Genomic DNA, 72,089 nt, shown 5'->3' on the forward strand with positions numbered 1-72,089 from the left:
ATTCACTTTACCAACTTTAACGACTTTACCCTGAACTTTACAGGAATTATCATTAAGCCTCCGAAGACAACCGGAGACATCATCCACTTTACCACTTTACCCCGGACTTTACGGGAATCTGCATCAAAGTCTCCGAAGATAACCGGAGATATCATATGGCTATACAGCCTCATTTTCATAAGCCAGACGGCTGCACTCTTACTTCACTTTCTACTTCACAAATTACCTTATCATTCGCTTTAAAAACTTTACCTTAATTTCACAGATATCATCAAGTCCCCGAAGACAACCGGAGACATCACATGGCTACACGATCTCATCTGCATAAGCCAAACGGCTGCACTTTTACTTTACTCTTTATTTTATTACTTTACTTTATCATCCATTTTACCTACTTTACGACTTTACCTTAAATTCCACGGACATCATTTATCATCAAGTCCCGGAAGATAGTCGGAAGCCTTATTACTATCATTAAAATCTCCAAATACAACTGGAGATATCATTACATCCTGGGCATACACATCACACATTCATTCAAGTCCCTGAAGACAACCAGAGACAACACTGTCTCATTATAAGCCACACGGCTTCATCTCCATTCTCACACTTATATTTATTATCATTTTTACATTCAATATAAGATTTACATTTCCAACATTACCCCAGACTTTATTACTGATTTTGACATGAATTTCAATTTTGGACAGAAAGTACGACCCACATACAGAGACACAGCAACGTGGAACTTTATCTTACGCAGTGAACTGGGGCAAACATGCTGAAGAGGAATATCAAACTCACAAGCAAAGGTCACGGATCTACTCTCGAACTCGACTCCGCCTACGTCCACAAACACGTGATACGTAGGTTAATCTTTCTGTCATATCCACCGCTAAAACTCTACTCAATCAACTCCTTTCACAAATCTTGTAGTTTTACTATATCCCAGTCTCACTATAATTCAACACAGGGGCAAAAGCGTAGCGTAGGTATTGATCCGCTTCTTTCGAATTACCTACAGCTTGATTCTCACAAAACCTGAGATATGTAGGCAACTCGAGACTGAGTTTGGCCATGATTCTTTTCATCCCATAATATTTTTCCACCAATTCTCCTAAATCGTATTTTCTCAAGTTCATATTCGTTGGTCGAAACAAAATTGGCTACTACGTCAACTTCTTCGCCCGAAAACTCTTACATCGTCTCCGGTCGAAGAGAGGCATCTGTTGACACCTAATTTTGTCCCTCCTATATTCTAATTTATTTCCATGGGCTTCAAATTTATTAACAAACTAAATACTTTGTTTCACTACTATTTTTATTATTATTAACATCGTTAATAGTATTACTTTATTACAAATTTTAAATGGTTCGTCATCGTTTCATTTTAGGATTTGTACTCGTTAAATTAATTTTACTTTATTAAAACCTTTACTTTCTACATACTAATTACTATTTGTCTCCACATAACATATATGGTACTAGTTATTAAATTAGAAGCCCAGAGAATAACTAAAATAAAGGAGGAAGAATCATTAATTTCAGCCAAATTATGGCCCAAAACCACCAGCCCACATTTTCGGACCAACAAACCAAGCGACCAGCCCATTTGTTTAAACTCTACCCGATCCAACACATTTTCCTTTCACCCAGTCCAGCCCAATCAGCTCCCCATTTCAACGACCAGCCCATTGCCCAACGACTTGACCAGCCCAACTAAAAACAGCCAACCCGGTCCATCTCTGTTTTCATTTCTAACCCTAAAGACTTCAACACTCAGCAGCCTCCCTCTCTCTCTCTCTCTCTCTCTCGCATCTCTCCTTCTCTCTCTCATCTCCTTCATTTTGAGAAAAGGGTTCATTCCCCTTCAACAATGGCAGGACTTTGCCATGCCATTTTCGTGCAATACGCACAGCCTTCTGTCTCCCTCTCCATTTCTATAAAAAGCCTAATCTCCTTTAACCGAACTCAGACCATGCCTTTCCATTTTCACGAAATCCTTTTGCTTTAACATAAAACTTTCAGAAGTTCACAGCAAAAGATAAAAAATGAACAACTTTTGTTCAAATTCAAACGGCTACTCAATTTAAGATCCCGCCCAAATAAAAACCCTACCAATCACCTATAAATAATCGCAAAAACACTCAGTCGAAAAAATGAAAAAAAAAAAAGATACGAATCCCTACTCTCTGTTGTTCTTATTATCGGGTTCAATTCACCGGAAAGAAAGAAGATTAGAATACCCGAGTATTTTTACAAAGTCTTTCCTTTATAATCTGGTCCGAACACTATTTATATTTGCAATTCTGGAGACAAACAGAATTTCCCTTTTTAAAAACGAGAGTATATTGTTTCTGTTGTTATCAAGACTTTCGATTCAAAAAGTTTGTCGAATTTGAGTTTCGTCGTGTTCGAACGTAGATTCGCGACCCTCAACGCCCGTTAACTGCACCCACAAAAGGTCAGTGTGTTCTTCTTTCAAATCTGAAGTTTCTGATATGTTCGTATGTTTGTTGTTTCAGTTCTAGCTGAATCCCAGTTTAGTAAGTTAGAGTATTACGCATGTCAGGTTTGATTAGTTTAATTTCGATTTTTAATAACGTTTGTATGCTCATGTCTTAATTTGGTTCAGGTTGTGTAGTTTAATAGCTGATAGCGTCTATATATGTACGTCTTATTTTAATTAAGTTTAATTTTAGTTCTGTTAGTACTTAGAGGTTCGGGTGAGTTCATATTTGGTTGGTTAAGCCGAAGGTGCTTGGTTTCTAGTTTGGCATGTCCGCACTGATGAGGCCTGTTCGATTAGCTTAGCCATCAGCTAGTTCTATGTCGAGATGACTTTTGTGTTTAAAATCAGTATATTCCCCAAATCACTCTCATGTTAATTCGACTCACGTGGCTGGATGTTTATGTGTGTTAACTGCTTTGTGGTTCCCCAATTGTTCTTCTCCTCTTCTCGTTTCTCTGAAAAGAAACTGCTCAATCTTCTGCCTGCTTATATGTTGTACGAATCTGCTTGATGCTGTATATATTTGCCTCTGATCATTACTCTCAATCTGTGCATCTGGAACCACACCCCAATATTAATCTAGCTAGGACCAGTTCATGGACTGCCTTAAAATTGAACTTATGTTGTTTTGTGCCTCCATAAAATTGAATGTGATATTAGGGCAGTAGCGATCTATTCAGTTGTCTAAATTGGTTCCATGATAGATTCTTGTTGTGTGGGCAGTCTCTTCTTGGGCCAATCTTGGCATTAATGCTTATATAATTGGAATCCCTGTGTTATTCTTTTTGAAAACCTGGTCTGTGACTTGTAATCTTGACAATACTTATGTTGTATTTGACTGTTTTGGCGTCATGGTTTCAATGTTGTTTTCAAGTTCAAGGCATGGTATTTGTTTTTCATTCAAAATACCAAAATGTGTTCGAATGTTTTCTACTCATGTCTGAGTCAAGCCTGTTTCCTCTATATCCTACACGTATGTATCTTAATTACTGTGTGATACCTCGCTACATGTCCTATAATTTCATATAAGCCCTCAAGGGTATAACATAATTGCCGAAGGCTTCTTTATGGTTTGTTTAGATTACTTAGTCCATGTTCTTTTAATAGCTTGGAAGACAACATGACTGTCACATTTGTTTCTACCTAAATAGGATTCTTTTCTTTTTGGTTCAAAAGGTATAGTTTTCAGGTCCTTTGGCTCTTTGATAAGCTAAAACCAAACGACTGCCTTGCCTATGATTCTCCATTTTTTTTTATAAACCAACAGCCCTTAAAAGAATGAGACAGATAAAACACATTTCAGTTTCTGGTTTGCGTTTTTGCACCCTGCGCACACGACCCACTGGTCTGTTTTAAATTTTATATTATACATGGCTGGCCTCTCTCTATGTTCTGTTATTGGGCTGGGTTTTATTCCATTAGTAAGTTAAATTTATCTGGGCTGCCATTATTTATGTGACGTTTCTTTATCTAAGTTTCGGTTGTCGCTTTTTTTTTTTTAATTGAAGTATAGGTCTTATCTCACTGTACTAATCTTTTTCTTTGTTTATGCATGACATCTCGCATACGAGTCTAAGGGTCCCGTCATCCTCCTCCGCATTCGGTGTTGGGCTAAATGCCCAACAAAATCCTATCGTGTCCAGCCCCTGTCCGCAGCCGAACAAGGAAAAAATAAAATCTGGGCCGAGGCTCATAACAGCAGCCACAGCCCGCAGCAACAAAAAGAAACAAAGCTTTCTGGGCCAAAGCCCAATAGCAAACGGACTGCAGCAGTAGCCCTAAAAATGGGCTGGTCCATTTGCCCCTCTTTCCTTCTATTCCATTTTTGTTGTGTATTTTTTTGTATTGCGTGACTAACACTTTTATTTCTTGATTTAGATTGAACCGTAGCGAAAATTAGTGGAGTTTAATTTCGATAACGAATAGCTAATTTAAGGAAAATAGATGAGTAATCCCATAGTTTCATTTTCTTCCGTCGTATTAAATTATTTATAGTACCTCTAATATCTAGCTATACTAAAGCAATCGATTTTCAAAGGCGTAAGGCCACGAACACATATTTTGAATTATATTTTCATTCCTACTATATCGAAAATCTCGAAGTATTTCCGATATACAAATATAAATTCAAGTATATTTTAGAAATAACTCTCTAACTTTAAATCAGCCACGTACATTTTCAGCTAGGCATAGTTAACAAACATAATAAAGAAAAAGGGGAAAATTCCATCTTGTCTGTACTCTTAAACAAAATGAGTTAAGGTCTCCCCTCCTTTTGAGTTATTTTCAAATATATCCCGCGCTCCTTCAATTTATAACTCAACTCTTTTATACAAATTATTATTTTTACAAGTCTTATTTCTAATAAACATTATTACCTTTCCCTTTAAAAACTTTACCAATATTTATAAGTTATTTCCCAAACATTTAGAATATTATATTTACACTTAGCCTAATTAACTCTAAGTCCGGTCGGTTAACCATTATTAATGGAATTTAGAGGATGCCTAATACTTTCCCTCTAGATTAGTTGAACCCGTACCTAGAATCTTTTTGGTTTCGTAGACTTTAAAATAAAAATCAACTTTAGATAATTACTTTAAATTAACTTTAGGTGCCCTAATTCACCATAAATAATTAGGTGGCGACTCTTAACTTTATATAACCCCGGAATTACCGGAATGTTATAAACTATTTTGACTTAGGTTGAAATAGGGTATAACACCACTAAAATAGGACCTTAATTAATAATTGACACCCATCCATAAAGCTTGGCTTCCTTTCTGCCATCACATATTAATTATTCAATTTTTTTCTCTCTTCCATGAAATAGGAAAATTAACTCAATTAAATTTATATTTGTATATATTTAATATAATAAACAATATATGCCTAACATATACAATAATGTATGTGGTCATATATATATATATATATATATATATATATATATATATATATATATATATACACACATATACGTAATATATAAGTACAAGAATATATATACTTGTTTAAGGAATTGTATAATATATATTGTATAAACAGTAGTATACTATTTTATGGATTAAAATGCTAGCAGAGTATATTGGAATGTTTAGAAAAGTAATTAATGTGTTTTGATATGTATTTAATTTGGTTATCACTAATATAGAAAACTCCTTATTATTAGCCTTTTATTCATAGCAACAATTTTTTATTTATGATATAAAATCATACATATACCTAACTATGGAGTATATATTGTAGATTATGTAATTTAGTTAATACTTATTTACTTGTATTTACGTAACTTCCCCTGCTGAAAGGCAAGCAGGGCTCACCAAAAGTACTCATGAGGATGCGAGCTTTTAGTTCATATCCGAACAGATTGAGTACTCAATTACAATACTATGCAAGTCACATTGGAAACCTACAAAGAGATGGGACTAGAAATTTAGAAAAATATAAAATGCACAGATAACACAAATTCATTTCAAGCTGTAAAATAATAATTGCAAATTGAGGACAAGCAGAATACTTTAAATCATAGTATGTAAGAATAGTTTGTTAAATCTTCGGAATTTAGTGACACTTTCTCACATCGGTGGTGAAAGGCTTCTTTAAGAGCCTGGTAAGTCTTTGTCCTTTGTGTACTTTGATAGAATACGCATATTTCTAAGTGTGTGTAGATAAGTATATTATATATTATAGATCAAAGACCCGACTTGATCGGGTCGGATGCGAAATTAAATATTTTATTTTTATTTCTGTACCAAAATAGTAGTTTATTTGAATTTCAAATTTTAATTAAAATTCGAATAAACAAATGTGTCTATTTATGAAATATACATTTTTTCTGAAAGGGTCTGATGATTGTCTATATAAACAAGGATTTCCAACGAAGTAGTATAGAAAAATCCACAAGTATATTTTGGTTTTATTGCATCTTGAAAAGAATCGTTTGTATTTCCCCAGAAGCAGTATATGAGCGATACCTGTTAAGGACAGTCGATGTTTACGCCTCAAAGCCGTTATTTTGTTTAATTCTCTGTTAATTTTTCTTTCTTAGTGTGCAGCTAATTAATCAACTGAATAACGCTGAATAATTAATAATCATAACTGTGGTTATGCAAACATATTGACATGCTTGGAAGTGTCAAACCTTACTCTAGTAAAGTCAAGAAACTATGGCTACGGCAAGCAGACACACCTTGTTAGGATAATGTTGTCAGGAAGAAAAAACAAGCAATACAATTGTACAACAAATTAATGGTACATAGCACTCTGGTATATCTTCTGTTGGTAGTAAGAATCACGTCAAGGGTAATAACACTGAACTGTTGGAAAATATTATCCGAAAACACGAAAAATATATGAAGTAGATAAAGATGAAGGTTTGATAATATGAACAACAAACATAGGATTGGAGGCTTGAAACACGTGCAAAATGCTTTCCTAAAAAAGACATTTGCTCCCTCTCCTTTACGAGATTGCTATGAGATTGTATGCAAATAGTTTTTAGTGGATAAGACAAGTCTTTGAATTCTGCACTAAACAAATAGTGAAGAAATTCATGTAGGAAAGCAAGAATTCTCAACTTGATCTTTTTGGAATTGGAGAAGAATGAGTATTTTGTAGATAGAAGAAAGTTACTACGCAGGATTAGAAAGTTACACTGTAAAAGCTTCGTTGAAATGTTAATAAGTAGACTTTAAATAGAACTGGTGGTAACCAAAACATGAAAGGACACATCCTTTCATCTAAAAGACACCTTTTTATTTAAAATACTTCATTTTATTCAAACAAAATTCCAACATGAACGTGGTTCTAAAGGGAAATAAGGGGGCAGTAAAGAGGCTGAAAACAATAAAACTTAGTGACACTGGGAAACAAGGAATTCAGCACTTGTCCAGGCAGAATTTTTTTTGCTAGAACCAACTACACCACTTCTAATTCTACTATGGGTGATAATAAACGTTATCAAGTCCCAATTATTTCCCTGTCCTTGTGTGGTCCCCTACCTTCTGGACTTCACATTCTTCTCCCCCGAAGGACATTTGGCCCCAAACATCAAATCCAAGTCATTCTCAAGTCCAAAATGATCCTTGGATTGAAATCCAGTCCAGTCCAGTACTATTTGGTCAGATATTGTTCAATGGCTACTTAAAATTATGTCATATCATCAAAATTGAATCTGATAGCTCTAATTTATTTGTATTAAATTAAAACGCAAAAAATAATTCACAGGGCAGCCTTTTTCTAATAGGCACTGTGTCCTCGGGAGGTCCAGCCTCACTTCAACAAGCTCAAAATGAATTAGAACCAGTTCTCTACCTTATCAAAGCAATACATGAGTCTAGCTTTTTTGATTAGTAGTAAAAACAAAGGATACTAAGAGCCCGTTTGGATTGGCTTATAAGTTGCTTATAAGCTGTTTTTAATTTTTTTTAAGTGTTTGGCTGGCCAGCTTAAAGTCATTTTGTGCTTACAATAAGCTCAAAAAAATAATTGGGTCCATTTGACTTAGCTTATTTAAAGCAGCTTATAAGCTGAAAACAGCTTATAAGCCAAAAAAAAAAAATTAGACTACCCCAACTTATTATTTTTAGCTTATAAGCTGCAAACAACTTATAGGCATAAGCCCATCCAAACAGGCTCTAAGGTTCTTGGATTGGGATCTGGTCCAGTACTATTCTGTCAAGTATATTGTTCAAGGGCTACCTAAGATCGTGCCACATTATCAAAATTGAATCTGATAGCTCTAATCAGTGTTCGTAATAAATTGATGGGTTCTTATATCTCCAATTAACTATGATCTTTCAAACTTAATACCTCCCATGTATGTCTTGTACTCATATTCGTCCTTTGGGAAGCAACAATCAAACACAGTAAAGTATGAAATAAAAGGAAAAACAGGGAAGCATCAATAGTTATAAAACCAACCACATAAATTATTCGTCTAAATTACATCCAGCTTTAAGATTATGAAGATAGAAAGCCACAAGGCTATAGCTTAAAATTGTAACACGATGTCTTGAGCAAGTTCACCTTCCCAGCCACAAAGCTCAATAGCTAGGAAAACTACCAAAATGATGGAGCATTAGAAAGATGATCATCAATAGCTAGGAATGATATGGAAATTAGATAAAAGCGTAAAGGAGTCAAAAGTTCGATAGCAAAAAGTTCATAATTAGATCTCTGAAGGAAACAGGGGAAAGAGGTAGGAAAGAGAGAAGAACAACGATGAATTATCCTTTATGGAGTATATTTTAATTTAATACAAATAAATTAGAGCCACCAGATTCAATTTTGATGATGTGGCATGATCTTAGGAAGTCCTTGAACAATACTTGACAGAATAGTATTGGACTGGATCCCAATCCAAGAAGCTTAGTATCCGTTGTTTTTACTGCTAATCGAAAAAGCTAGACTCATGTATTGCTTTGATAAGGTAGAGAACTGGTTCTAATTCATTTTGTGCTTGTTGAAGTGAGGCTGGACTCCTCGAGGACACAGTGCCTATTAGATAAAAGGCTGCCCTGTATATTCGGTCCAACTAATAGCCAACGCCCATGCCTACAGTTTGGGTTTAAGTGTTCAAACCATAGATCTGTTAAAGCCATTCTTTTAACAAATCCATTTTATGTGTTCATGTCTATGTATTTTAAAACCTGAAAAAGTACCAGATATACTGCAACTAGGCAGTAGGGTAGAGCAGGAGACCCGAAAAATAAAAGGCTTAACCTTGCAATATTGGCTCAACAAATATATAGCTTATAGTTATAGCTTGACATCATTATAAATGCATCTCAACTTTCATTCAAGAGTTTCAAGAGGAACATTGTCCGTCTTTTTTTCTTTATTAACTGCAGAAGATACTAATCAATATTAAATTATGCATATATCATAGTATGACATAAGGGAACATTTCTAGTGAAATTTGTCCCTAAACGGTTCTTAAAGTTTGTCTATTTAATTAGCAATTGGTTCAGGTTGAAGCTTGTAGACCTCTAGTGTCTTCTTATATAGGATCCTTTTTGGCTATATAGTCATCAAGAAATTCTTGATATTTGAATGCCCGATAAAGTGCAGGACTACCACCATTGACAAGTGACTTTGTTGGCTCCACTATGCAATCTCCAAGAGGTCCAACAAAGGTCCCTATCGATGTTCGAGCAGTTTCTGGATTCGTAATTGCACGGTGCTCGCCAGCTACTAGCTTATTGTTGCTGATAATCTGCATTTAAATTTGTTAAAACTGAAAACATCAAACAATAGGAATTGAAAATAGCAGGTTACTTGCTATTTTACCATATTATAAGCTAGTAAGTAAATATTTATCATAAAGATTGACTTGTAATTACTTTGATCTGATTGTGTATGTGTATTTTACACCACTAGTTTCTGGACAAGTGTGTTGTATGTGTGCCCCAGACTCAAGTAGTACAAATCATATAAATTGTAGTTTAGTGAGTAACATAAAATCTGAAGTGGAACGTATAAACTGAAATTGATGAACGATACACCTATTCGAATGACATATTGCTGAACAATCATTGATCCATTAGCAAAATTTCTAAAAACTATCACATAAATTATTAAAAGGAGAAATTCATTGTAAACAAGTGCACGTGCAGTGCACATGGTAGTTAGTTGGTTGAAAGCTCAGTTAGCTGAAAATATCCAAGGACAATTGTTGCCAGCTGCAGGCAGTTAGCACAGGTCATGTGTATAAGTAACTGAAAGGTGAAGTTCTGAATGCAAGTTGAATCATTATTTCTCATTTCTTCTTCACATGATCATCTCATGTTTCCTCCATAGCTAGAATCTTGACATGGTATCAGAGCAGGTGTTTTCTGCACACCGATATTCGTGCATCATTCTCATCTTAACCTAGATTCCAAAGAAGAATTACCGATCGATTGATAGATTAACAAAAAAATGCCAATGGAGCTCGAGAACTCAACAATAGCAGAAGTTGATCATCACCATGCGTTGTATTTGCAAGCATTGGACACTTCAGGATTGTTATCAATTCATATAAAACTAAAAGGAGTTGTACATGGCACTGCTAGTAAATTGGACACTTCAGGATCCATGCGAATTGCAATGCTAGGAAAGGGAAAGATAGGGTTTGTTAATGGAACGTGTAAAAAGAGAGATCAAAAATCAGAATTACAAGATTTGTGGGAGAAATGTGACGCCATAGTTCATTCATGGATCATGAGTTCACTAAAGAAGAATTTATTGAATGGAATAGTGTATGGATTGAGTGCAAATGCAGTCTGGAAAGATCTGAAGGAGCGATTCAACAAGGTAAATCGTATGAGAACATTCCAATTGCACAAAGAAATTACGATATCACAAGGTACAAATTCTATTTCAGTCTATTATTCGAAATTGAAGGAATTATGGAATGAGTATGATATAATTGTGCCTGCTCCTAGTTGTGGATGTCGAAAATCTAAGGATTATGTTGAGCATCTTCAGGAACAAAGGTTATTGCAGTTCCTAAGTGGCTTAAATGATACTTATGATCACACTAGGAGACAAATCTTATTGAAAACAGTTGCACCAACAATTAACCAAGCCTCTGCCATGATAACTGAAGTAGAGAGTGATGCCTCAATAAATGTGAACTCTAGTTCTAGGGTAACAACACATTTGGCAGGGGTCAACCACCTTATCAAAACTCAATTGGAAGGGGACAACCTTACAAAGGAAAGAAACCATTTATGATTTGTGAATGTTGTGGGAAGAAGGGTCACACAAAGGATCAATGCTGGAAAATTATTGGTTTTCACCTGAAATAATGGATAAGAGAAGGCTTACTGCTGTAAACAACATATATAACTGGTGAGAGCTCTACCATGAACATCAATCCAAATTTAGAACAACAGGTGTCCGAACAAGCTGGAAGGAGGACTTTGTTTAGTGAAGACCAATACAAACAAATTCTTAGAATGCTGAACAAAGATGGTAGTTCTGAAAAATATGGCAATCTGACAAGTATGGATACTTGTTTGATGTCACATATACTGCATAATGAATGGATTGTAGATTCAGGAGCTACACACCATGTCACAGCTGACTTTAAACTGCTCAAGGATGTTGTCAAATCAGGTGATACAGTACAATTGCCAACTGGTGAGAAAGCTGACATAACACATTTTGGTAGTGCAAAGCTGCTTGGTAGTGATACTCTACAGTGTGTGCTGAATGTTCCAGAATTTAGGTTCAGCTTATTGTCAGTGTCAAAATTAACCAAAGAGCTTCATTATGCTGTTACTTTCTTGCCTAACATATGTGTGTTTCAGGATCTGTCAACTAGCAGAATCAAGGGGATTGGTAAAGAAAAATAAGGTTTATACATTTTTGAGTGATGATGTAAATAAATGGAGAAGGAATGGTATGCAAGTAGCAGCAACAATAAAGAGGGAGGATGAACTCACCTTGTGGCGTAGAAGGCTTGGACGCTCTTCACCAAGCACAATGCAAGGACTGAATTTTCTAAGAAATGTTACTAGTAGTTCTTTACATAATAAATGTCATGTATGCCCCTTAGCTAAGCAGGCTAGGTTGATGTTTCCAACTAGGAATTCAAGAGCAGACTGTGCATTTCATCTTGTACATATGGATCTTTGGGGCCCTCATAAAACATCAACTTTTGACAAGAAAAGCTATTTCTTAACCATTGTTGATGATCATACTAGATACACTTGGGTTCATTTATTGCAACTTAAAACAGAGGTTATAGTAGCACTAAGAATTTTCTTGACTATGATAAAGAATCAGTTTGGTGTGATGGTTAAAGCGTTTAGAACAGACAATGGTACAAAATTCTTTAATTCTCAGTGCAACACATTGTTTCATGAATTGGGGATCATACCCCAAAGTAGTTGTGTGTACACTCCACAATAGAATGGCATTGCGAAGAGAAAACACAGACACATTTTAGACTCTGCTAGAGCTTTAAGGTTTCAGGCTCATGTTCCTATCAAGTATTGGGGGTTATGCATTAAAGCTGTTGTATACATTATAAATAGGCTTCCTTCTAGTGCTTTTCGGGGGGGGGGGGGGGGGTCTGATTCCTTGTGAGATGTTGTTTAAGAGAAAAATGTCCATCCAACACCTTAGAGTTCTAGGATGTTTGTGTTATGCCACTATAGTACCTAAATGAGATAAATCCACTGAGAGGGCTAGAGCTGCAGTTTTGATGGGTTTTTCAGAAACTTAGAAAGGGTACATTCTCTTAGATGTTGTCACACATCACCTGTTTGTTAGCAGGGATGTAATCTTTAGAGAAGATGTCTTTCCTTTCCTTGATGCCCAAACTTGTCATCACAAAAGTCTCCTACATTAGAAGATCTCCATTTACTTGATGATGCTCTATTCTCACATCACCTATTGCAGACTGACAATGTTGTGAATACAGAAGCACCAGAAAAGGCTCTCCCTATCTTGCAGACAACTGATCATACACACATGCTTAATGATATGGGATTGCTGAGCAAACTTTACCAGATGTTACTGGTGTGGATGTTGATTCACCAGATGTTACTGGTGTGGATGTTGATTCACCAGATGTTACTGGTGTGGATGTTGATGTTGCATAAACTCAACCAGGAGCCACTGGTGTGGATGATGCTGATTCACTTACACCTGATGATGTCCTTCCACCAGAACCAGATCCTACTTTTTTGCCTAATGCCAGGGTTGAACCTGATACTGTTGCATCACCACCTCCCACATCAGATGTACTGTCCTCACCTCCTGAGCACCCTAAAAATCCTATCCACAATCCCACACCTGCAGAAGCATACAGAAAATCTTCCAGACCAAGTAAAGAACTAATTTGGATGAAAGACCTGTCTTGGTTGAACCTAAAACTTTTCAAGAAGCAGTGCAAGATCCCAAATGGTGTGAAGCCATGGAACAAGAACTTCAGGCACTTGAAGCTAATGGTACTTGGAAGATTATACCTTTTCCTCCTAGTAAGAACACTGTAGGATCTAAATGGGTCTATAGAATCAAATACTTGGCTGATGGTAGTGTTGAGAGGTTCAAGGCTAGATTAGTGGCAAAAGGGTATAGCCAAAGAGAGGGGGATGGATTATCATGACACATTCTCCCCAGTGGCCAAGATAGTCACTGTGAGATCTGTCATTGCTTTGGCTGCTTCACAAGGCTGGGAAATGTTTCAAATGGATGTTTACAATGCATTCTTGCAAGGTGACTTAAGTGAAGAAATTTACATGGAATTACCTCAGGGTTTTCCAACAAGGGGAGAACAAAGTGTGTCAACTAATGAAGTCATTGTATGGGCTCAAACAAGCCTCTAGGCAATGGAATATCAAATTGACTGAAGCACTGGTTGAAGCAGGATTCTCACAAAGTAACCATGATTACTCTCTTTTCACAATGAAAGAAGGGACTGGCATGGTCATCATCCTAGTCTATGTGGATGACCTACTAATCGCAGGGAGTAATGTAGTCTTGATAGAGCAAGCCAAGAACATTATGCATCAGAAGTTCAGAGTCAAGGACCTTGGTTCCTTAAAGTATTTTTTGGGAATTGAGGTTCTTAGATTTCAGAGAGGTGTGGTGTTGAATCGGAGAAAATACATCTTGGAGTTGATTTTAAAAATGGGTTTGAGTGGTGCAAAGCCATCAACTACTCCAATGGAGGTGAATCATAAGCTAACTACTGTTGAGTATGATCTAGCTGTAGAAGCCACTGGTGATGCCATACTGGATGATATTACTTCATATCAGAGACTAGTGGGTAATTTTGTTATATGTAACAATCACAAGGCCAAACATCAGTTTTGTAGTTCAGACTTTAAGTCAATTCATGCAGCAACCAAAACAATCTCATTGGGATGCATCAATCAGACTAGTGAGATACCTGAAATTTACTCCTAGACAAGAAATTCTCATGAAGCCTCGTCCTTCTTAATCTTTTACTTGTTGGTGTGACTCAGACTAGGCTGCTTGCCCAAATACTAGAAGATCAGTTACTGGCTATGCAATCAAGTTTGGTGACTCTCTGATATCTTGGAAATCCAAGAAGCAGGTGACAGTATCCAAGAGCTCAGCTGAGGCTGAGTATAGAAGAATGGTTGCTGCTGCTTTAGAAATTACTTGGCTGATCGGGTTATTTACATAATTGGGAGTTTCAATCCAGCAACTAGTGTGCATATACAGTGATAGCAAGGCTTCCATAAAAATAGCATAAAATCCTATCTTTCATGAGCGTACCAAACATATAGAGATCGACTGTCATTTCAAGGAAAGAATGGTTGTAGCTGTCCATGTTGGAACTAAAGACCAACAAGCTGATTTGCTCACTAAGGGCCTTGGTAGAGTTTAGCATGATCATTTGGTAGGCAAGCTAGGATTGTTCAATGCTTTTCTCCCTCCTGCTTAAGGGGGAGTTTTAAAAGGAGAAATTCATTGTAAACAAGTGTACGTGCAGTGCACATGGTAGTTAGTTGATAGTTGGTTGAAAGCTCAGCTAGCTGAAAATATCCAAGGACAATTGTTGCCAGCTGTAGGCAATTAGCCAGGTCATGTGTATAAGCAACTGAAAGTTGAACTTCTGAATACAAGTTGAATCATTTTTTCTCATTTCTTCTACACATGATCATCTCATGTTTCCTCCATAGCTAGAATCTTGACATAAAAGTTGAATCTTGAACAAACTGAAAAAGAAATATCTTGTTAAATGAAATGGAACCTCTTGTCAGTTCAAAATGGGAGAAACTCAAAAGCTGAAGAACCAAAATAATTGGGATTTATAAGAGTGATTCAAAGGGGCTTTAATAATTTAAATGGTATCTAAGAATTGCAGAAATTTCTGAATAAAAATGGAAAAAGTACTGAACAGTAATTAATAAAAGGAGATAAGCTGAAAAATGAAAAGGCAACTATTTATAAGTAAAGTAAGATGACAATATGAAAAAGCTACACTATATACTTACTGGTTTGAGAAAAAAATGAGCAAACAAAATGAGAGTAACATAACTAAAGGTTGATATGAAGTATCATAAGATGAAAAACTCTTCCAAGTAAATAGTAGGCTAACATTAAGTAGTTCAAATTAATCATTTAAGTAGTAGTGAAGGCTTCATAATGAGAAAAAAAAAAGGACATTTAGTTCATCAAAACTCATAAAAGTCATCGAAAGGCGGAAACATATATATAGAAAAAGCATGAATTTTGACAACATCTAGCATGGTGGGCTTCAGTTAACTAAACAAAAAATTAAGCATAAATAATTTAGATTTAAAACTCAAGAGTCCAATCTTGGTTCATTCGTACAAAGATTCCTTCTCGAATTGATACAACAAGGACAAAAATATTTGTTAGTAAAAATGTGATATATTGTTGCCCATCGGTATTCTTTATATTACCGGCTTTTTTTTCCTCCATATGTATCTTCTAGAGCAATTCCATAACTTTCAAATAACTTGTAAAAAAAAGTTCTTGAAGGAAGTTTCAGGAAAGAAGAAAGAGAAGGGACTCTGAGTTGCCATCAGTTATATATTTTCTTTATATATAGTTTAAAGTGACTTTCTATATGTCTCACCATTAATAATAAAATTAGTACTTATGTATCTTTCAATGAGAAAAGGACCAAAATCATCCATAATGTTTGGGTTTGGATCAAAATCATACATATTCTTTCACATGGTGCACTAATAGTACATTATGTTTGCATAAGTGGTGCACTTTTAGTCACAATCTCAAATAAATTTAACGGAAAAGAACAAAAATGCCCCTGAACTTTTAGAAAAGGTATAAAAATACCCTTTATTCATCTATTTTGCTAAAACTACCCCTCAATTCAACTTTTTGGCTCATTTATTCCCCTTGACTAACGGACAACACTAATTTTTTAAAAAAAAAAAATATATTGCACATGACATTTTATTACTGAAAAATTGATTTATTCTTTTAAAAAGAAATCTGAAACCTTGGAATATTTTTAAATTTGGAAAACTTTTTTTTAACGAGTAAAACCTTGACTAACGGACAACACTAATTTTTTTTCTTTTCAAAATGTGAAAAATTGGATTTTTATAAAAATCTGAAAAAATTAATTTTTTTATGGAAAAACTGTGTTTAAAAAAAAAACCAGAAAACTATCTTTTTTTAAATCTAGAAGAAAATTATGGAGTATTAGTTTTGCACATTTTACTTAAAAAAACAATCAGTTTTTCATATTTAAAAATTGAATTTTCTAAAAAAAAAATGGGGTTTCCACCCGTTAAATTTTTTTTTCCAAACTTAAAAAAATTCCACATGTTTTAATGAAAATCCAATTCTGTTTATATATATATATATATATATATATATATATAAAAGGCTTACTACATTTATTTTTTTAAAGAAATGGATGTTGAAAAATTATTTTTCCTTATTCTACAAATAACGATTTTTCAGATTTCTTTTTAAAAGAATAAATCAATTTTTCAGTAATAAAATGTCATGTGCAATTTAATTTTTTTAAAAAAAATAAAAAAATTAGTGTTGTCCGTTAGTCAAGGGGAATAAATGAGCCAAAAAGTTGAATTGAGGGGTAGTTTTAGCAAAATAGATGAATAAAGGGTATTTTTATATCTTTTCTAAAAGTTCAGGGGCATTTTTGTTCTTTTCCGTTAAATTTATTTGGGATTGTGACTAAAAGTGCACCACTTATGCAAACATAATGTACTATTAGTGCACCATGTGAAAGAATATGTATGATTTTGATCCAAACCCAAACATTATGGATGATTTTGGTCCTTTCTCATCTTTCAATTGTAAAGAATTAATGCTTACCCACGCAATTGTATCATGAGTAGTATTTTCAGCCATATGTTTTCTCATTATATAGAGTCCAAAATGACTTTTATACGATTATTATCCATTAATAATCACAATATTTAGTAGTTATGTAACCTTCAATTACAAGAATTACTGTGTCCCACGTAATTACATACATAGATATGCCTCTCAATTTGTTTTGACTTTTCAATCACATGCTTAAAATTTAACCCAAAAAAAAAAAAATTAAAGAAACTCTTGCAAAGAATCAAAAACTGAAACTTAAATGACAATGGATAGATATAAATTCTACCCTTGCAATTAAAGGTGGCAACCGGTTCCAACCAGAACCGGACCGGTAACCGGTTAGGAAACCGGCCGGTTCCGGTTTACCGGTTTGAAATTCCAAACCGGAACCGGTCCGGTTTTAAGTGGTTAAAACCTTTTTTTTGTTTTATTTTTTGTATTATATATATATTTTAGTATTTATTAGTATATTGTAAGTATATTTACATATGTTATACAACTTTATAATTAAAGTTTAAATATTTACTGACTAACAGACTAATAGCAAGTCAGCAATACAAAATAGTGTTTTCCGTATACATATATATGTATAACTTAATATATATACTATATATATGTATATATATGTACTATATACTATATATACTTATATATAGGTATAACTTAATATATATACTATATATACTTAATATATATACTATATATATTTATATACTTATATACTATATATATATATTTATATACTATATATACTTATATATATGTACTATATACTATATATACTTACTTATATACTATATATGCTTACTTATATACTATATATACTTAATATATATACTATATATATTTATATACTATATATACTTACTATATATATTTATATACTACATACTATATATACTATATATACTTATATATACTTACTTATATACTATATATACTTACTTATATACTATATATACTTATATACGATATATACTTATATACTATATATACTTAATATATATACTATATATACTATAAATACTTACTATATATATTTATATACTATATATACTTATATATTATATACTATATATACTTAATATATATACTATATATATTTATATACTATATATACTATAAATACTTACTATATATATTTATATACTATATATACTTATATACTATATGTACTATATATACTTATATATATACTATATATACTTATATATGTTTAAGTATACTATATAACTTATATATATGCATAACTTAATATATATACTATATATACTTATATACTATATATACTATATATACTTATATACTATATATATACTATATATATTTATATACTATATATATACTATATATATTTATATACTATATATACTTATATACTATATATACTTATATATATGTATTATATACTATATATACTTACTTGTATACTATATATACTTATATACTATATATACTATATATATTTATATACTATATACTATATATACTATATATACTTACTTATATACTATATATACTTATATACTATATATATTTATATACTATATACTATATATACTATATATACTTACTTGTATACTATATATACTTATATACTATATATATTTATATACTATATACTATATATACTATATATACTTATATACTATATATACTTAATATATATACTATATATATTTATATACTATATATACTTACTATATATATTTATATACTATATATACTTATATATGTTTAAGTATACTATATAACTTTATATATATATATTTATTTATTTTTTTAATTTTCACCGGTTTAACCGGTTCCGGTTTCCAAAATATCGGAACCGGACCGGTAAACTATTACACGGTTAACCGGAACCGATTAACCGGTTTAACCGGTTCCAGTTTAGCCGGTCCGGTTATCGGTTAAAACCGGTTAACCCGAACCGGTTGCCACCTTTACTTGCAATACGCCAGTAATTACTCAGAAATGGAAGTAATTACAAGAAAGTGAAACTGCACTAATAATGAATTTGCAGTAAGTATTTGGCAGATACATGACTTTTGCAGTACGCCAATAATTACTCACAAATGGAAGTAATTACAACAAAGTGAAACTGCACTAATTAATGAATTTGCACTAAGTATTTGACAGATACATGAATTTCATGCCAATGACTTTCCATTTGATTAATCCATTTATCATTTATTTGAAGTGAATTTACTATTTAGTACTATAATTTTTTTGAAAAAATAGTACTTAAATAAGGGGTAAAAATGTTTTTTAATTTTTGAGGGACATTTCGATAATCCAATTTTACATCTGGGGTCTTCCCACTTTTAATATAATATGATTAGTACATAAAACTTAAACTCTCATCAAAATAACTTATTTCGCACAATGCTGGATGTATCCTAAAGGCAGGGGTGCGCGTGCAGAACATTTGACTTGATTGAATATCTAACAGAATTTTTCTTTGTAAAACTCTATACATGAGTTAAATTTATACTCATTCATCCAAAGTAGTCAGCGCAATGACTAGGCGTGATAAAAATAGTTTAAAAATACATAATCCGCTCAAGTCCCAAGCTTGGGCACGTTAGTGACCCACCTATTAATTTGCTCAATTCATTTTGACATGTCCAAATAAATATCTAGACTGATACATGATAAATCTTGTCAAAATATTTTATTTTTCAATAACATATTCAGTGTAATCTCACAAGTGAGGTTTAGAGAGGGTGGTGTGTATGGACCTTACCCCTGCCCTACCTTGTGGAGATAGAAATGTTATTTCCAAAAGACACTTGACTCAAGTAAAACATTTCAAAGCAGGTTTGAAAAGGAAATACAGTAGTGAAGAAGTAAATAATGTAGAACAAAACAATAGCTACAACAAATAATATGATGACCAAAATTAAAAGTATGTAATACTTGGGTGGGTTAATATAACTGCATGCAGTTGGTAACAAATGTTGACAACAAATGCATAGGGAAGAGGATGAACCCCAATTCAGTGACCATCTTTGAAGATCTCAAGTCCATACCATAAACCTGCTGTTGAATGAAAGTTATGAGGTTGGGGTCACAATGAACAGGTTTTCCATTGGCTGAACTTGGATAATGGTTCACCACCAGAGTTTGGCTTTTGATCAGTTCATTGTTAAATTGTACTCCCAGTGCTTCACCTATCAGCTCCAGTATCCTCATGCTCAACTTCCTCTTCACTTGAATATGTTTCAACCAGCTCCTTATACACACAAAATTGCTCTTTCAATCATCAACATATATTATAAAGCTAGGCATAGACAAAGTGATGTGACACCTCTCTATGACCACCATTCATATTTATCTTTTTTCTTTTCCTTTTGCCTTTTTAAAAATTTTCTTAATTATTTTATATTAATTACTCATCTCCATTTGGTTATATATTAGAGGAGAATTGCAAAGAATCAACTGAATGGCCATAAGTTTTGTACACACAGTTGTTAAGGTATGTTGAATGATTAGCAAATCTCTCTCTTTATTCTTTTCCTTTAATTTACTTTAGTGATAGATTTTAATTTTTATGTAGATTAAATAATATTGATATGATATGATATGTATATATTCGATTTAATTTCTTCAAACAAATGATATGATTAAATTGTATAGGATTCTCTTGCATCTCGCCTCTGTAGAGTATTTGATTTAACTATGCGAGGATGTGACATGCTATATAACTCCGCTATCGGTTTGAAGAAAATCTTTCTTTTATATTTAGAATATTCAGGCGGCCATGAATGGATAGCCAAATTGTACTTGTGAGCACCTTATACTTGACCTGCCATTATTCAAAATGTATGATATTTGGTCGTAAATTTTTATTCTTGTGAAAGCTTTTTTGTTTCTGAATATTTAGGGCCTGCGCAAGAAATAGCAAGGGCTACAATAAATATTCCCTCTTTCTTAAGTTTACGTTGGTAAGTTTTAATTTGTGTCATTGAGATGATGTTAAATTTTGTAGAGTAGGGTATAATAAGCGTGTCACCTGGCATTTGTAACTTTATGTCAAATCTATATATAATATAAAGTTAGGCATAAATAAAGTGATGTGACACCTCTCTATGGCTTAGAAGCACAATTATCTTTTTTCTCCTTTTTTTGGTGTTTTCTCTATATTTTTCACATTTATGTGCTATGATAAAAAAATCTCAAAAATCACTCATTTAACTCTCTTAATTATATATATTTGTAAATATGCTATGTCAAAAAACTAAAGAAGCAATTCTTTAAATTTCTTAATTACTGTGCTCCTTCAGTTATCTTCTCCTTCCTATGATTAATGCCTATTATTATTTTGTGTAAATGTGCACGTACTATTACTCCTATTACGTTACTGGCAAGTCCAATAGCCACTTTCTTAATTATTCCCTTAATTACTCTTCCGCGATACACTCTTTTCCCACTCCATACACTCTTTTCCCACTCCACTTCTTATGATTTAATTATATTGAATGTGGTATTCATTCAAGGTGATATGCTTAATCTTAGTATATATAAACCAAACAAGACAACAACAGTTGGACATTCACATTTCTATTGCTCCTTAGCTTTCTCAATTCAAAGTGCTTTTCTTGCGTATTCTTGATAAACCAGCGTTTATATATAGATGTAGGAGGATCTGTTTGGGAAGTAAGAAGAATTCCAACATTTTAATAGTTTATCTTTGACATTTTTTTTTTATAAACCCCTTAATCTTTCTCAACTTCTGTCACCTTACTATTTGAATTCTCATGTCATTTTAGTAATAATATTGTAAATTTTCTTATCTAGGTGAGTTTGGAGAAAATATTATTTTGGATGATAATAGTAAAGATTGACGTGGTTCTAAGTTCTGAAAGATAAGCTACATAAAATAAATATTTTTAGGTTGTTTTCATCCCAGGTGCAATATATATAGCTATTCGAATATTTAATCTGAAGAGAGAGAAGGATATACACTTTCATCTTGACAGGCTATAAAAATTGAGAAGATTAGGAAAAGTTGGTTGCTCATGACACAACAACAACAACATTTAAAATGGTTATGATGGTACATAAGGTACAAGGAAATTTTAACTTTTCTTTGTTTCTCAAAAAAAAAATTCCTGTAGTTCTTTTTTCTGCAAAGATTATTCTTTTGACACAGGGAGGTTCCAATTAATGCGAAATGACAAGACATTGTTTAATTTGATGGATTATTTATTTGATTCATTAGGTTTAGATATGGTGGCGTCAATTTTTTGTTCTTTGATATTTGATAGGAGTATTTGATTTGAGTGTGGTCGTTTCTTGTAAATGTAAATAGATGCTTAAAACTCTACAATAACGAGATTCTTTGTCTCCTGTATTCTCAGTTTTCTTTAAAATGTTTTTGACATTTTTCACAGGCCATGTATGTTTTATCTCCTCCTTTTATATATTTGTTATATTTCATAGATGGATAAAAATTGGTTTACTTTTACTTTGTGTGTTTAAATTTTGAAAAGAAGTATCAGTTCGTAATTACTTCATATTATAAGTAGTTGCATACCTAAGGAGGCAATGGTAGGTCAGATAAGTAAATCGGAAAGGTTCTCTTGCTAAAAGTTTAATATTTCTATGTTGATCACTTAGTAATTAAGTAGTACTAAATTCATGAAATATAGTATGAAATTGTTCTACTACTTTTTTGATCTAAAAATACTGTTACAAGTGAGTCTTCTTAAATTATTGAGATTTCATATGCTTTTTGGAAATAAAGTTGTGCTAAACAATCAAACCAAACATATATTGATCTGTACAAGAATGAGTTGTTGGAACTGAAAGACGTAAAAGAATATGATTGAGATATACAAAAGAAGGGGATAAATAAAAAAGGGGGAAAAAAGTAATAGAACTAGGAATTTGATCTAACGTGCAACAAAATGGATACAGTTAGTTATCCTTATTAAGAAAAAGGTTTTAGATGAATAATGAAAAGATGCGTCGATTTACATCTCCAAATTTTTGCATTACCTTTGTTTTCTTTTTTATTATTTTCTTATTTTTTGTATTCTTAATCAAGTTCAAGTATACTGATCTCCATGGGTTATTTCATACTGAACCTGCATATTCCTAAAAATTCTTTGTCAAATAATTTTAACGAAGGAAATGTTAGAAAAACAATATAAAGATAGAATCTCGAAAAGGTGTTATAAAAACCAACAAAAAAAAAGTTTTTTAAACAAAAACTATGACATTACTTTTAATCTTACTTTGTTTGTTCTCATGACTGCGCGAAGCGCGGTTGTGTACGCTAGTCAATATATATTAGGAGTATAAAGTTAGGCAAAGAAGAGTGATATGACACATCTATTTCGCCAACATTCACATTTATCTTTTTTTTTTTTTTTTTTTTTTTTTTGCCTTTTTCTCCTACATTTTCTGCTTAACTAACTCATTTTTAAAAATTTAAAAGTGAATAAATACATTACTTAATTAAATAAGGAGAAGACATTTAGGAGAAATTGTAACTGTTTGGCTCCGGTCTCTTCCCCAAAATTGTAACAACGGAAAGTATGTTGAATGATTATCAAATCTCTCTCTTTATTCTTTTCCTTTAATTTACTTTAGTGGTACATTTTATTTTTTATGTAGATTAAATAATATTGATATTATATGTAGATATTCGATTTAATTTCTTCAAATAAATGATATGGTTAAATTGTATAGGATTTTCTCCTGTCTTGCCTTTGTAGAGTATTAAATTTAACTATGCGAGGATGTGTGGCATGCTATATAACTCCACTATCGGTTGAAGAAAATATTTCTTTTATATTTAGAATATTTAGGCGGCCATGAATGGATAGCTAAATTGCACGTGTGAGCACCTTATACTTGACCTGCCATTATTCAAAAGGTATGATATTTGGTCGTAAATTTTTATTCTTGTGAAAGCTTTTTTGTTTCTGGATATTGAGGGCCTGCGCAAGAAATAGCAAGGGCTACAGTAAATATTCCCTCTTTCTTAAGTTTACGTTGGTAAGTTTTGTGTCATTGAGATGTTGTTAAATTTTTTAGAGTAGGGTATAATATGCGTGTCACCTGGCATTTGTAGCTTTATGTCAAATCTATATATATTAGGAGTATAAAGTTAGGCAAAGAAGAGTGATATGGCACCTCTGTTTCGCCAACATTCGCATTTATCTTTTTTCTGATTTTTTTTTGTCTTTTTCTCCTAAATTTTCTGCTTAACTAACTCATTTTTAAAATTTTAAAAGTGAATAAATACATTACTTAATTAAATAAGGAGAAGACGTTTAGGAGAGATTGTAACTGTTTGGCTCCGGTCTCTTCCCCAAAATTGTAACGATAGAAAGTTAGTATTAGACTATTAGTTATGTCATGAAATAATGTCTAAAATAGATCTCATCAAAACATAATTGCCAGACTTTTAATCTTCCACTATAATTGCAATTTACTATTACTTATATAAATATCCCTCTATGGACATTTTATGGCATAATTTTCCAAATATTCTCTATGTGACTTTTTCTGGATCTAAGGTTGTTCTCCATATGCTTAAAATGGTTCTGTCACGCCAGGTATGTGGATTCTTTCATTCCCAAGGAAATATTTCACAATTAATATTGTAACAGATTGTGCTTAATTCTAAAATCTTTGACCATATACTCTAATTATTTGTTTTTGTTATTTCTCCATTTCATCCGTTAACTAATTAATTCTTCATCTTACGGGAAAGAAGGACAAGAAAATTCAAAAACTGCATGAGGAATTACAACTGGAAGAAATTAAAGAGTAAAGATTTGAAAGTGCAGCCAATTGCAAAACCACTTTGTAGTTCTTAACAAAAGGATATATTGTGACTCGATCATTGTGGTAGGAACAGAAAAAACAAGAAGCAGAGTTTATTTTAGTAGAAGAGAATTATATTACTGAATTTTCTAAGGTTAATTTGACATACATATGTAAACTTAAGGTGGCCAAGGAAGTTAGCATCATAAGATGGCAAAAGAAGAAGCTTGAAGTGACAGAGCTTGTTTGGATGGGCTTAAAAAAAGCAGCTTATAAGCTGGAAACAGCTTATAAGCTAAAAAATAAAAAATAAAAATTGGGGTAACCCAACTTATTTTTTTGACTTATAAGTTGTTTTCAGCTTATAAGCTGCTTTAAAGCTAAGTTAAACATGCCCAATTATTTTTTGGACTTATTTTAAGCACAAAATGACTTTAAGCTGGCCAGCCAAACACTCAAAAAAACTGAAAACAGCTTATAAGCAACTTATAAGTCAATCCAAACGGGCTCTTAGTCTTTTTTTAGATACCAAATCTTAGGTTCGTGGTAACTTTTGATTTTGGAATGAGAACGGTTAAAATCGTTTTACTTTTATAACAGACATAAAACGTAAGTAGTAATGCTTTAATTTTACTTTTCGTTAGTTTTTGAAATTTAATAGTTTTGCATAATACCTTTGGGTTGGAGTAGTAACTTGTATCAATGTGTGTTTTGGTTTTGACTGATTACTTAAAGATACTTTTAGTTTTTCCAAAATCAAATTTTTAATTATCTTTAATAATTGAGTATGAAGAAAGGGATTATTTCTTAAATTTAACAGGGCTTTTGACAATAGTGCAAGAGCAACTGCTCTCTTTTGCCATTTTTCTATTTTTAATCATTTATATGTTATGTTACAAAAGCTCAAAAAAAAAAAATTTAATTCTTTTAGTTATATTAAATGTGCTACGCTAAAACAACTGAACAATTATTTATTTTAATTCTCTTCATTATGCCCAAATACCAACCACTTCGTGAGTAGTCACCATTCCAAAATTTTTAAATCCACGTATTTATTTTTGTGATTTCTGTAAAAAAAAAAAAAAAACATACAAAGCTATTTTTATATCGGAGATGAGAGCTATTTACATATATAGTCGAATCACGAAGATATATATAGATTTTCGTCTCTAACTGCGCGAAGCGCGAATAATGTCACTAGTTTCTTTATATATGATACTCTATTACTCCCTTTGTTTTCAATTTGTTTGGCTTGATTCGGATTAGTATAAGGGTCAAACTAACTAACGTTCGGTATGAATTCAGACATAGGATCTTCAATTATTTTGAAATAAAATTCACAATAGTTAACAATTCAAAGAAAAGAAGGTATTTGAAAAAATTATGATCAAATAAAATATCCTTTAACTGTCCAACTAGTAATTAAGACAAACAAATTAAAACAAATGAAGTACATTTTTTGTTTCATTCCAGAAACAAAATGTGTTCTTTTAAAATATATTTATATTTGTAAACTCCTCAACTTAAGCATTTTCATTTATCTCTGGTGACAATTTTCACATGACATTTTGTTGATTACGAGATGCCAAGGATATTTTGGGTATATTATATACTCCCTCTCTCTGTTTCTTCTCTGTTTCTTCTTATTAGTTCTCTTATACTAGAATAAAATATTCCATTTACTTATTCGTTTTAGCAAATCAAGAGAAATTTAATATTTTCTTTCAAATATTACATTTATCATTAAGTCAATACATAAAGTACTACTCCACTAGTCAAATTTAGATTTCCAAAACATAGTTAGAATGAAGAATTTAGTAAAACAAATTTATAATAATTGCTTTCTTAAGAAGAGTGTCAAATCAATAGAGACTTAGCCTCGTTTGGCCATGAAAACCAAATATTTTTCACTTTATTTGGAATTTTAAAGTTAGAGCTGAAGTTGAAGTTGAAGATGGAGTTGTGTTTGGTTATAGTTTTTGCAAAGAATATTTGGTTGTTTGAATGTATTGAAAGTGAAAAAAGTAAAAAAAAAAATGAAAACAACATTTTTTGTGTTTTTTTGGAATTTTCATGGCCAAACATTAATTTCCAAATAAAGTGAAATAATTTTCCGGAAAAAGGTGAAAAATTCTCATGGCCAAACGGGTACTTAGTTAAAGAGAAGGAGGAAGTACTTTAATATTTAGGTGCCGCTTGGCCATAAATACCAAAAAATATTTCACTTTTTTTTGGAATTTTGGAGTTGGAGTTGGCCATAGTTTTTGAAATTGTAGTTTTTGGTGAAATGTAGTTGTAAAAAAGTGAAAAAAGTGATTTTTTTTTTTTAAAAACAAGTTTTTTTGAGTTTTTGGTATTCCGGAATACGACTTCAAGTTGTATTCGGAATTTTCATGGCCAAACGCTAATTCGGGAAAAAAGTGGGGAAAAAATTCCGGAAAAAAGTGAATAATTTTTATGGCCAAACGACACCTTAGTTTATGTGAAACTCTGCACATATATAGTCAAATTAAACACCACAGTATGAAATGAGACGAGGGAGTACTTTCTTGGCTTTTGATTCATCAAAACTGAGGCATGCTCATCGTAATGCCTCGGCTAATATCAGCAAACTCTGTACCTAGAATAGATTGATTATAACCTACACGGTGAATAACTAAATTTCAATTGAAATAAAAAATTTAGGATAAATCAATGTAATTTAGGAGGAATATTCCTGATTTCTCGAATAGAGAGAGATCATACCTATATCTAGGTGGATTGTCAAGCCAATGTTGTGTCTGTTCTTCAATAGGAAACACAGGTTGTATGAGAAGATCTTTCCAGTAACGAACCTCTTTGTTGGTGTGATTAATAACCCCACTTCCATACACTTTGCAGCTCCCATTTGAACCCTCGAATAATTCCTTGAATAAATCCATCACATCATCCATTAACTTCTCCGATACTCCATGGTTTATAATCTGTTCATAATTGAAGCCAACATGTTTATTAGCCATTAATTCATTAGTATAAAAGGAAAAAAAGATGATTTAATAGAAACGTTACGAACCTGAAATGAACCAAATTCTTGACTGCCATTTAGCATTTCTTGGACTATACCAGCATGATTAATGGTGCTTGATGATGCTTTTGCTAGATTAGTCACTGGAATATTGCGACCAATTGAGACAAGTTCACTAGGATTTTTATCAGGTGGCATTACATAATTTCCAGGCACGGTGTAAACGTTTTTAGCCGTGGTTGAAACAAGATTTGCCATTTGATCTCCATATTATGTTGACATTATACTAGGCAAGCGCTCAATATATAGACAAGCATTAGGCAAGGGTGAGGGTGAGATTTTATAGTCACAATTGGTCAATTTATATGGTCAATGTACTTTATTTACTCTACATGGCAGTAAAGCCATACAACATTTTTAATTTGTCACATTAAAGTAGCTAAACTATGAGTGAATTGTTCAGAAACTACAAATGACGCGAGGTAAAAAAAATCTGGCACCAAGTTATGACATGTGTCCGCTCTTTGCCACTATGTTAGTTCCACGTCAGAAAATCAAAAGGAAAAAAATACTTGATCTTGATGAGAATAGGACAAGAAGAGAGCTCGAAGTGTTTAGGCAATCGACCCAAAAACTAAAAAGAGCAGAAAATGCCAAATTACATATAAGAATGAGGTGAAGCAAGACTAACTCTATCGATCGAGCTATTTTTGAACAAGAAATTAAAGTGAGAAATCATAAATATAACGTAATTTCTTATCTTGGTTAAGCACGGCAGTTACAAGTCCCCTTTTCTATGATGGCCTATCTTTTTTTAAGGTATTTCTTTCTCTGGGGAATGAACCTTACATGATTGTGGCTGCAGATAATTGCACAAAAAAGAAATCAAACAAAAATCAACAACTGCATATCACTAAATAATTCATTCACTAATTACCCAAAGAAGAATCACTAATTCTTTTGTTTACTCCCATCAGCAAGCTACAAATATAATAGAAGTAGCTAACTTTTGATGCATTCCAGCATGCCTCTCTTGGATTAAGTTAACTGACAGAAAATCATTTCAGGTTAATTTGAGCTTAAATTGGTTAACATAACATATAAATGGATTTTATTTATATTCATTGAAAGTTTAAATGAATTTTCATACAACCAGCTGAGTTTACCATATACTATAAAATATTACTTGCCTTATCTTCGAGGTACGTAATCGATTTCCTTTATTCTGAGTTGTTACCTCAAATTACTTTTTAAGTGATCTAATATATAGGGTAAATATTTTTATACTGTATGTGGTCGTTTGGTTTGAGGTCAAAATAGTCCCGGGATTACAATCCCGGGACTAATTTATACCATCTGTTGGTATTATTTTATACCATCTGAAAGATGGTATAAAATAGTACCAGTATAAGTGGGTTATGAAGGTATAAGTTGAGTTATTCCAGCACTAATTTTTATACCACGTTTGGTACAAGGTATAAAATAATCCCGGGATAAATCTATACCTTATACCAAACGTGGTATAAAAATTAGTACCGGTATAACCCATGTTATACCTTAAACCAAACGACCACTATGTGTATAAGCTAAGACAGGTAACACGTTGTAACATGTTAACGTACACACATAGTATAAAACCATTCACACAATTCATGTGTATAAGTTAAATTCTTTAAATTAATGCAATACAATATGATTTTCTTATTACTGATAATCTGATATAGTGTAAAAGTAGCTGCGAATGAATACACTGAATTGAATACATCCGAATATCAATTTATTTCTTTAAATTTTTATTGTTAGAATGCAACCGAATTGAATACAATGTAAAAGTAGCTACGAATGAATACAACGGAGTACAACCGAATATTGAATACAGCAAAATACATAACTATGAGTCGTAATTAGCTAAGCCATAGCTATGGCTTGTTAGAAGCCTCCAAACTATAGTTGTTTTTGTAAGTTACCCTTAAAAGTATATACGCTATGTAAATTCTTCTTGTTTTAGGTAATAATTTTTCTTATTATAAAAAAGATTCTACTTATTTTTCAAAATAATTTAATTGTATAATATTTGTATAGTGTGAGTGTATTGTCTGAGTTGGTACTGGGACCTAAGTGTTTTATCTTTTACCATGAGTTAGACCCAGACAAGATAAGGATTACGAGGAAAAATGACAAGATAATGATCTTAGTAGGAAAAAGACAAGATAATGATGCTAATGGTGAAAGTTATCTAAGTAAATCACTTAGCACAGTCTAATTAATGATAGGATTTGTTGATATATAATAATCAAGGATGTCAATGCATAGTCTTTTAAAAACGTCTGCATAGCAGAAGGAAATCAAAAAAAGAGAAAAAAAAAAACGCTTTCAACAATACCAGAAAATCTATCACATACTAGTAATTACTCTTCATTACTAAATATGAAATTTATGAAAAGGTAACTGTGTGATATATTAAATATATATTATGAATAAATAATAATAATAACAGAAGAATAAAACTAAGGTTGTGGAATGAGGCAAAAATGGAGTTCCCTCGCTATTGTTAATGCCACATGGTCAAGACGGGGACAAAGGTAACATGACTTCGATTAATGGTGTTAATCAATCGTATATTTTTGTCCATATGTTTTTATTTTGTTCCACCTTCTTCCAAATGAATGAATTGTTTTTTAGTAGTCACATAAATAATTCTCACTTTTTGAGCTAACTTTTGAGATTGAGATTGAGTGAGACTCAAAGTTCATTCTCCTATGTGATACCAGAGCAATAGATCTAAAAGATTCAATATTCAATTTTTTTTTAATAAACGACCTATAGGTGAAGAGGGTTAGGTATAAACCCCGAATATTTAGTAGAGTTCCTTTTTCTTTCAATCTTCTATTCTTCATTTTCACAGATATGGGATCCACTTCAAAGGTGACTTCAATTATACTACTTTCTACCTCAAAGAATGACAAACTCTCATCCCTTCTATTTGGCTCCCTGAGATTCACTTGGAGCAGTGCTGGTGAATGCCATCTTTGAGAGTTGTGATTATGTTGGTGGGCGCAGGGCAATGCGCATTGCTCTCTCAGGTTAAAACAAGATTAACGAGAGCTTCTCAGAATTAAAATCAGATTTCTCAAAATTCAAATTATGTGTTGATGCAATGATATAGTAATTTCGTGGATTCCGAACTCACTGATCACTAAAAAAAAAGTAAGATTGAAAGAGAGATTTGGTCACGTCTATAGGATCTATTTGGACAATTTAATAGCGGCACACAATTTATAATCTGCTGAAGGAACTGAGTGAGTTGACTCAAGGGTCAAATCATATTGCCAAACTTATTTTACTAATATGAAGAAACTATATATAAGATGAGTTGGATGCATGCATTGAATACATGTGTTACCTGCACTTGCAACTGCGAGTGTGGAGGAAAAATCAAGCTGCAAAAGGCTTTACAAGATCAAAGACTCATCCAATTTTCAACGAGGTTGAAAGAATATTCTTCTGGATCAGAAAAGACTAAAGAGTAACGTAACATACTCAAAATTTCACCTCTACAACTGTAAATCAAGCACAGTTACTTCCTATGCAAGATAAAAAGCAAAGGAAGGTTAGAGTCAGCCAACCATTCCCCCATAGATTCATCTTCCTTCCTAGCTAGCATCAAACACACATCAAAGAGTTATCTCAGATAGTTCTTCGTGTAGCTTTGGTTTTCTATATATATGGTATCAGAGCCAGATCCATCAAATTCTTATTTCACCAGATGTTGTAATCCCTTGTGATCATGTTGTGCTCCAGTTGCCATTCCTAGGCGGGGGGGGGGGGGGGGGGGGGTGTTAATAGTACCACATCGGTGAGTTAGGTGCAAATTCCATTTTCATAAGTAAACGCTAGTCATTTTCACATTGCGTGACTTTGCCCACCAAATTTCAACTATAGAATATATATTATATGACCCTATCAGTTTTAACTTTTATATATTGATGGAGCAAAAGATATTAAAATCAACAGATCAACTAAAAGATAACAAGTAACATCCAACAACAACTGAGATTAACAATATAGAAAATAAGGTTAAATCCATTATAACCCATGTTTAGTTCAACATTGCACTAATTATAGACTCGGTATTAAATTTTAACATGTCTATATTTGGTAAAATAAGTAAAATAATCCAGTAACAAATCTAGCTTAGTGACTCTATAAATGTGTATGATTCGGTTGCAATTTCTAATTTCTTGTGTTTATATAGTTATGTATGTATCTAAGATTCTCAAATCTTACCATGGACGACAAAAATGGCCGGCTACGTTTTGTATTTAAACCACAAGTTGTTCAAGGTCAAATAAATTAGGCACCTTAAAGTTGGAGTGATAACGTGACACTGAACTAAGAAAGTGAACTTTGCAATAAAATAGTCATGGGAGTTTGTGGGTTAGTTGATTAATTGAAGTATGTGTCTCTTTCTTTTAATCAATAAAGAAATAATTAAGCAACTATTTGCATGAGCACCAGCACATGTACTTATGTATTATTATAGCATTAGCTATAGTAATCCCTGTTTAAATTTTCTGAAAGAAGATTTCAGGGCAATAATGGAGAAGCATAACTCAAAATGGTTCAATGTTCAATCTGTGCCTCAGTGCTATACATTTCCCCTAGAAGAAAGACCAGGAGAAGCCCCTATACCAATATGCAAGAAAATCCCAATAATTGATCTTGGAAAATTCCTAGTAAGTTCTTCAGAAAAAATGGAAACAATCAAGCAAATTTTGCAAGCTGGTCAAGAATTTGGTTTTTTCCAGGTAAGGTCGACTTTCTTTATAACTATCTAGCTTTTTATTTCAAGAAAAAACAAGTAGTATGTTATTTCAGTACCAGTGGTAGATCTAAGTCTTTGACTCGAACCATGTTTATACTATATGTGAAAAATTAAACACTAATAGATCTTGTATGTGTATAGATATAAAATAGGCCGAACTCACTATGAATTCGCCATCTCCAAAACTTTAAATCGCTTCTAGTTCGAGACTAAAATAATGTGCCATTGATTAGTGGCGGATCAAAAGGGGCTAGGGGTTCAATGGAATCTCCTTCGTCGCAAAAATGGGCTAAAAACAAATTCTTTTTGTTATATATGAACTGTTGAATCCTTTTAGATAAGAAAACATTCTACTACAATGGTAAAGAGGGTTCAGAGTTTAAGTACTATCTTAGATTACAAATTCGAATGCTTGGTGCGACACTAGTGTTTTCCTGAATCCCTTTGTATGAATTTTTAGCTCTACCACTACAGGTAATCAACCATGGAATACCAGAAAATGTGGTGACTCAAACAATGTCTACCTTTAAAGAGTTTTTTAACATGGCTGACGAACAAAAAACAAATGTACCATCTAAGAAAGGATGGATCTACACAGGGAGCAAAGATGAAGTTAAAAATGGTGTCCATTTATGGAGGGATAATATAAAACACCCTTGTCATCCTCCTGAGAAATGCATGCAAAGTTGGCCTGATAAACCAGCTAGCTACAGGTAATTAAAGAATACCGCTACCCAAACTAATATAGTTGTTCAACTACTTCACATCCAATTTTAGTGGATCTATATAGTCTTTTGGCTAAACTTTCAAAACCTGCTTATTTTAAAAAAATATTGTTTGTTAAAAATATTTTTCGAAAAAAGTACTTCTGAAGAGAGTAATATTTTGTGTTTAGCTAATCAATTTAAAGACACTTTGACAATATTAGTGCGTCAGTTTGTGCTTGGCCAAGATTGCAGATGTGTCTCTGGTTAAAATAAATACTTTTTTGGCTTCTGAAAACTGTTTCTGCTACTATTCAGAAACATTTATTTTTTTCCTAAAAATTTGACCAAATCCACCTCAACTCTCTAAAATAAACATTTTTCAAACTATATATAAAAAACACTTTTAACTATCCAAAAGCTTGGTCAAACAGGCTCATATAATCTAGTAAAATCCAATTAAATTACTTATAGATTTTGTCATTAATTACAGAGAAGTAGTGGGAACATACGTAGAGGAAATAAAGAAGCTGAGTTTGACAATTTTGGAGCTGATATGCCAAGGATTAGGAATTGAATCAGGCTATTTTGAAGAACAAAGCCAGGTTCAACTGTTGTCAGCAAATAATTATCCACCATGCCCAGATCCAAGCCTGACTTTAGGCATATTAAAACATCTTGATCCAAGCCTCATAACAATAATTTATCAAGGGAATGTGAGTGGGCTTCAAGTTTTGGTAGATGGACAGTGGATGTGCATTGGGGCTCTTCCTAATGCTTTTGTTGTCAACATAGGCAACCAGCTAGAGGTATTCTACTTTTTGCGTATATATATATAACTTAAACTGGTCTTGCTCCTCTTGGGTTTTAAGTTATATACATTGATAATGCAAGAAATTTTTTAATGTGATTTAATTTGTTATAAAAATAACGTGATTGTGTAAAACAATGTATTCTATCAGTAGATAGAACTTAAGCTCATTGTGATTTCATCTCTAACTTATTTACATTAGAGTGAGTCGTTACGATAAGCTAATTTAATAACTTGGACCAAAAACTTAAGAAGAAATTGCACGGTTTCCCTTCAAATGGGCTGGTCTTTAATTTTCGTCCTTCAAATGAACTGGTCTTTAATTTTTACCCTTCAAAATCAAACTTATTCTTAACAGGGCATAACTTGTGAGATATTTTAAAGCAAAAATATAAAAGAACTTATGCCCCACTAGGCATAAGTTTGATTTTGAAGGGAAAAAATTAAGGACCAGCTGATTTGAAGGACAAATATTAAAGACCGGCACAAAATAAGGACAAAAGTGCAAATCACATGAAGAATCTTTTCCATTATTAGTGTGGTGGATTTGCAGTGTGCTAAATGGACATGTAGTCAAACCCCAAATGACCTTTTAATGCTGCAAGAAAGCATCCTAAGCTCTCTCATATTGGAGTTAGTATCATGTCATACGATGATATCTAAGTCCATTAAAGGGCCTCATCCTTCGCTTGAAATGAAATACGTCTTCCATCCATAGAGTATGAGATTCAATCTCTGTTTAAATGTAGACATAATTATTTAAATTTCAGTTTTTAACTTAAATAGAAACTAGCTAGAGAGCATAATGATAGAGTAACTTTTTATAGTGAAAAAGTATTTCTACAAAAATTGTAGTCAAGGATAAAAAAATAAAAAAAAAATTGATTCTCCAGTAATAATATGCTATCATCATTTTTTTTTCTTTGGGATGGTATGTAGGACATATATGCAAACATAAAGTTCTACATGCATATAGGACACTTCATGGTGTGCATGATTTAATTTCTCACTTTTATTTTTATTTTTTAATGAATGAAATAGATAATCAGTAACGGGAAGTTAAAAAGTGTGGAGCATAGAGCAGTGACAAATTCAAGGGAAGCAAGAACATCGATTGCCATTTTTGTAAATCCAGCTCCCAACTGCATCGTTGAGCCAGCAAAAGTACTGTTGAATGAGTCTAATCCCCCTCTCTACAAATCCATTCTTTACAGAGATTTTATCAATGCTTCCAAAGCTTTTGGTATTCATACTGATGCCATACAAAATGAAGCTTAACTTAATGATATATACTAGTATTATCGTTAAAATTTCACGGGGTATTCTATTTGGTCGTCTTCGTTTAACATGTATCAACTTTTTTGGAAAAAAGCTTAATTGGTACTCATATTATAGGTAACTTCAGACAAAATTACTTCTGCTATGCTTTTCATCTCCTCTTTCTTCTTCTTCTTAGTTGTTGTACAATAATTTTTTCCGAACTTATAGCAATTGAAAATTGAAGTATAATGTTTTGAAGATGGTAGTTGAAAAAACTTAAAAATTATGACAAATCACCATTGTCGCAAATTGAATTTGTAAGATTTGTTATTGTTTTGTGAAATTGATGATTGGGTTTGTTCTTTATGATATATGAAACTAATGCTTCGAATTTGAGCTCATTTGAGGTGGATTTGAATATTGAATTGTTGAAATTCGAAGAACAAATTGCTGGTTATACACAAAAATATATTCACTTGAACTTCATGCAAAAAAGTCTGGAGTGCAGCCAAATATATGTTTGGCCTCATGCTAAAATGACCAAAGTGAAATATTATATGTCTGAAGTTTGGCCATGCCAAGGCCACAACTTCAATTAAAAAATGTCAGAAGTTGGTCTTGACAAGACATTATATGTCCGAAGTGCAACTATTATATGTCTGAAGTTAGGACTTGTCAAGGCCATAACTTCAGTAAAATATGTTTGAAGTTGACCTTGGCAAGCCAAACAAAAATGTCTGATATTTGATCTTGACAAGGCTACACTTCAGACAAAAAATATCCGAAATTTGTCAAACTTCAGACATGATTTTTTGCAAGTTCTGTGCCATATGTTTGAAATGGTTCCAAAGTGATATATTTACAAAAAAAATCAACAACAGGTACAACTTAAATGGCAACCCCCAAACCGGGTATTTGTACAATTCGTCCAGTATTATTGTAGCACTTCCCAATCATTTGATTATATTTTCTGTTCTCTTTGTAAATAATGAGTCACAAGTTGTTAGTTTTGACTTTTGACATTACCGTTGTAACCTTAAAGGACCATGCTATAAAACTTTGATGATGATTAGGGTGTCAAATGAGTGTTATTGGGTTTAATTGGGGCGGGTCAAAAGTTAATAAAGTTAAAGTAATTTTTATTTGGCATAACTTACTATGTTACATATTTATGAAACATAACTATACTTTTTAACAATTAAGTTTAGTAGCTATAATATTATATTTTTACAACTTATAGCTACCCACTTTTCTACCAATTAACTTACCACTCCCCACACCCCTATTTTTTAGCTGCACACTTTCTCTCTCCCCCCTTTTTCTAAATATACACGTTTCTAACTCTCCATCTCCCCTAATTTCGTGTTTTTCAAATCAGTTTCTGATTTCTTTCACTTCCTTTTTTTACTCTGTATTAACTGCTCATTAATTTCAACCTTTTACCCCCAAAATTCAACTCTATTTCCTAAAATATGTAAGATTCTCTGTTATTTTTGCGTTTTAAACGACAAATATATATTTGAATTCATCTGTTGAAATATCGAATTCAAGTTGAGTTCATAATTGAGGTAACAACGTTTTCACTGCAACTTTTTTTTTTCTGAAATTTTGAAAAATATAGTCAAAATATATGAAAAATATATCTTAAATATAGTCAACAGAAACCAGAATAAATAATATTAAACATAATAATCAAAATACAATTAAAAATATAGCCAAAATATATATGAAAAACAACTAAATATTTCAGAAAAATAAAAAAAAATAAAAAAGTTGCAATTACACGGTGAAACGTGTAATTCAGTTAATGAACAAATCAAGCTTTGCATGATTTATGGAACATTAAAAAGAGATTTTTTTTAGTTATATTTTGGGAAAAAATATGAAGAGAGTTTTTGAATTCAAATTTTATGTGAATGATTAGATGTTGAATGAGATATGTGATTAGATATGGAAAAGAATGAGATTTGCGTGATTTATGGAACATTAAAAACAGATTTCTGTTTAGTTTTGAAAAAGATTTTTTCCCCTTAAATAGAGGCATTATTTGCTCAACAGTTCCGTGTATTTAGTCTATATTTTGGCTATATTTATGCGACGCGTCCAGGACCTAAATATAGAAAAAACCAGCTACGAATTGTAAATAATGAACTTGTAGTTATAGCTTGTTAGAAGCAGCTAAAAGGTAGCTATTTGTAAAAAAAATTACAAAGTTAAAATAGAATGGGCCAAAATGAGTTAAATAATGGATCATGACCCAACACGTCAATTCTTATTAAATTTTCAATTGGAATATTGACATCAATATACGACTTCCAATTGATATTGGCATATTTTTGGCCAAAATATATATTTAGCAATTTAAGCCTAAAAGTATTGGCATTGTACCCCATATATCCAGCGAAAATAAACTAGATAATAGCACATTCTGAAATTCTCCTCCTAATTTCATCCTTAAAATATATATCCCCTTCCAAAGATTAAGTTAGCTAGTTTCATCTCAGATCAAAGAACACCAAAAGCAAAAATCAAGAGAAAAATGAAATGAATGGGTGTGAGTGGTGACATATTTAATACCACAAGATTAAAGGGCAAATTGGTACATTAAACATATCTTTCGTTTAAGACAATAAGATTCAAAAGTCTTCTCTATTTTTTTAAACTCCGTCCCAGTCAAACTAAGACAAACAAATTAAAACATAGGGAATACAAAATTCGGAAAAGGCTCAAATATGCCATCGAACTATAGGAAATGACTCATTTATGTCACTCGTCAATAGTTTGGCTCATTTATGCCATCGAACTATCGGAAATGACTCATTTATGGCATTCATCAATAGTTTGGCTCATTTATGCCATCACCGTTACCAAAATGACTCATCCATGCCATTTTTCATTAATGCCGATTTTATAATACCAGATATGACACGTGGCCTCCAATTAGATGTCTACGTTGTTTAATTAAACCAACCAAATTTTAAATTCCAAATTAATAAAAAAATCTGACCCATACACCCGACCCACCCACAACCATAATTTAGTTGGAGGTCACGTGTCATATTTGGTATTGTAAAATCAGCGTTAATGAAAAATGACATGGATGAGTCAGTTTGGTAACGGTGATGGCATAAATGAGCCAAACTATTGATGAGTGACATAAATGAGTCATTTCTGATAGTTCAATTGCATAGATGAGGCAAATTATTGACGAGTGGCGTAAGTGAGCCATTTCCGATAGTTCGATGGCATATTTGAGCCTTTCCGTACAAAATTTGAGAATCAATAGAAGGGATATGGACTTCTTTCAAGTAAGAAAAGACCTACAAAATGCATCTGCCACGCGTGTATATGACATTGTATATCGTGTCTATTAATGTATATCATATGCAGGTTTTCGTGAACGTTACTGCGACATGTGTATATCACGTTGTATATAGTGTACATCAGTGTATATCACTCACACACACACATGTATGTACAGGCATATATACCTACACGAGGATTAGAAGATAAATGGATGTATAGTGTGACATACATTGATATACATGGGATATAATCGATACATAGATGGAGTCGTCTTCAACCTCAAGTTTTCAATTCGCTCAAATCATCTCCAAACACCTCTAAAATTGATACTCCCTCCGTTTCATATTATTTGTCTAAGTTTGATTCAGCACGGAGTTTAAGAAAATAAATAAGACTTTTGAATTATGTGGTCTTAAACTAAAGATACGTATAATGTACCAAATTGGTCTCTAATCTTGTGGTCTTAAACATATCATGTGAGATGTTGGGTGTAAAGAGTTATTAAATATAGATAGTGACATTTTTCTTGGAACCGACTAAAAAAGAAAGTAAGACAATTAAATTGAAATGGAGAGAGTATGCACGATTTTTAAGATGTTTTCAACAAAGAATCGCAAATACACGTATCAAAATTACAAACGACAATTTCGAAATTTTATTACAATTGACTAAATTGCCCAAAAAAACCAATACAAACTGACATACTGAATTGGCTTACGAAGGATGGGAAGCAGATGGAACGGTTAAAACATGAAACCCAACAATCATAGTCATTTTTTTAGTAGAAAACAATCAAAGTCCTTGAAGTTCTACGAATCCACCTCGCACAGACAAATATTATCTTCTTTCCCGAACTACATCATTGTTGATATCTTTCAATATTTTCTTGATAATTCATACTATTCGTAAGTTTTTGAATTGTCGAAAAAAAAGAGAAAAATTAGAGAGACAATACAGATATAATGATAGAGAGATTTTGGGAGAATATTTGAGAGATTTGGAAAAAGTAATTACATAAAACCTTAAGAAATGAGAGGAAATTTGCAACTTTAAACCTATTTTAAGGAAAGATTTATGAAGTACATATTTTATAGCCATGAAACATGAGTATAGGCTATGGGGTTCCAATATATAAACGTGGGGTTGTTTTATGTCAGTTATTTCGCCAACTTGTCACATAGTGTCAAATTCTCTTTTCAATTTCTTTATTTGTTTTTTTTATAAATTGTTTAGAAGTATTTTGACAAGATCTTTGAGGGTCAATTTGAACTACATGTCAACTCAACTTTTACAAGATTTTCATGGATCAAAATGAATTGAGTTAATAAATAGGTTAGTTAATGACCCGCTACAGCTTCAGCCGGTTGGGCAAATCATATTTTCATTGACTTATTTTGTCACCCCTAACGATAGCAAACTCATATTATATCATTTCAGCTTAACTTTAATTTCGCAACTTATAAGGTTTCAAGAATATTTCCGGATCACCAACCTTTGCAATATAATTGCTTAGAAATTCTTTAAATTAAAAAGTTATTGTTGCTTGTGTCTTTAATTTTTGTGAATCTTGATTATGTTAAATTTCTTAGTGGGTTTGGGAAACCTATTTTCGTTATATGTTTGAAAAATTATTGTTCTTTTAGGTATGGGAATAATTCTTTATAGAATTAGGAACCACTTAAGACCCATATAAAGGCGTTGTAATTGAGGATTCTTTGGCTCTTATTTGTAATGAGAATCTCCCTCCGTTTTTACCCCCAGGACTAGGCTTGGCTGAACCTCGTTAATTCTTTGTGTTACATTTTCTCTATTTGCTTTGATTGTGTGATTGTGTGCTAGTTAACTCACAATCTTCCGCTACATTTGGTATCAGAACCTAATTAATCTAGGGTTAAAATAACGTCTTCATCTTCAACAAAATACAACGTAGAAGAATTCAATGTTTCAGTCTATGGAAAATTAGGATGAGATCGCCTCTCGTGCTACAAAGGTTATGGAAGGCAATTACTGATGATTTCCTAAAGAGATAGAAAGAGTCAGAGAAGGCAGGCCAGCATACTCCTTTTGATTTATCACATCATTTTTCACTTTGAACAGGAAATAAATGAACACTTGAATTAAATGAGACAATAATTATATTCCTTTAGAACTTACTCAACATAATATGGTTGACCAAAGAAAATTCATGACATGCTTTAGTTGTTTTCATTCCAAGAATGAAATTTGTCTCACCAAGATCTTTCATATCAAAATGGTGCTTTTAATTTCTCCAATCACATTCATGTTAGGGTTAAAGATTAACAAATCATCTACGTAGAGACAAACAATAACATGTGAATTATTCCAAAACTTATGATCACTTATTACACTCGTTTGATCTAAAATCACTATCAATAAGTGACTATGTATCTTAATAGTGACTAGTTTATAATGTTCGAGATTTTTGAAGTCCGCAAGTAAATATTAGTTTAAAATGTTTGAGATTTTTTAAGTCCGCAAGAAAAGTTTAGTTCTGCGAGTGTGATTCCCAAATACAAAAAAAGGTGAGCTATTTTCTAGGCCGCGACAGTGCCCTCTGGTTCATGCTTAGGAAATGGGTCAAATACCCATGACATTGAAACCCTTTGGTTCACACATAAATTGGGTGTATGTGATTTTAACAACAAATTTTCTGGGTCCTACAACATACTCACCTTTCATCATTAAATCAAAAGAGAAAGAAAATGGAAAATCTTTGATGTGGCTACCATTTTAATTATTCCACAGCTACCTCAGTGATTTTTTCAGGTACTACAATATGCTTGATAATTAATGTCACTATTACGAAACAATCCAAGACAAGAAAAAAACGAAGGGATCACTTGTATTGATTGGGTCTAATTCATTTTCATGTCGTTTAATTTACATACCCTTCTTTGTGCTTGATAAGCTGCCTCACTTTTAGGCAGCCAAATCACCCCAAATGAATGGTTTTGGAGTTGAAAACTATGTAGCTTTTATTTCTTTTGGGGCTACGCGTTCCTTCTGGGTAGGAAGTTCATGACCCCAGTGTCTAATCAACTAGACCTAAATTTTTGTATTTTGTTCTCTCTTAACGCTGCACTTGGTGCTTTATATGCCCTGAAGGCTACACAATGTATTGCACCTGATTTTCCATCAGCACTATAAATTAAAAAAAAAGGACGAGCAAATAATTAATGTCCAATTGAATATAACAAATGCACATTTAAGTTAAGTTTGTCTTTAACGTGCTTTTATTTCACCCACGCATTTAGGAAGACGAGAACATGTTCTCCGTTATATCACCTCCTTAAAAAGAGAACAACATATGTGGTGCAACCCGAGCATATCCATTAGCACCCCACATAATGCTGCTCCAATTTTTGATGATGAAATATGGTTTGTCATTCACAATGTCGAACCCGGTTATAAGTACAACATGACACACAACATGACACAATGGGCTTCCATCCTTTTGTAACATTAGTGCTTCATCCGTTTATAGAAAATAGACATTCATTATGTCTACTGCAGATTTATGCAGATAATAATTTATGAAGCGGTAAGATGTCTCACTCATTTTGGATAGAATGATAAGTCTAAAAAGAGATTTTGATCCACTAAAATTGGGCTTCATAAAATAATTGGCCTAAAGCTAATTATTAGCAAGAGGCCTTATACATTTAATATAATCTATATATATTAGCTTCACATTCCTTTATTTTTCATACTTATTGTTTATATGATGGTATTTGTACAAGACATGGAGTCTATTATTTATAATAGTAAGGGTTAATTCAAGTTTATAAGATGTTAGTCATATGTTTGCGATACATTACCTTAGATCTTGTCGTAAGAAACTTTATTTACTAATATGATGATTTGAGTAGTTTAATTCAAATTCTAAAATATTTCTACTGTTAAAAAGAAGACAATCTTTCTTCCCTTCACTTTTTATAAAGGGTTTGTAATTTTTTTTTTTTTACAAACTACAGTATTTTCTAATTAAGTAAAATAAAATTGTAGATTCACTATTAAAAAAAATTGAGGGCCTAAAGCAAAGGATTTATTAGCATACTCCTTGAGCCACCCCTGTGATCCGGCCCCGTAGATCAAGACACTTACAAGTTACAAGAAGAGTTATATTCACTCAAGTACGGGTATTCTTCCTCAGTATGTAAATCCCTCCAAAACACATAGCCATTACCCATTAAATAATAGGTCCTTGTATGAGTAATGGGTAGGCAATCTAGAGGGCTTTGAGTGTGATCTTCATGAGCATTATGAATAGCATTCGAGGTTACTGCAAAATCTTTTACAACAATGTCATGGAAGAAGCAGGAAGATCTGTATTCTACGGAATCGCTAACAAATCGTGTAGCCCTGGAATTCTAGCGGAGTTTGTGAGTCAGCATTGGACAATAATAGCAGTTTCGGTGATGAGTCAACTGTCTTATTCAACGGCAACATTGAGTTTCTTCATATATATGTAGTTATTTTTCTTTTGCTCAACCAGTTATTGTATTTGATGCTCATGGTTAGTTTGTATCAGGTTCTATGTAATTGTGATTTGGCTTTCACATCATAGTCAAATATTCGTAGACGATTATGTCTTTTACTTAGACTTGATATCTATGTGAGTTCAGATTATTGGTTTTATGTCTATGATTCGCTTGACAAGGGGATTGTTGGGTGCTAATCACGGTTATGATAATTTGGATAGTGACATTTGTCTAGTTGAAATTGAATGCATGTTCTATATTATACCTCGTATAATCGTCCTATGAAGTACGAACCAAACATAGTATATCCACTAAATAATCACATCATTATTTAATCTCATATTATGTATAATCCTCCTACTATAATTTCGGTATAACTTATTTGCAAACCAAGCGATCCCTAGCTATTGATTTCTGACATAAAAAGCTCGAGGTAGTTGCTCTTTGCTCAAGAAGTGGATGCAACTTATAATAGCATAAAATGAACCTAGTACTTTCATTGTGGAATATAAATTTATATGTGAAAATTTACTTAGGATCTGTTTAGAAAGTCACATAGTAATTGGAATTAGTGTAATTATTAGGGTAGTAATTACGCAGCCTAGTAATTACACAGTATAGTAATTACGAGGACCTGTTTGTTTGTCATAACGTAATTACAAGCATACTGTTTGGTTGCACATGTGTAATTACATAGTTAGATTGATTTTATAAAAAAAATAGTACTTGACAAATATGTGCCTTTATAAATGATATATTAAATTAGGTATTTAAGATACATATTGTTTCTTGAAAATATATTAATTAACAATCACATAGTTGTAAACAATATTGTAAAAGTAATTGTATACATTTTTTAAATTAATAATGTTTTGATTTAATTAATTATAAAAATTAAAAGCACACATTTTGTAAAAACAACATGGGCTGGATCTTTGACAAAAAGATTAATATTTATATATATAATGTCATAACATTATTCAAATGTTTGACAAAAAAATAATCTATCTGTAAGTGGAAAATGAATAACATGTAATGTAAAACAACAAGTGAATAGTACTAAAGCAAATAAATTGAAATCGAAAACATAACATAAATTCAAAATTAAAAAAAATGTTTAACATGATACTTTTATTTCAAATTTCAACATATCATAAACTAAGTTCCAACATAACTTAAATAAATATAATTTAAAAGAAAGTGAAAACAGATATAAGTCTATAACCTCATTCAACAACCACTACTAAAAAAATAGCGTTTAGCGACGGAATATTAGCGACAGACCACATTCCGTCGCCAATTAACGACGGATTAGCTACGAAATAATCATTCGTCGCTAGAAATGCAATTAAAATTTTAGCTCTTTATATAGCGACGGATTAGCTACGAAAAATGAACTCCGTCGCTAATTATTAGCGCGAAATTTTGGCGCCTTAAAATTCACCACGGATTCAGCAACAAAAGTGGTGTGACAATTTTTATTTATACTTAGCGACGGATTCAGCAACAGAAAATCTGTCGTTGGGATTTTTAATTTTCTTCAAAAAAAAATTATATTTGCAGCAACCGATACTTCTGTCGTAATATTAATTGCTAGAAGAAGTCAATGTATTATTTAGCGACGGAACATAAAATCCGTCGTTAATTCCGTCGGTAAGGGTAAAATAAAAGATATATCCTAGGGCACGAATATACTTCTTCTCACTTCAAACCCCCAACATAGATAGATAGAGAGAGAGATAGAAGAGAGAGAGATAGCTTTTACTGTAAATTTATGGCGAAATCGTGAGAGGGATAAAAAATAATGTGAATCTAGGGCTTCTATTGCATTTTTCTCTTCGTCTGCTACATCTTTTAGCTAAAGGACAGGTATTTATTGTTTTTTCTATGTTTTCTGGGCAATTTCTGTCTCCTTTGTCTATTTCTTTGTTTTCTCTAAAGTTAAATCTGAAATAGAAGTTACGAAATTTGGGTATGTCTTGTTTGTGCATAAATCTGTCTTTTTTTTTCTTTTTTTTTTTTTGCTTATTATTGCTAAAATCGAAGTTGGGTATCTTGAGAACTGTTGGGTTTATAATTTTTTTTGAATGTTAAGTGTTGGGAATCTCTATTTGGCCCATAAATCTGATGAAAATAGAAATTTCAACCTTTAGTTTTGCTAAAATTTGTTGGGTTATATTATTTGGAGCTTAAAGCTTGTTTTATTCTGCTTCATGTTGAGAGAAGAGCTTAAAGAACTCAACATTCTTCATATTCTGTGATTCTTCATTTAAGCTTGAAAGCCTTAAGTTTGATTGTAAGAATTCACGCTCTTTCTCTTTGGTAGCTGATTAATAATCACAATAGGTGTTTGATAGCCGATTAGTTATTTGTGCATATTGCTAGTTTCGATTCTTTAACAGTTTAAGCACTTAACTTGCTGGTGTTGATAAACTTCTCAGGTTAAGACTAGGTAAAAATACAACTAATACTTGAAACGTAAAAACAATATCAGATTGATATGTTGGTGTGGTGAGATTATAAAGAGTCCATCCCTTCTTAACTAAAAGTTTCAAGTTTGAAGCTTGAGAATAATTATTTTTTGAGAGGGAGCAATTTACCCTTTAAAGGATCTTTAAGTGCAATTTAGAAAAATTGGGATAGTAAGTTTCGAGTGAGCCTAAAGAGAAATAAATAAATGAGATCGATACGTAGGATTTGCTTGTTCGAGCTATAATAAGCTTGTAAAGAAACTTAGGTAGTCACTTTTTTTTTTGTGAAGATAAACTTAGGTAGTCACTTAAGATACAGTTCTGTCAATAATTAGTGTGGAACACTTTTAGGTGGGAGTCAATAAGAGGGTATATGATAGTTGCTTTTGAAATAAGAAATATGGATAGTTGTTGTCTTTTTTATAAAAATTTGCATTCTAGTAGTTGAATAGCTGTTGATTTCTATGGTAAAAGGCTGAAAACAGCTCTTAAAATCTGTTGCATTTGGATTTAAAAATTGCATTGTAACACACACTCTGTTTTATCTGTTAAAAACTGCATTTTAGCAGTTGAATAATTGCTTCTTTATGAGATTAAATCCTGCATTTTACCAATTGAAAATTGCTACTAAAATCTGTACTTTACCACCACAAGACACTTTTTTTTTTTTTTTTTGTAAAAATACTGCATTTTAGCAGTTGAATAGCTATTGTTTTCTTTGTAAAAAACTGCATTTTAGCAATTGAATAGCTGTTGTTTTTGTGGTAAAATACTGCATTTTAAGCCGTTGAATAGCAGCTGCTTTATGAGGTTAAATTCTACATTCTAACAACTGAAAACTGCTACTAAAATCTGTATTTTGCCACTACAAAACACTTGTTGTTTTGTTTGTTAAAATACTGAATTTTAGCAGTTGAATAGTTGATGTTATTTTTTGTAAAAACCTGCATTTTAGGAATTGAATAGCTGCTGTTTTTTATAGTAAAATACTGCATTTTAAGCAGTTGAATAGCAGTTGTTTTATTAGGTTATATCCTGCATTCTAACAACTAAAAACTGCTACTAAAAATTTGCATTACAAAGCTGAGGCAAAAAGCAACAATTTTGTTGAAAGTTACAATTGATGAGTTGTTTGTTGGATTATACTTGTTGTATTCTGGGATTTATTTAAGCCTACTATTTTGAAGTTCTTGTTTTGGGAAACTTGAGGTTGGAATTTGAGGTGATTAAGGTGAAAAAGTTTCTTTTTTGTTTTCAGTGAAAGCTTTTTTTGACCATTATTATGAAGAAAAATGATCAATATGTTTTGTTTCAGTTTCTTTTTTTTTAACGAAAAAGGTGAATGATATGTTTTGATTCATTAAGGTATTTCAACTTGTTCTTCCGTTCACAGGGATTCCTAATGAAAGCTTCACATAGAGCTTCATAGGAAGCTTGTTGCAGCAGTTAATTATTTATGCATTGGAGGTGATTTTCTTTAGCATCACTGTGGTTAGTCTTTGTGTATCTTTTATTATATGGATACTTCCATATTAATGGACTAATTTTTTCGTCCTGTTTCTAATGTCCGTAAGATGATTTTGACTTGATGAATGTTGAAGGAGTTACAAGAGGGAATGTGGCAAGCCATCTCCAGGTATCTTTATATATATTTCCATATGTTTCCTTTAATCTGCTTTATATTTTTACAAATGGGATATATGTATGCAATCCATGTACATTGTTTATGAATTTTGAATTTGGTTGGCTCTTGAACTAAGCATGGAAAGAATTATATATCCTTTCTTTTATTACTTCGCTCTCTATATTCAACTTTTAGACTTCACCATAAAATCTGCCTTTTGTCGATATCTTTTCTTTGAGGAAGTGAAGTAGTAGCCGTCTGTTCTGCTTAAACGACAGGTTTGTACTGCGTAACTCTCTTTTGAAGCTTTTCATTCTCTGGAAAAAAAAAACCTCTCTTTTGAAGCTTTTTGTGTAGTGCCACTAAATTTTTCTTCAAGTTACCTCTTTATTGATCGGATTACTCTAATTATTATAATGAAAGTAGGATGATAATTGTAGCAAATTAGTATCAACTGACGGCTTAGGGATAAGGAGGAAAAAAATGGTCTTCTGAATGGGACAAATATGCTTTACATACACTAATTTTGCAGCTGAAAGACTAGATTTGGAGATTATTTATATGGGGTGTTTGAAGGCATCAGATTTAGAATTCAATAAACAAACGGAAGTAGCAAAATTCTTATGAACGAAATTTAGGTATGTACCAACTATCTTGTCATTGATAAACAAGTATTATCATCTCATGATTTTGCCTACTATGTTGAGCAGAATACAATAGAATAAAAGTTGATTTTTTTTCCTTTATAGTCCTTTGTCACCATCTGAATATACTTGCAAAGAAAAATCTCACAAATGATGTGAAGTTGTTTTCTTACTTAGTTTTTTACTAAAGTGCTAGCTAGCCTTAGAAGGGCTTTCAAGTAACAAACTGTCATTCCTCACTCAATATAGCTTGTTGTTTCATTGATTGTTGCTTGATGCATGGGTAACAGAGAAGACTCAAAGTTATGTCGACTTGCACCCATGGGTTCCTTCTACCAACTTATAGTTCCAAGAGCTATTTATTTTATAGTCGCATCATACTATTAATTCTAGTTTCATAACCGGTGTGGATAAATTTCTCCTATTTTGCATGTTCTGGGCGAAGTTGCATGAGTGGTGACAGAAGTTATTAATCTTTCAGTGAGTGGTTCAAACATTAGATATCAGAGGTATGTTGTACTTTAACAAATTAGAACTTCTTAATATACAAAATATTACTCTAGCTAGAACCCTTGAAGGACAATAAGATCTTAAGTTTATTAAAATTGGAAAGTAGCTGCAACCTTCTAGGATAAATTTGAGTTACTGCTGTAAACTTTTGGCATTAGACATTGATTTGTTGTTGGTTAGAACTTGAAAATTGCATTATTTAGTGCTTCATGGGAATTCTGCTACTGAATCACACAAACTAGAAGAAGAATAAATCACTCCACACCCCTGTCCAGCTCTGGCCATCCCTCTCCTTCTCAGATCACAGAAGACTACCAGGTAAGTTCCTTTCCCCTCTCTTCTCATTATTTGTATCTTTTTACCTGCAGTGTGATATATGTTGTGACTAAATCAGTGATGAAACCGCAGGAATATGCCATTTAGTTACACTTGACCATGTTGTTTTCTTGGCAGTTGTGTGCTCATAGTCAAGTTAATTAGTCTCCTCTTTCACTTTGAAGTCTAGATTAGATATATTGCACATCTTTTGGCATTGATTTATGTGATCTATAGTTTCTATGTTTGAGCATTCTCATGGTCTAGAGACTAGAAACTAAGGCATATGCTTAATCTTCTAAGTAAACGAATATAATCATATTTTGATAAACAACAAGCAAGAAGATAGAAGAAGCTATGGTAATGTCATTTTGTTTCTTGAACTCAAGTCCTATTATTTGCACAAGACCTCATTTAAGAACTATTTAAGAACTTAATACAATCTTCTTATGTTTGTTGGTTTAATGTCCCATTGTTCTGAAAGATCTTTCTCACCAAACATAGTCAAGTATATGTGTGTGTCTTTGTTAAAAAATTTGAACTGATGCTAAAAATTGATTTGTTATTGGCAGCGAGGTTTCAATTGTTGGAAACAATGAGCTTTGTGGGGGTGTTCTAGAGTTACTTTATATGTTGATGGCTGCTATTGAAGTATGATTTTGAAATTTCATTGCTTAACAGTTCAGGTAATGCATCTCAACTTTACATTTAATCAAATACATATTTAACTTTTTGATAGTGTTGAATGAGTTCTGCTTCGACAATTTAGCGTTCCAACACTAGGTCCGCAGATTAAAACAGCGAAACAAAGTCTCTTCTGTAACAGACAGGTTGTCCTTTAGACTTTAGTTAGGATGATGTATTTTAGAAGATACAATGTATTAATTTCATTATTTCTGTTTAAAATGGAATCTGAAGTAATTAGGTGCTTCAAATGATAAGTATGACATATATTTCAAAGTCTCTTATAATTTGAGAATAAAAGAAGCAGTACATTTTGCTTGAGCATGTACTTGTTGGTGTGAAAATGTAAGGGTGGGTCAAAGCTTCTAGCCTTACTTAGACTTTTGACACTTTGCTGAATGCGATGTCCACATTGCTTTTCACAAACTTCTAATGCTTGTTTAATTAACTACCACAGTCCACCGCTATAACTTTGGGGAATAATTCTAATGATTTGTTCTTCATATTTTTGTTGAACCAGCTTTATTTGCTTAGAGATCATTAAACGAAAGTTTGAATAATGTATTACATTTTCCATGCTCAGTAGCGTGTGATTTTCTCTAAATATATTAAGTTATGTACTTACGCTGTAAGACTTCATCGCCAAGAAGAGTAAAGACTAGTAAAAAGTTTTTTTGTTTGGTCCTTTGGGTTTCCAGTGCTTGTTCTTTTTTTTAAATCTTCCAATCTAAACTCTAAAGTGTGTTTCTTGACATAATGCATGGCCATAGATAGAGGAGTACTGTGACAAAAAATAATCAGTAGTAGACTCAAATTTTATGATACCAAATTAATTGCTTATACAAAATTTTGTTCGGTCCGACGAACTCTGATACATTTGCATATTTATATACATAGCTATGGTGGAAAATCTTTTTGTACACATGGTGATCGATCTCGAATTGTGCACGAGTAAATATTCTGTGATCTTTTTTTTTGGGGGCAATAAAATATTATGTGATCTTATTGACCCTTATAGATGACATATTCATATCTTTTTTGTTGGATAAATTGAATGTCCAATTTTTTTTTAAAAGGTTTTCATTTTCTTTTATTTACAGGATATAGCTCATGAATTGTTAGAGTAATAGTGACCTCAAAAGGAGTAGATGGACATTGAAACTTGGATATATTACGAGACTGTGGGAGGACAGACGAAGATAAGCGTTTATGTCCTTGGGTCCTACTTTCGATCCCGATGAACATCACTCTCCAACACCACATTAGTTAGCTTTGTCTTTCAGGCTCTATTCTATTAGTTAAACAACAATTATGAGCGTTGTTGATGCTTTGAGATTTATGTAATTTTGAATTTGATTGTTAATCTTCAAATTATTTATATGAAATCGGGTTCTTGTAATGTTGTTGAATTACTACTTTCATTTAATATATTCTACAATGATTTCGAAAAATATATAAGAATATATAAGCAAAAAATAGCGACGGTTTTTGCTGTAGCTAAATATGTAATAAATATAGTATTTTAGAAATAATATTATATAAATTGTGACGGAATACTGATGGAAATTCCGTAGCTAATATATCTCGACGATGAAATGAACAACCAAATGCGCCACGGATTTTATATGTATTAGCTACGGAAATTTTTGTCGCTAAGGTTAGCGACGGAATTCTTTGTCACTAATCCGTTGCTAAATGTAGTGACGGATGCCAAAATTTTGTCGCTAAAAGCTTAGCTACGAGCGTTTTAGCGACAGATGAATTTTCGTCGCTAATCTGTCGCTAAACGGCTTTAACGACGGATTTGGGTGGTTTAGCAGCGGATTTCGTCCGTCGCTAAAAACAGTTTTTTTTGTAGTGAACGGAATTCTACTTTAATAATATCACTCGTTATATGTCAAGTTTGTTAATGACTAATTCTTTCTAATATTAGGAAGTGTAATTTCAAAAACTAGAATGATAGCGTAATTACGTTAAATGAAGAAAGTAAGAAAAAAAATTAAAACAATACGAGCAATTACATGAAATCACAAGTAAAGGTTAGGAAATGAGAAAAATGAAAATGAAAATAAATAATATAAAAAAATAATGTAAAATGTAAAACTTAAAAAGAAACTAAAATAATAATCTAACATTGATGAGGTCACCCACGCCGGGAGTTGCATGGGCCACTTTGGTCTGCAAGATTTTGATGTTAGTTAGGGTCCATGTCTTTTCCAGTTCCAAATTTCCACCTAGCTAGCAGAAAACATTAGGAATCGTGCAATATACTTCAAAGTACTACTTTAGGTCTTGTGAATTATTATCCGATTAGGCGCCCATATTTTCTTCATTCATGACTCATCCCATTTCCTATCTACACATGAAAATGATGTTTCATTTTGCTTTTTTTTTTTTTTTTTTAATTTTCTTTTACTTCCATACCATTGTTGTTGTCCACGAATATTTAAGTTTCAACATTTGACAAATTTGAATTTCATTGTACTTCGAATCTACAAGTAAATGATTCTTCATTCTTGTCTATGAATTATAGGGCTGGGCATAAAATACCGAACCGAACCGGCTATTTCGGTATTTCGGTATTCGGTACTAAATATAAAATTTAATATTTCGGTTTCGGTATTCGGTATTTACAATTATACCGTTCGGTAATTCGGTAAATACCGAATACCGAAATTAATACCAATACGTGTACAGCCTAAAGGAGTAAAGGGCTAAAACATTTCAGGTCCAGTAGTCCAGCCCAAACATTTCAAGTTCAGCAGCCCAAACATTTCAAGTCCATTCGTTTCACAATCTTTTCATATTCTGTGAATTCTTTATAAAATGCATAATATATTGTCATTTCATTTCACTTCTACAATACCTTCTATGTGTCAAATATTTATCATTGATCATATTGTTTCAGCCTTAAATCAATTTGATGTCCAATCTTGCGGAAAGAAAGCTAGAAATAATGTTGAAGCTATTGTTGGTTTATGGACGGTTGAAGCCTTAAATCAATTTGATGTCCAATCTTCACTTCGCAGTCTTATTTAAGCGGATCTTATTTGGTTGCCAATGCGCTTTGCTGCAAAAAAAATGGTATTACCGAATACCGTACCGAACAGAAATTTGATTTACCGATTCCCGAATTACCGAACCGAAGTTTGAAAGTTCGGTATTTGGTATATACTTTCAATTACCGAATACCGAATTACCGAACCCGAACTTTAAAAATACCGAACCGAATACCGAACGCCCAGGCCTAATGAATTATGATACGCAGCAATTTAGGCTGAGGGCTTGATCATTCGTATAGAGCACAAAGAAAAAAAGAGCTCCACCAGCTAGAATAGCATATTAGCATGTTTACACATTTGAAAAACATTTAATAGTCGTACTCATAGAAGTATATATTTAAACTCTAATTTATTTTTTCTTAAATATCTCACTTAAGTAACTGAAAGATTTGAAAAATGAAATTATTTTTCTAAAACGTCAAATATTTTGAAATAAATTCAATTTGTTAAAAACAACTACTCCTTCCCTCCTAATTTTGTTGCGCCGTTCAGATTTCGAGAGTCAAATAAGTTTTTTTACCGCGATTTTTTCATGTCTTATAAATATTTTGAATTGTCAATTATTGTGATTTATAGTACTTTTTACCTAGGTTCCAGATATGCAAAATTTATTTCGAAAAATTAAAGAGTTCATGTTCGAATACACAGTCAAAATTGAAAAGTTTGACCCTCAAAGATACTCTTAATATGATGTGATATTGTCCGATTTAGGTCAAGCCCGCACGGCTTTCCCCAAAAGGCCTCACATCATTAAGAGTATCCAACTCCTTATAAGTAAATCATTTTTCTTTTCAGCTACCAATGTGGTACTTTGTTCACACACCCAAGACATCAGACAATTTTTTTTATGTGTGACGCATTTACTCAAGCATGGACACAACGCAAAGTAAAGGGAAAAAAGAAATGGAGCACATACCAAGTGGAAATGTGAAGTCTGCTTCATACTCTATTGCTCTTGTAGTTTAATACTCGAGTCAACTTGCGTTTTTTGTTAACTCCAGCTCCCATCTCCTTGTCTCAGCATTTTGTAACACTTGTGTTTAATTTTTATCGGCATCTAACAGCAATTATTACACATAATAATTAAGTGCATGTGTTCCTCAAAACTCTCCCCACTTCATTCAATGCTCTTATTTCTTTATTTATATTTGACTTCCGAATTTTCAGCTCTTGATAAAACTCATTCACCTCAATGCTAACCTCTTCCTCCAAAAGAAAAGATTTTCTTTTTTGACCTGAAACACAAATTTTACCAGCCAAATCGATCTGACCTTCGAAACTCTTTTCATACTCCTCGTTCATCTTTCTAACCTCTTCCTCCAATTAGCTCTTCTCTTGCAAAACCTTGTATGTTCGATTAGTTTCCTAGTCTTATTCCTGCTTCAATTTTCTCTAATCCCTTGTTTTTCTTCACTAGCACAAAACAAATACATGTGACTCCATTTAGATCTTATCAAACTCATCATATTCCTTCACTATTCATCTGTATTTCAAATAGGCATTTTCCTTATAAGCAAGCATAGATATTACATGGATGCAGTAGCAGCACATAAACACAACTCCATTCATGTATCACAGGTTCTTTTTTCATTCAAACACCAGCAAAATAACATTAGTATAACTCAAATATCTCCTATGGCTTCAGTTTCAGGGGAAGGCTTTCCGATAATTGGTGTTGCAATGTTAGGAATCATGGCTATAGGTTTTTTGCTTGTCAGCTACTATATCTTTGTCACAAAATGCTGCATCAACTGGCAACAATTCGACCCTTTAAGGCGCTTTTTCAATACGCGGTCGCGACAATATGAAGACCCTTTAATGGCCTATTCACCTTCAAGAGAAAGCAGAGGACTTGATGAATTGGTTATAAGAGAGATTCCAACTTTTCAGTACAACAGAAACAAAGTTGGTGAAAGAAGTTTTAGGAGATGTGTGGTTTGTTTGAATGAGTTTAAAGAAGATGAAATGTTAAAACTTCTTCCAAAATGTAGCCATGCTTTTCACTTGGATTGTATTGATATTTGGCTTCAAAATAATGCTAGTTGTCCTCTTTGTAGAACTAGCATTTCAGGCACTACAAATAAACATCCACTTGATGTTATTGTTGCACCAAATTCATCACCTCAAGATCCACATATTCCACTACTTAGAAGAAGCAACATTTTAGGAAGTGATGAAGATTTTGTAGTGATTGAATTGAGTGGTGAACTTGGAACCGAGGCACAACAAAATAGAAGTAACTCTATTAGCAGGGAATCAAGAAGTTACTCTTCAAGAAAATTTGCCAAACAACAAACAAGAAAGTTGTCAATTATGGGTGATGAATGCATTAATGGAAGAGGAAAAGATGCTCATTTTTCTGTTGAGCCAATTAGGAGATCTTTCTCTATGGATTCTGCAGCGGATCGACATGTTTATTTATCAGTACAAGAGATGATACGCCATAATAGGCACCTTAGTCAGGTGAGAAACAATGGTGAAAGCAGTAGCAGTAGTAGTAGATCAATTCGAAAATCAATCTTTTCTTTTGGACATAGAAGATCCAAGACTTCAGTTTTACCCTTTGATTTTTAAATTTTTTGATCTTACAATCTGTTTGTTTGTTTGTTCATTCTTTGTTGCAAAGTTGTTCACTAACATGGTTTGTAGTCTCTTTTACCTTAAGTGAAGATATTTTATTTGTTATTAATACAAGAATAGGATAGGACAGAATAGAAGATAGATGAAATATAGGCAAAGAGGCTTTTTGAGAAAAATCATTGTAAAGCCACTATGGCATGGCTAGTTAGCCAAAATAATTTTGTTCTTTTGTAGTTATTATTCATGAGTGAATATGATTGTGTTCCAATTGAATTCTTATCCTTTGATCTTGAGTGCGAGAAAATCAGGAGTGGCAGATAAGGTTCCAATCCATGGCAAGGGACCCATTACAGCATCACAAAGTTTTTTTGCCATATTTCTGAAGTTAATAATATAATCACCACAGATATGAACGGGTCAAACATGAAGAGCACAGTACATTTTTCTAGGCACAAACTCATGTGAAGCTGTCTTGGAGGAGGGCGTTCTAGGAACTTCCTCAACCAACTATGTTACCTACTTCAATTCATTAATAATGAATAAGTAACATACACTGATAGTGAAAAAAGTTTTACACTAAATACAATTAGATTAGTTATAGCAAGTGATTTATCCTCCAGATTATCGTATCAAGTTTTATTCTAAAGGGTTACATGTTCTTTTTCTTAAGATTGTCGTGTCGGGTCATCTTGTGCATAATTTGATTATTCTACTTAGTACCTATTATCTTTCACCAACGCAGGTATCAGATAATTTTGTCCATAAAAAACATTACGTAATAATAACTGTCTTCACTGAAATTTGAACCTAAAATCTTACGGTTATCATTTGACCACTAGACCATACTTTGAGAGTCATAAAGTTATATGTAGATAAAACTAACTTGAAGATCTAAAATATTTATATATTATCTGTACATTGGATTTATTAAATATTCACCAATTGCCGAATTACGTTTGAAAGATCCTTGCGTTAGTCCAACTGCTTCGAAATTTAAGTTTGAAGGCAGTTGGTGACGACAATTTTCTTTTTCCAATGAATTTAAAAGGGAATTGAAGAGCTTTCAACATCCCCCCTCACCTAATATAACTATTCTTTAATTGTTTAGCTAAACAACTCTGTAAAAATCACTCTTCATTTCTTGAATATATTTCAGAGACGATCACACAGTGGTGGAGCCAAAGTGGACCATTGCTTAAAATGTCATTTAACTGTGTGAACGTACTAATAAAGTATCAACAAAAAAGAAAGTCAAAACCTCAAGATTCACAATCTACGAAAAGAGTTGAGTAATTCAAACTCCTCTTGTCACGTACAATTTTTTTATTCAAGATTCTGCGTGTTCCAAATATTTATGTCACAAATTGCTGAGACAATAAACGGAAATGTAGCATAGTCAATTCCCACGTCCATTTTCCTATTTCCATGCCACGTGAGAACTTGCCTGTCCAGTTTCGTCAGCACCAACATCAGTAATTCCTACAATTCTCCAACAACACCGTCCACATTCTAGAAGCATATGCTATTAAATAACCAGTTTACAAATACTCCCTCCATCCCAATTGATGTGATATAGTCAGTGTTTTAAAAGGCGTTTTCGGGGCGAGTCCTGGAGCGGGGCGTATCAAAAATGCCCCGGGGGGCGTACGCCCGGGCGTTTGGGGCGAGTTTTTTTTGTTGGAGCGTGTTGGGGCGTAAGCCCATAAAATTTCTTCAAACTAAAACGAAATTTGTTAAATAAGTCCTTAATATAATGCCCAAATTCTCAAAAGTCAACATGTAATTACTCAAATGTTTTAAAAAGGAACTGAAACATTAAATTTAAAAGTCAAGACCTTTTTTTATTGCTAGAATGTCTAATATATATTCTTTTCCAATTATTTATCTTGTCTTCTACTATCTCAAAAAAGTAACGAGTATTCACCTGTACTTGTAAGTAGCATATAATAGATTGTTCTAATTAGTTTTTTTGTGGGGGTGGAGCATATATATATATATCACTTATTTATAGTTTTCTTCAATTTTTTACGCTATTTCACCTATTTAAAAGTATTTATTATAATTATATCATTTTATAAAATACTAAAAATTAACATGGGGCTTACGCCCCATGCCTCGGGGCTTACGCCTCACTGAGGCAGACGTAAAATGCCCCGCCTTACGCCCTCGCCTTTTAAAACACTGGATATAGTTTGATTATGCGCGGAGTTTAAAAAAAAAATGAAGACTAAATAAGTTATAGATATTTGTGTAGCTCTAAATTCATTAAGAGTAAAAAGGAAAGTTTTTAAGTTAAATTATTTCTAAATATAGAAATGTATCATTCATTTTGGGACAGACTAAAAAAAAGTGTATCACATAAATTGAGACAAAGAGAGTAACAATTACACTTCCAACTCCAAACAAATTCAAGTCAACAATATGAATACTCGCTGTCTATGTCGTTCTATTTAAGCAAGTCAACAATATGAATACTCGTTGTCTATTTCGTTCTATTTAGGCTCATCTTTCTTGATTATCAATGTCAATCATATAAACGAATATTTCTTTTTAAAACAATAAAACGGTAAAAAGAAACCAAGACCGGGAACCCATAAGCACCCAACTCATTGCTTCCTTCTTTGCTCATCACAAGGAATCCGTCAAAGCAATGAATGCACTAAAAAGCATACTATTAGTGAAAAGAAGGTTTCCGCGTGACTAAATCAGTATTGAAGGAGGCTTCGTACGGCTTAGAGCCAAGGGAAAGAAAAACTTGCTGGAAGCGCAAACACATGCGATTTTAAACTCACTCAATGATTAGGCATAGCTGTTAAAATGAATATTTAAACACATCAACTAGATATACTTGGAATAAAAATGAACTGGCAGCACTCTAAGCAATGTGATTTCCGGAACCTAGTAAATAACCTCACCAGGACAGAGACCTCAAATGTGGAAGAAAAAAAAACAACTACTATGACAGTTGAAAGTTGCAGACTGATTGATCTTTGTAGCTTTAATATCTTTAGTGAAGCTAATAAGAATAGGTGTATAAGAAAGGATACATCAAACTAATTAAAGGTATTATTCCCAAAAGGGAAAGAGCACATTAATAACATTATGCAGAACTTTATTGATTCAGCATTTTAGTTGCATTTCTTTGCCTCTCAATGGCTGAAAAACCAACTTGTTAAGTACTACTAAAGCCAGCTTCACTAGCATTAGCCAAAGGCAAGGCCTTCATCATAGTCCCATCGGATATGCCAGAAGCTTTCTTCTTCAGTTGTTCAAGAAGTCGATGAGCTTCTTTAAGTTCGTCTACTGCACTTGGACCATGACCTTCCCAAGCCTCAATTGCTTTGTCCTGGAAGTTTATTGCAAGGTGATAGCTGAAAAATCCCAACTAAAAGGTTAGACATATTTTCACACTCAACTAAGAACATCATAAAACTATAACAAACTGTTCAATTTTCTGGAAGATAGAGAACTTCCCATTTCAAGCCTTTTTAGGAGCTTAAAGTTATAAATGAGGAAACTCACTTGCAACAGTCAATTTAGCTTAGTTCTCAACAAATATGATTTAAATAACTAAGGTTTTAGGATAACATATACAGGTCCGTGAAATTATGTCGTTGAATTTGGAAGCACATCAAGTTTCAACCTAAGAGTCCAAGACAGATGCAGTAACAGAAAGCACGGAGAAGAATGACAACCCAGAATTATATGAATCTAGCCAATTGGAATTAATTATAAAACCATATTACAGAGAAAGTCGATATCAGAATCGGTCTATCAATATATCATCCAAAGTTATGAATTATTTTATGGACGCATAGAGAGGCCCCTTAAAGCCATTATCCAACTCAAGAAAATTCAAAAAACAGAAGTCACCAGATGTTTAAATTTTTAGTGTAGCGGTGATTGAACAGCTGCAATCCTTGCATAATAATCTAATGTACTGTGCTGCTGCGACAAAAGAGAAGGAATCGAGAAAGATGCTATTCCATTATAATTAGTAACAAGTTGCAATTAAATTTAGCGTAAGCAGGATCAGAGACCCCAAATGGAATTAAGTGGGACAGTTGACTCCAATTAAACAATTGAAGTCTTAAAGACAGTGCACTACAGGTGGAATGTCTACCTTGACACCACTAGGAAATGCTAAAAACAGAGGTGAGTATGATTTGTGCAACCTACGACGCTGGACACCAAGATCAGATTTTGGCAGGACAAATGGCTTGGGGACACTTTAGTAAAAGACTTATTTCCCTCACTATTTCTGATAGCTTCTAACAAAGAAGCAACACTAGCTCAATATAGAGATAACAACTGTTGGACACCAATTTTAAGGAGAAACTTACAGGATTGGGAAGTTGATGATTTTCTTTCTCTATTAGAAAGTTTGGGACAAAGTACTTTGGTGGCAGATTTTCAGGACAGAATCCTCTGGGGCAATTCTAAGGAAAAGATTTTCACTGTGAACGAATGTTACAACAACTGGAGCTCTCAAAATAGCCTTTTAGAGGTCTGGCCTTGGAAGCTTGTATGGAGAACCAGACAGCCTCTCGGAGTTACTTGCTTCACTTGGACTGCACTGAAGGAAGCATGCCTAACACAAGACAATCTTAGGAGGAGAGGTGTAATCGTCGTTAACATGTGTATCATGTGCAAGCAGACCAATGAAAGTGTCAACCATCTATTTTTGCACTGCCCTGCAGCAGCTAGCCTCTGGTATTTCTTCTACTCTATGCTTGGTCTCCAATGGGTAATGCCCTTCAACATCAAAGATGCATATGCTAGCTGGATACTCTGGAGAGTTGACAAATCCATTAAAAGAATCTGGAGAATGATCCCAGCAGTAATTTTTTGGACCCTATGGAAGGAGAGAAACAACAGATGCTTTGAAGGAATCTCAACTCCTAATTGTTCTCTAAAGTCTAGGTGTTTAGTTAGTCTTTTTAGTTGGCATTGTTTTGCCCCTGTAAACAATGTGGGTAACTTTCTAGATTTTGTCAGCTCCTTTTCTCTAGTTCAGTAGAGATAGGATATCTTTAGATTGTTTTACAGGTTTTTGCCAAGTCTGCCAGCTTTTTTTCCCATCTGTAACCTTGCATCTTCTTGATGTTTTACTAATGAAATTTTATTACTTTACCAAAAAAAAAAATAATACTCAAGTAACAATTTTGAACTGATCAAATTGCCAGGACAGAAAAGGTTTTGTTTGAGTTTTCCATTTTTCTTAACTTTATTTTCTTTTTCAGACAAATATAACTATTGACGTAAAAAGGGAACTCCAAATGCGGGGCTTGCCTAGTGCGGGTTATCTCTCCTGTGTGGTTTGCGAGCTATTGCGCTGGAGCAGAGTTGACCCTGTGCGCACCCCAAGGGTAGCGGCTGTGGTTCCCATGTCATCATCAAAAAAGGGAACTCCAAATGTAGGGTAAATCAAAAAGACGTTTACATGCATAACATCTTTCTTCAATCAAAACAAATTATACTACATAGTCTGTTTAATAAGCCAATCCATGGGTGTCCTTTGTATAGTATACAAATATAAATCACTTAGTTAGATGTTGAACTGTTGTCCATAGATCAATCATTAAATAAACTATTTCGCAATCTCAAAACTAGTCGGGATTGGCTACATATTCCTCTATGTCCATTCCGATTTATTCAGGTTTATTTCATTCCAATAGTATTACACAATTGGTGAGACAAATTAGGAGTCCCCTAAAAGGCTAAAACCAGAGGTTGTCTGGTTTATGCTGATGATGCTCTCATTTTCTATGGTGCAGAAGTGAAACAATTCTAATAGTTAAAAGGGCCATTTTGATTTCATTCGAGGATTTGGGCTACATATAAAAGTGAGGAAGAGCTCTTTGTTCTCTTTGTTTCAAATAAACGAGTTAAGGAACCAACAGCAATTAGCACACTTTGGGTTGTAGAGTTGGAGAAACACCAAAAGTATGCTTGGACCTTCCTTTTGGAGTGAAAAAACAGGTGGAACCTGATAGGTTTGAAAAGAGACTTCCAATAATGAAAAGGCAATATGTATCTATAGCAATCATGTTAGTCCTAATATTGTCTTGGATAGCATTCATACATTTATAATGCCCATGTTCCCTATCCCCGCATATGTTGAGAAACACTGAACAGAATAGGGAGCAGCTTCCTACGAGAAGGAAATTCCAATCCACTCGGTGAAACGGTCTATCGTATTCGTAACAGCAACCACAATAGAGGGGACTTCAGTATTTACCAAAAAAAAAAAAAAAACTAGACTCTACAGATCAAATGCCTGTTGTTCAATGGTTATGCCTCTCGAGAAAGATAGTAAGTGCAAATAACAGGATGCACATCAGTTTCAAAAAACAAAAGTCATAAAAAGAAAAGCAGTTTCAAAAAATTATGGGATGCACATACCTTGGTGTACCGGGACAGTAACCCCAACATATCGATTTGCTCTTTGGAAGAGCATAAGGAACTTATGGCATGAAATTTAAGACTCTGGTAAAACTGAAGGTTGCTAATGAAAAGAAGATCAAATGTGGAAGAAAAAATGGTTAGAAGAAGGTCCATTACGAAAGCATTTCCTGACCTGTATTGCATTGCCATGGAGCAAGCAATACTATTGAAGGCTGAGGATAAAATGACAGGTGGGAACTATAATCCTGAATGTAATTATAAGGACCTGGAAATAGAAAGGGTGGTTCAACATATTCTTAAGCCGGAGAATACCCCAAGCCTAGGCTCAACACTAGATTTACTTGCATGGAAAGCAGGTCAGAGTAGCTCATTATCGGTTAATTCTTGCTATAACTTGCTGGTTACAAGAAGAAGAGGATGAAACTGGCCCTGAAAGTCGTGGATGAACAAGACACCCCTAACAGTTATGTGTTCCACATGGATGATAATGCACAATGCCTACCTCACCCAGAAAAAGCTATGGAGGGGACAATTATATTGTTGCAGATGCTACCTGTGTAATAGTGCAGAAGAAGACTCGGAACACCTATTTCTTCTCTGTACCTATTGCTCATCTATGGAGAATGCTTAGAAGGCTGTTGGGAGTTAGATGGATGATACCAGCAAAGTGAAGGATGCAATCAGTTGCTGGAGAGCAGTACTGCACAACAACTGAAGACAATATGGAACATCATACCCCTGTGCATTATAAAGACAATAAGGAAGGAAAGAAGTTCCAGATTATTGAAAAGATTATTGAAATCCATTGTATAATTTTTGCTTGTCTAAAGACACCTTTTTTTTTTTTTTTTTTTTTTGGCGTAAGATGAAAGATGTACATCATTTTGACACTCCTTTTAATCTATTGACACTCCATTTGACTTTAGACTCCTTGTACTTTCAATAGGACATTGAATAGGACACTAAGTCATACATCTTGTACAGTTTCCAGCACTCTCTTGGCCGGGAACCTATAAGCGCCCAACTCATTGCTTATCCCAAGGAATCCCTCAAAGCAATGAATGCACTAAAAAGCTCACTATAGCATGAAAGAAGGTTTCTGTGTGACTAAATATTGTATTGAAGAAGGCTTCGTACGGCTTAGAGCCAAGGGAAAGAAAAACTTGCTGGAAGCGCAAACACATGCAATTTAAACTCATTAAATGATTAGGCGTAACTGTTAAAATGAATATTCAAACACATAAACTAGATACACTAGGAATAAAAATGTACTGGCAGCACCCTTAGCAATGTGATTTCCAGAACCTAGTAAATAACATTATCAGGACAGAGACCTCAATGTAAAAAACAACTATTATGACAGTTGAAAGTTGCAGACTGATTGATCTTTGTAGCTTTAATATCTTTAGTGAAGCTTAACAATAGGTTCCAGTAAAAAGGATAACATCAAAATTACAGAAGGTATTATTTCTAAAAGGGAAAGAGCACAGTAATAAACTTACACATAACTTTATTGATTCAGCATTTTAGTTGCATTTCTTTGCCTCTCAATGGCTGAAACACCAACTTGTGAGGTACTACTAAAGCCAGCTTCCCTAGAATTAGCCAAAGGCAAGGCCTTCATCACATTCCCATCGGACACACCAGAAGCTTTCTTCTTCAGTTGCTCAAGAAGTCGATGAGCTTCTTTAAGTTCGTCTACTGCACTTGGACCATGTCCTTCCCAAGCCTCAACTGCTTTCTCCTGGAAGTTTATTGCAAGGTGATAGCTGAAAAATCCCAACTAAAAAGTTAGACATAACTTTCACACTCAACTAAGAACATCATAAAACTATAACAAACTCTGCAACAATATCTATGGCCACCACACACACAAATATGATTTCCATAACTAAGGTTTTTTTTTTTTTTTTTTTTTGGAGAAACAAAAATTCTATTTCCATAACTAAGGTATTAGGATAACATATACAGGTCCAGGTAATTTATGTCATTGAATTTGGAAGCATAGTTGGCCCTGACACTCCTGAAGTTGTGTGAATAACTCACTGTACCAACTTCTTCAGGATTCTCAAATTGCATTTCCACAGAGCCTTCTCCAGATTTTATCTATTTTCTTGTGAGGATTTTATTTAAAAGATGATTAAGTCTATGAGAACATTATAAAGACAATCAATTTGTCCTCAAATTTAGAAGCGTACGGAGAACACGCTATATAGCAATTCAAATTTAAAAGAAACCAAATTCGACAGAGCCTTCTCCAGATTTTATCTATTTTCTTGTGAGGATTTTATTTTAAAAGATGATTAAGTCTGGGAAAACATTATAAAGACAATCAACTTTGTCCTCAAATTTAGAAGTGTACGGAGAACACGCTATATAGCAATTCAAGTTTCATCTAAGAGTCTAAACTTCAGTAACAGATAGCACGAAGAAGAATGATAACTAACAATTATGTGAATCCAGCCAATTGAATTAATTATAAAACCATATTACAAAGAAAGTCAATATCAGAATCCGTCTATCAATATATCATCCAAGGTTTTGAACTATTTTTATGGATGCATAGAGAGGCCCCTTAAAGCAACTATCTAACTCGAGAAAAATCAAAAACAGAAGTAACCAGTTGTTTTAATTTCTAGTCTAGTGGTGATTGAACAGCTGCAATCATTGCACAAACTAATAATCTAATGTACTGTGCTGCTGCAACAAAAGCGAAGCAATCGAGAAAGATGCTGTTATTAGTAACTAATTATCTAATGTACCGTGCTGCTGCAACAAAAGCGAAGCAATCGAGAAAGATGCTATTATTAGAAACAAGTTGCAATTAAATTTAGTGTAAGCAGGACCCCAAATGAAATTGAGTGGGACAGTTGACTCCCAATTGAACTATTGAAGTCTTTATGCAAATGCACTGCAGGTGGAAGTGGAAATATGGCTACCTTGAGACCAGTAGAAAATGCTCAAAACAGAGATGGGTATGATTTGTGCAGCCTATCAACATCAATTAGATGCTGGACGTCATTAAATAATACTCAAGGAATAATTTTAAATAAACTTCCTCCACTGATCAAATTTCCTGGAAAAAAGTTTTGTTTGAGTTTCCATTTTCCTTAAGTTTATTTTCTTTTTTCAGACGTATATACCTCTATTGACATAAAAAGGAAACTCCAAATGTATGGTAAATCCATAAATCAAATAGGCTTTTACAAGCATAACATCTTTCTTCAATCAAAATAAATTATACTACATAGTTTCTTTACCAAGCCAATACACGGGATCTTTGTATAGTATACAAATAGAAATCACTTCGCTTGATGTTGCTCGATCGTCATAAGATAAATCAACATACAAACTATTTCTCAATCTCAAAACTAGTTGGGATTGGCTACATAAACCTGTATCCCCATTCCGGTATATTTCATTCCAAAACTAGTACCCGATTGGTTATTTCATTCCAATACATGGTATCTTTGTATAGTATACACATATAACTCACTTTGCTTGATGTTGCTCGATTGTCCTAAGATAAATCAATACACAAACTATTTCCCAATCTCAAAACTAGTTGGGATTGGCTACATAAACCTCTATCCCCATTCCAGTTTATTCAGGTCTATTTCATTCCAACACTAGTACACGATTGGTTAGACAAATTCGGAGTTCCCTAAAAAGCCAAAGCCAGAGGTTCTCTAGTTTATGTTGATGATGTTCTTATTTTCTATGGGGCAGAAGAGAAACAACTGTAATACTTGAGGGCCATTTTGATTTCATTCGAGGTAGTATTTGGGCTACATATAAATGTAAGAAAGAGCTCTTTGTTTCAAATAAATGAGTTAAGAAACAAACGGGAATTAGCACACTTTGGGTTGTGGAGTTGGAGAAATACTAAAAGTATATTTGAACCTTCTTTTGGGAGGGAAAAAACAGGTGGAACCTGATATGCAAGGTGTGATAGAAAGGTTTAAAAAGAGACTTCCAATATTGAAAAGCAATATGTATCTATAACAAACAAAGATGCTAGTCCTAAAGTTGTCTTGGATTTTTTTTTTTTTTTTTTTTTTTTGTTAAACTGGTAAATATTGCGTTCCTCAGCATTAAGGACATGCTGGAAACCTTCAAAAAGGAACAAACAGAGTAAAAAGAGATACTTACAGTGATCTTAATAAGTCGACAAGTTGATCTATATCTTCTAAGCCTATCTCTTTACACCAAAAATAAAAAGATACTATACAATTCATACATTTATAATGTCCATGTTACCTATGTCTGCATACGTTGAGAAACACTGAACAGAAAACGGAGCAGTTTCCTATGAGAAGGAAATTCAAACCCACTCAGTGCAACTGTCTATTGTAACAGCAACCACAATATAGGGGGACTTAGAAGTATTGAAAATAAAAATAGAGACTACAGAACAAATGCATGTTGTTCAAATGATTATGAAGATTCATAGAGAAGAAGCCCTCTGTAGAAAGGTAATCAGCGCAAAATGTGGGATGCACAGCCCTTGGTGTACCAGGACAATAACCCTAACATATCGCTTTGCTGTTTGGAAGAGCATAAGGAACTTGTGGCCTCAAACACTGGTAAAACTGAAGGTTTCTAGTGAAAAGAAGATCAAATGTGGCAGGAAGAGCATGGCTAGAAGAGGACTCGGAACACCAATTTCTTCACTGGTTCTATGCCCGTCTATGGAGAATGCTTACAATGCTGTTGGGAGTTAGATGGATGATACCAGCAAAGTGAAGGATGTAATCAGTTGCTGGAGAGGAAGAGTACTTCACAAAAACTGAAGACGGAGCGAAACAGCATACCCCTGTCCATTATATGGACAATAAGGAAGGAAAGAAGTTCGAGATTATTGAAAGAATTACTGAAATTCATTGTATGATATTTACTTGTCTAAATTCTTCTTTTTTGGTGTAAGATGAAGATGTACATCATTTTGACACTCCATTTGACTTTAGACTCCTTGTATTTTGAATAGGAGACTAAGTCATACATCTTGTGCAATTTCCACTTTCCAGCACTCTCTTGCCGATGTTTTTGTGAATGACCTTTACTTATCAGAATGAAGAAAAAACATTTCCTCAGCCTCAAATGTTATTGGTGAGTTTTAAATCCTTGACCTAATCTACTAATTTAAATTCTACACCACTAAGCTAAATATGTCTTGTATTTTGATACCGGTAGAGTCCGGCCCAACTTGCATACTTTGTCTATCCCATCGGGTATTACATATAGCTACTGGGAAACTCTATCCACCAAAATTTAAGCAAATGTTAAGAAATCACCTAATTCTTTTGACCTCTGCTCGGATTTGAACCATTATCTCCATTGATTTTTATTCCAACTTCTTCGACCTCTAAACTACACCCTTGGTTGCAAAGCTACTAATGTCAACTTGTCTACTTAGCTAGATAAACTTTATCAGTTTTATTTGTGTAAATCAAACTCGAACAACTAATAGTTGCAATTAAACCTTCTCAATTTTTCAATTGTGTTAAGTCACTTGCCGAAATGAATAAGAACAAGATTTGGTGTTGTTTCCGTCTACTATCCTGCTTTACATATCTCCATCAAATAAAATATTAAGAACTCATACCAACCATGATTGATTCATATAGATAATTGATAAAATCTATTGGTAGTAAGCTGTCTCAACATGATCAAACTGAGAAGATGTTCTGTCACTAATGAAATAACATGTCAGATAAATAAACAACGCATACTGAAGGCTACTAAGAGGAGCACCTATTCCCTTGACATCTTAACATGATTTATCTGAATGCATGAAAGGAAAAATTAACCATAAAAGATGCATATCAACAAATTCAAGAGGCAAGAGGAAATAAGAAAAGGCAGAAAGTAATCTCAAGAATCAACTTAAAAAGTTTATCTTCTTTTTTCAATAAATGTTGCATGGACACGTTTAAATGTACACGATACAGGGTGTGCCAGCATTGGATACGAATACGGAATACGTGCAGTTTGTGCTATTTTTCATTATATTTGGCATGATGTACCTATACCTGCCTCACAGGCCCGTTTGAACCGGTACATCAAAGACAAATGAAGGATTCATATAACATACATTTCAATTGATCATATGGTGTACTTGGTAAAGGTACAGGCATTCAAAAGAGAAAAATGGACACTAACAAATGCCAAAATAACTTAAAGAAAAGATTGAATTTTCTACCTCCCCATGGCAGCATATGCTTTTGAAAGGTTTTGGCATGCTTCAATTGAATCTGTATGATGAGGACCAAGAGAAACATCCATGATATCCCTGGCATATGCAAAAACCTGGGCAGCAGATTGTGGTCTATCTAATTCCAAATATGCAGCACCCAAATTATTGTAAACATAACCAACTGCATAATGTTTTGATCCAAAGCTTTCTTTCAGCCTTTCAGCTGCATCCTCCAAGAAAGGAATAGCATGCTGGACCCCACCAGTTAAGAGCAGTAACCAGCCAACTCTTGCTGAAACGCTTCCAACTGAATGTTGTTCCTGAGGTAGCTTTTCAAGCAATGACAGTGTTCTCTTTAATAGCGATATAGCAGCTTCAAACTTATCCATTGTCTCATACAACATAGAAATTTCCATGTATGCCTCGGAAACCTCAACAGGGGAAATTTTTTCTTTCTTTCCAAGGATTGAACATGCAATTTCAAGGCACTTCTCTGCATCCGTGGACTTCTCCTGGTTGCATAACGCTTTTGCCATTGAGATAAACACCATAGCTCTATCCTCACTCTCTTTTCCAGTCTGTTGAACAACAACACTCAAAGTATTAATGGCCTCATCATATCTCCCCAAGGCTATCTGCATGTTGGCTGCATCGATCTCAGCACGAAGCAAATCAGTATCAAGGCCCCAATTCTTCAAAACTCTCTGTGATAATTGATTTTGTTCCAATGCCTTCTCATGTTCTTCTAATCCAGTATAAATAACTCCAAGAAGCCTCCTATCATGTGCAACCTCTACAGAGTTTTGCCCAAGTTGTGCCTTGTGTATATCCAATGCCTTCAAACAGAACGGTAGAGCTTCTTTAAACTGTAATATCGCGACATACGCCTCGGCTACATCCCTATTAGCATTTCCAAGTTCTTTACTGTCTCTTTCAAGAGTCATCTCTTTCAACTCCAAAGACTTTCTAAGATTAGCAAGGGCCTCTTCTCTTCTCCCCATAGCCGTTTTCGTATTACACAATTCAAGCTGAACAGCATGAAGAATAGGCCTAATATCCTCAACACTACAAGAACCGTCCTTTTCTAATTGACCAAGAACCCTATTAGCTCTATTAAGATATCCTAAACTGTCATTAAATCTTTTCAAACTATAACAAGTAGAACCCAACAATTGCAAAGTCATAGCAAGAGGCAAAGACAATTTATCATTACTATCCAATATTTTCAAAGCTCTATTAGCAAAAGATAAGGCCTTTTCAGGATCCTCGCCTTCTTGGTCAAGTTTAAGACCAATTCTCAAACATGCCAAACCAAGTTCCCTCTCATCAAAACTTGCCTCCATTTCTTGAAAAACATGAAGCATTTCTTGAATACTCTTTGCTGACTCAAAAGCCTCTTCAAGTTGTGATCTTTCTTTAATCTTTCTTTGTCTTGATGATAATTGAGATGGGTTTTGCTCAACAAGTGTGTTGAAAGTTTGAGATTGTTGGGTTTTGACATTGGAAAAGAGTAAAGATTGAGTCTTTTTGCAAGATTTGAGATGGGTATTTGATGATTGAGGGGATAATGGTTCATTTGCATTGATGGGGCTGGTGCTAGTACTTGATATGAAGTCTTTAGAAATGAGAGAGAAAAATGTTTTGGTATGCTTTTGGAGATGTGGAGAAGCAAAAGATGAAACTCTTCTCATAGTGGTGTTTAGGGAAGGAAGGAACCTAGTATGATGCTAAAAGTGCTGGAGTGATTGGTTCTGTTAAACCCTGCAAAACCCTTGGCTCCAAGGGTGTTCAATCCATCATCGCTTCATGTTTTGTGAGGAAGATGTTTTTTCCTTTTTTTTTTTTTTCTCTGGGAAAATATAAAAAATGTCTTCCGGAAAATAGTGTTAGAATATCACTCAACTTTGGGTAACTAGCGTTATAGTCCGCAACTTTATTTAGTTTTTCAAAAGTCAGTCATTGAGTTAGAAGCTTGAATGGTCACTCAACTTTAGATAATTGGCCACCATAATCACTCAATTTTGTTTTGTCTTCTAAAAGTGCAACTTTGATTAATTAGCTTCATCAGTCATTTTAGCCGAAAATATAATTATCGATTTCTATATAATGACATGGCAGCTAGAAATTTTTAATAAAATTAATTATAAATTTATTTAGGATCCAGTTCATCATAATTAGTGCATATAATACTAAATTTTAGAATATTATTCATCATTAATACATAAAAATAATGGACATATAAGTATATAAAAATTTAGATTGAAAAAGCAACTTAAACACAATATTAAGAAAACTATACTAGATAAGCAAACTAATTAATTAGAGCATCTATACTAAATTTTAGAATATTATTCATTATTAATACATAAAAATAATGATCATATTAATATATAGTTATACGTGATGTCTCAAATAATACCTTAAGACATAAAAGAAATTTATTCTATATATATATATATAGAGAGAGAGAGAGAGAATAGCTGAGCCAATTTTGGGTTTAACTGCACAATTATATTTGCATATTTTAGAGGTTCGATTTGGCCATTAATCATGAAAGATGAAATAATGTTGCTCTCAACAGTCTGTTTACCTTCATAGTGTATGGATAAAATCTGCGTACACACTATCCTTCTCAAATATCACCTGTAGGATTACATTGGGTTTGTTATTGTTGTAGTGTTGCTCTCCAGTTGAATTTGGTTCAAATATACCCTTATCGTTGAAGACTTAGCTTAAATTTGTCACTCAAAGCTATGAACCTCCACCATCTTATTTTTAACCATTTAAAGTATATCATTGAGATGGAGTGCCACCTTGAAGAAAATAATCTAACCCTAAAAAGATCTTGCAGAAGTCTAACCAAAAATATTACACAAATCCAGGATGATTAAAAGAGTTGAAGTTACATCTGATTTCTTATCATGTCCTGTCTTTTAATGGTAGAACTCTTAATTTGAGAGATATTCAGCAACATTTCTTAAATGTTCTCTCTGTGAAAACCTCCATTCTGTCCTTTCTGATTTGAAACTGTAGCTTGGACAGTTCAATTCGGTTGCTTACACAACATTCACAAACATGTAAGTTCCAACTTCCAAAGTTGAGTGTTTAACTGATAGGTACTCCGAATAAAAGTTTATTGACAATTTCTGTGTCAATTGTTGTTGCTAATTAACTCTCTAATGTTTCATCAACTTTGCAGGAGATTTTCTTACCGCAGCTGAAGTTTATTTTACCTGAGGCTTGAGATAAAGAAGATCTTGTGCGTGATGAATGTACAAACCATATGTAGCCTGAACTTCATGTTGCATTAAATGCTAATGCAGTTGAAATTGACGAGAATCTAGAAATCCGGTGTTTTAAGGTTTATTGACTTATTCTTGTTTAATTGAAATTGCCAGCATGTATTAAGAGTTGGAGTAAGACACTTTGCCACTTGTACTCCCCGTGAAAACCTGCTCGTGAAACATACGATATTTGAAGTGAAGCAAACTTATAGAAAAAGGCAAAGGTTCAAATATACTCTAAATTTTGCGATTTAGAACAGATATATTCCTCGTAAAAAAATAGTATAATATACTTCAGCCATTACAAAATGGTACAAATATACTCATGCCGTTACACAAGCGGTGCAAATATACCCTTTTCACTAACAATAGTTAAAAAATAAAAAATCATTTAGCTTATATTTTAATTTTAAAAAATGTCACATGACCTTAATATATTTTAGTAGACATATTTTTCTAAAGCCACATGGTAATTTTTTTTCTGGTGTGTCGGATCTCGTTCGCTTAAAAAAATATCTCCGTGAATTTAAAAAAAAAAAGTCTACCCATTTTTTTAAACGAACAAGACCCGACCCATTAGAAAAAAAAATATTACCATGTGGCTTTAGAAAAGGGGAAAAGGACACTGTGTGTCCAATGGCCCAAAGTAATGCCACATTTGGCCAACATTTGGGCCTAATACCCCCAGGAGTCCGATCGGCCCAAATTAATGCCAAGAAATGGTCGATCGGCCCAAAATAATGTCAAGGCTGGCCGGCCTAACAACCCAGGCGCTTAAAAAAAAA

At 33.1% G+C, this 72,089-nt stretch overlaps 4 protein-coding genes and 1 long non-coding RNA gene across 17 annotated transcripts; 3 read left to right on the forward strand and 2 right to left on the reverse strand.

Annotated features, from left to right (window-relative positions):
* Nucleotides 1-19,907: 19,907 nt before the first annotated feature.
* LOC132611172 (hyoscyamine 6-dioxygenase-like) lies at nucleotides 19,908-28,559 on the reverse strand. 6 transcript variants are annotated; one of them, XR_009571494.1, is made up of 4 exons: nucleotides 28,167-28,552; nucleotides 27,860-28,077; nucleotides 27,660-27,734; nucleotides 19,908-20,567 (listed from the first exon to the last, which is right to left on the reverse strand). XR_009571494.1 is itself a non-coding variant. In XM_060325579.1 (3 exons), exons 1-3 carry the CDS (start codon nucleotides 28,374-28,376, stop codon nucleotides 20,502-20,504), a joined length of 405 nt encoding a protein of 134 aa, XP_060181562.1. In that variant the 5' UTR covers nucleotides 28,377-28,559; the 3' UTR covers nucleotides 19,908-20,501. The 6 variants fall into 6 exon arrangements, 4 of the variants coding, with proteins under 4 accessions (XP_060181562.1, XP_060181558.1, XP_060181560.1 ...); XR_009571495.1 differs by having other exon boundaries at nucleotides 19,910-20,567; nucleotides 27,660-27,755; nucleotides 28,167-28,543; XM_060325579.1 differs by lacking the exon at nucleotides 27,660-27,734 and having other exon boundaries at nucleotides 27,949-28,077; nucleotides 28,167-28,559.
* A 3,863-nt stretch (nucleotides 28,560-32,422) lies between these two features.
* LOC132610261 (hyoscyamine 6-dioxygenase-like) lies at nucleotides 32,423-35,814 on the forward strand. Its single transcript, XM_060324572.1, has 4 exons — nucleotides 32,423-32,926; nucleotides 33,418-33,656; nucleotides 34,141-34,456; nucleotides 35,500-35,814. The coding sequence occupies exons 1-4, from the start codon at nucleotides 32,648-32,650 to the stop codon at nucleotides 35,734-35,736; spliced, it is 1,071 nt and encodes a 356-aa protein (XP_060180555.1). The 5' UTR covers nucleotides 32,423-32,647; the 3' UTR covers nucleotides 35,737-35,814.
* Nucleotides 35,815-45,209: 9,395 nt separating this feature from the next.
* LOC132610638 (uncharacterized) lies at nucleotides 45,210-51,173 on the forward strand. Of its 7 annotated transcripts, none has more exons than XR_009571201.1 (5): nucleotides 45,210-45,395; nucleotides 47,391-47,464; nucleotides 47,572-49,093; nucleotides 49,663-49,776; nucleotides 50,875-51,173. It is a non-coding gene; the product is annotated as an uncharacterized LOC132610638 (long non-coding RNA). The 7 variants fall into 7 exon arrangements; XR_009571203.1 differs by having other exon boundaries at nucleotides 45,215-45,395; nucleotides 47,391-47,488; nucleotides 47,572-47,633; nucleotides 48,711-49,776; XR_009571204.1 differs by having other exon boundaries at nucleotides 45,216-45,395; nucleotides 47,391-47,488; nucleotides 47,599-47,633; nucleotides 48,711-49,776.
* A 2,563-nt stretch (nucleotides 51,174-53,736) lies between these two features.
* LOC132610045 (RING-H2 finger protein ATL1-like) lies at nucleotides 53,737-55,684 on the forward strand. Its single transcript, XM_060324298.1, has one exon. The coding sequence runs from the start codon at nucleotides 54,367-54,369 to the stop codon at nucleotides 55,408-55,410; it is 1,044 nt and encodes a 347-aa protein (XP_060180281.1). The 5' UTR covers nucleotides 53,737-54,366; the 3' UTR covers nucleotides 55,411-55,684.
* A 2,597-nt stretch (nucleotides 55,685-58,281) lies between these two features.
* LOC132610640 (protein KINESIN LIGHT CHAIN-RELATED 1) lies at nucleotides 58,282-69,863 on the reverse strand. 2 transcript variants are annotated; one of them, XR_009571205.1, is made up of 4 exons: nucleotides 68,027-69,863; nucleotides 63,327-63,593; nucleotides 62,378-62,535; nucleotides 58,282-58,787 (listed from the first exon to the last, which is right to left on the reverse strand). XR_009571205.1 is itself a non-coding variant. In XM_060324958.1 (3 exons), the coding sequence occupies exons 1-2, from the start codon at nucleotides 69,709-69,711 to the stop codon at nucleotides 63,335-63,337; spliced, it is 1,944 nt and encodes a 647-aa protein (XP_060180941.1). In that variant the 5' UTR covers nucleotides 69,712-69,862; the 3' UTR covers nucleotides 58,282-58,787; nucleotides 63,327-63,334. The 2 variants fall into 2 exon arrangements, 1 of the variants encoding a protein (XP_060180941.1); XM_060324958.1 differs by lacking the exon at nucleotides 62,378-62,535 and having other exon boundaries at nucleotides 68,027-69,862.
* Between the last annotated feature and the right edge of the window lie 2,226 nt (nucleotides 69,864-72,089).

The sequence above is a fragment of the Lycium barbarum genome, chromosome 9 (genome assembly GCF_019175385.1).
Source record: "Lycium barbarum isolate Lr01 chromosome 9, ASM1917538v2, whole genome shotgun sequence".
NCBI classification, from domain to species: domain Eukaryota; kingdom Viridiplantae; phylum Streptophyta; class Magnoliopsida; order Solanales; family Solanaceae; genus Lycium; species Lycium barbarum.

Coding starts and splice junctions, on each gene's coding strand:
- LOC132611172 (XM_060325575.1), bottom strand. CDS start 28,376: ATGGCAAATCTTGTTTCAACCACGGCTAAAAACGTTTACACCGTGCCT. Junction 28,078..28,166: donor AAGAATTTGGTTCATTTCAG/GTTCGTAACGTT, acceptor AATTATGAACAG/ATTATAAACCATGGAGTATC. Junction 20,568..27,859: donor GACAATCCACCTAGATATAG/GTATGATCTCTC, acceptor TGTGTGTATAAG/GAGCTGGTTGAAACATATTC.
- LOC132610261 (XM_060324572.1), top strand. CDS start 32,648: ATGTATTATTATAGCATTAGCTATAGTAATCCCTGTTTAAATTTTCTG. Junction 32,927..33,417: donor AAGAATTTGGTTTTTTCCAG/GTAAGGTCGACT, acceptor CTACCACTACAG/GTAATCAACCATGGAATACC. Junction 33,657..34,140: donor GATAAACCAGCTAGCTACAG/GTAATTAAAGAA, acceptor CATTAATTACAG/AGAAGTAGTGGGAACATACG.
- LOC132610045 (XM_060324298.1), top strand. CDS start 54,367: ATGGATGCAGTAGCAGCACATAAACACAACTCCATTCATGTATCACAG.
- LOC132610640 (XM_060324958.1), bottom strand. CDS start 69,711: ATGAGAAGAGTTTCATCTTTTGCTTCTCCACATCTCCAAAAGCATACC. Junction 63,594..68,026: donor GCATATGCTGCCATGGGGAG/GTAGAAAATTCA, acceptor GGGATTTTTCAG/CTATCACCTTGCAATAAACT.